The 71,466-nt window shown below is 42.4% G+C and overlaps 4 protein-coding genes, 1 long non-coding RNA gene and 1 other non-coding gene across 8 annotated transcripts; 3 read left to right on the forward strand and 3 right to left on the reverse strand.

Annotated features, from left to right (window-relative positions):
• Positions 1-14,368: 14,368 nt before the first annotated feature.
• On the reverse strand, positions 14,369-27,369 carry brd1a (bromodomain containing 1a). 3 transcript variants are annotated; one of them, XM_034112277.2, is made up of 13 exons: positions 26,880-27,369; positions 24,570-25,956; positions 23,702-23,858; positions 23,468-23,596; positions 23,192-23,320; positions 20,628-20,940; positions 19,840-20,172; positions 18,142-18,714; positions 17,723-17,849; positions 17,468-17,601; positions 16,495-16,604; positions 15,386-15,540; positions 14,369-14,645 (listed from the first exon to the last, which is right to left on the reverse strand). In XM_034112277.2, exons 2-13 carry the CDS (start codon positions 25,937-25,939, stop codon positions 14,462-14,464), a joined length of 3,714 nt encoding a protein of 1,237 aa, XP_033968168.1. In that variant the 5' UTR covers positions 25,940-25,956; positions 26,880-27,369; the 3' UTR covers positions 14,369-14,461. The 3 variants fall into 3 exon arrangements, with proteins under 3 accessions (XP_033968168.1, XP_033968167.1, XP_033968169.1); XM_034112276.2 differs by having other exon boundaries at positions 23,468-23,599; XM_034112278.2 differs by lacking the exons at positions 14,369-14,645; positions 15,386-15,540; positions 16,495-16,604 and adding an exon at positions 16,740-16,917 and having other exon boundaries at positions 23,468-23,599.
• On the reverse strand, positions 22,274-22,346 carry trnak-cuu (transfer RNA lysine (anticodon CUU)). The gene has a single exon. It is a non-coding gene; the product is annotated as a tRNA-Lys (tRNA).
• Positions 27,370-28,595: 1,226 nt separating the features above from the next.
• Positions 28,596-35,549, forward strand: zbed4 (zinc finger, BED-type containing 4). The gene is made up of 2 exons (XM_034112275.1): positions 28,596-28,751; positions 30,762-35,549. Exon 2 carries the CDS (start codon positions 30,955-30,957, stop codon positions 34,717-34,719), a length of 3,765 nt encoding a protein of 1,254 aa, XP_033968166.1. The 5' UTR covers positions 28,596-28,751; positions 30,762-30,954; the 3' UTR covers positions 34,720-35,549.
• A 43-nt stretch (positions 35,550-35,592) lies between these two features.
• On the reverse strand, positions 35,593-39,932 carry alg12 (ALG12 alpha-1,6-mannosyltransferase). The gene is made up of 9 exons (XM_071201823.1): positions 39,765-39,932; positions 38,984-39,116; positions 38,722-38,895; positions 38,425-38,619; positions 37,959-38,063; positions 37,628-37,850; positions 36,931-37,100; positions 36,151-36,226; positions 35,593-36,059 (listed from the first exon to the last, which is right to left on the reverse strand). The coding sequence occupies exons 1-9, from the start codon at positions 39,921-39,923 to the stop codon at positions 35,816-35,818; spliced, it is 1,479 nt and encodes a 492-aa protein (XP_071057924.1). The 5' UTR covers positions 39,924-39,932; the 3' UTR covers positions 35,593-35,815.
• A 265-nt stretch (positions 39,933-40,197) lies between these two features.
• On the forward strand, positions 40,198-44,571 carry creld2 (cysteine-rich with EGF-like domains 2). The gene is made up of 10 exons (XM_034075305.2): positions 40,198-40,562; positions 40,679-40,761; positions 41,506-41,616; positions 41,824-41,915; positions 42,059-42,235; positions 42,323-42,421; positions 42,980-43,063; positions 43,213-43,308; positions 43,901-44,041; positions 44,202-44,571. Exons 1-10 carry the CDS (start codon positions 40,419-40,421, stop codon positions 44,258-44,260), a joined length of 1,086 nt encoding a protein of 361 aa, XP_033931196.1. The 5' UTR covers positions 40,198-40,418; the 3' UTR covers positions 44,261-44,571.
• A 22,463-nt stretch (positions 44,572-67,034) lies between these two features.
• LOC139432954 (uncharacterized) lies at positions 67,035-68,159 on the forward strand. The gene is made up of 3 exons (XR_011642518.1): positions 67,035-67,120; positions 67,471-67,562; positions 67,940-68,159. It is a non-coding gene; the product is annotated as an uncharacterized lncRNA (long non-coding RNA).
• Positions 68,160-71,466: the final 3,307 nt, after the last annotated feature.

Raw genomic sequence — 71,466 nt, forward strand, 5'->3', positions numbered from 1 at the left:
GTTTTTACTGCGGATCACAGGTGGCGCCTTGACCACCTAACTAACTCTTTTCACTTTATTCCATCCCATCCTTCGCCTGTCTCTTCCTATCTGCCCACAATGCACTGCTGTCACACTGAAGCTCTGATAAATACTATTACACCAATGCACCTTTTTTCCTTCTCTTTTTATATTCTCCCCGAAGTGGTCCGCGACGTTTAAACATAATGAATATGGAATTCATACTCTTGAGAGGCAGCCCTGATGGTTTTATCCAATATCTTCCTACTCCGGCTTGTTGATTTAAACTTGTTTTTCAGAAAAGAACATTTCTGCCTTTCTCCATTTAAACTGACCTTCAGCGACCTTTTACTTTACTCTCACTTTCTCATGCAAATATCAAGTTGGAAAGCACAGGCTTTGCACTTTCCCCCTACGCTCTGTTTTTCCTTTTTGCAAACAAGAGATATACATCAGCCTTTAATTGATTTTTGTTTTGCGAGATAAAGTCATTTGATGCAATTGTTTTAGTTTGGCGGCGTATTTGCACTCGCTTCCATATACTGTTAATTAATTTGCAGCTCGTGGGTGATTTATCAAGCCATTACACTTGGGCATGCGTCCTTGACACACACACAACCACCTGCAGTGTGTTCCCCTTGGTATCTTGAGGAGGCATACATGTGGCACATTTGGTGGCTGCTGCTATAATGGCTGTGCTAAAAGGCTGGTAGTGAGCCAGGCCCTGTCCCAGTGCAGATAGATGGATCCATGGGCTCCACACACACACACACACACACACACACACACACACACACACACACACACACACACACACACACACACACACACACACACACACACACACACACACACACACACACACACACACACACACACACACACACACACACACACACACACACACACACACACACACACACACACACACACACACACACACACACACACACACACACACACACACACACACACACACACACACACACACACACACACACACACACACACACACACACACACACACACACACACTAGACTGGCCCAGCCCACTTGTGAGCCCCAGCGAGGCTAACGGGGCTACCCCGTTGCAGTGGAAATGCGCCATAAGTGGGGCAACCAGGCCGGGACTAAATCAAAATGCTAATAGCACAAGATTAAAATCACTAGCAATTACTTGATTCTATAGCAGACAAAGAAAATGGTTGTGTTGCATTAATTAATAAGCCATGAATAGGCATTAATGAATGCATGAATAAGCATTGTGGGGTTCAATGTGGCCAGCTTCGAATCTGAATGCAAAACAAAAATCAATAAACAGAGAACAAAATATTAACATCTACGTGGAAAGATGTTGCTATTGCCTCTATGCATAACTATGAAACAGACATTTTTTTTAAACTCAGGGACAACTTAGAAATTGGATGATGCCGTTCAATAACATGTGGTCTTAATATAACCGAGTCCTTCCTCAACTGTGACACGTGTGGCGTTATATTATGCTAGCTATTGAGCTGAATCCCAGGCTGTTGTTTGTGAGGAGCTCTGAAAAGGAAAGGAGAACACGTTTCTGCTGTTATGATTTCTTGAGAAAGCCAGCTCAATAGATGCTTTTGCCGAACAATAATACTGGCAGTTTTTTACCCACTTTACGACAAAATAGACATGCTCGTTGGACTCCGTATCAATGCTTCCAGCTGGTTGCAACAATTGGAAGAAATAAGGAAACTGAAAAGACGGAAACAGTCATTATTGATTTTGGTCTTAAAGGCTTGAGTCTGGCTTTCCGAGTTGGCTGAACTTTCCACAGCTGCTCCGCTCCTTTACTTTGCAGCATATAACCACGTCAGAAGTGAAGCCACTTCCTGTCAAAAACAATACTTTTCTGAAATGTGTTCAACAACAGACATCAGCTACTGACGCCGAATTTAAAATCCTCTTCCTTTTTGTTTTTCTTGATCCGACATCTGGAATTCATTTTTTAGTTAAATTAAATAGTGTTCCAAATAGTTCATAACACTAACACTTGACTACAGCTCCTTTTTTTGCATGACTATAAGGGCTGCACAATATGAAAAAAAGTAATTGAGATTACTTTGACTTATATTGCAATTGCAGTGTTTTAGGGATTGTTTGGAGGGATTGATCATTTCCGCATAATTATTCTCATTATCATTGAAAAATATATTGTGATGAAGGATCTATACCAAACAAATGTGTTTTGTTAAGGGATATCTCAAATAGTGTGCTTCCTGCGATTTGAGTATTGCACTAGTCCATATTGCGATTTCACAATAATGTAGATTAATTGTGCAGCCCTTATGTGTTCTCTAAACCCAGTTGCATATAAACATTAGACACCACTTGTTTTATCAGTATTATTCTATTTGTAGAATGAGATTCCAGTGATGGATTTGTAGCATTGTTTAATTGTAAAGTCCCAAAAAGAACTGATGTAGTCGTTTTCAAAAGTCACAATGTTTTTTCTAACAAAGTAGTCTGCCTCAATCTATATTTCTTTGATTGAGCTGTTCAAAAACATCATTCTCACTGCCATTACAATACGGTTTGGTCTCCAAATTGCCGCACATGTATAACCGGGACGGTCTAGCAGTAATGTAACAGCATATAAATCAAATGTATATAATATATTTCTTTTATAGACGGTGGATGAACCTGCCGTGGCGACAAGTTTTACCTGCAGCAGAGAAAATGTGTCGGCAGACTTTAGTCATTTGCTTTGTGAAGTACAGAAAGAAAATGGCTACAATCTCTGTCATTGCAACATAATTATGCGCAATCAAGCGGCACGTGGTGCTATGAGTTACAGGATCTCAGGTTGGTGGGCATGTGAAAATCAAGTGGAAAGTACCGGCTGTGATAATGACCTAATCATTGACTCAGTAAGCGTCCCTTCACCGCTGAGCTGCGGGACATTATTCCGCCTTCAAAGCCAACAACGCCAATTCATACCACCGCGAAAACACCATCAATCCACGAGCAAGGAGACCTCTGAGCCAAGAGTCCTTGTATTCCAAAGTACTTGCTTTAGTTTAATCAACATTCATTAAATGGTATGCAACCTAATGAGCTATAGCATGCAAAACAGCTACTTTTTCTCCTCTTAAGGAATCAATGTTTCCACTTAAGACTTTTCTTTAGCCAACTTTTACAATGCCTCTACTTTTTTTTTTTGTGATAAATACTCTTGAAGCTTATTTTATGCCAAATAGAGATTGGATAATACTGCCTGTCTCCAACGGGCTTTAGTGACAACAGGCTCACATCCAGCTACTAATGCATTACACAGGGCACGGTTTATCCTAAAGACAAGAATGCACACACACACACACACACACACACACACACACACACACACACACACACACACACACACACACACACACACACACACACACACACACACACGCAGACTCAGGAGAAGTACGCAGATGAAATCGTAGCCAACAGTAATAGGTAAACACACCAAAGTAAATAAACTCCATTAAAAAAAACTGACATTTAATTTAGCCGAGCCTTTTTTGCCTTATCGGCTCCGCTGTGTTTTTGTTGAACAGAGAGAGGGGGAGTCTGTGAATGAGAGAGCACTAGAAAGGTAATTGTACTCCAAACACAATCTAGGGGTCAGCGTGAGTCCCTCCCCTTTGTTCTACAATCAATAGCTTGGGAGGAGGTGGTGAGGGAGAGACGGGGAAGACACAGAACGAGAAAGTTGATGGGTCCTTATGTGCGCATTAGTCATTTAACAGCACGAGTGTGGGCAGGTGTGAGAGCAAGAAATGCAGCGGTATACAAACACTTAAGTAGTCAGGTGCAACGGGGAAATATCTGGAGACGCGGGGAGTATACTCTGCAAAGGGAGAGGGTTGGAGGTGGAGGAGCTATAAAAGAGTACGACAGAGAGATTATATTATTTTACTTAATCCGGCCTTCTGCGGGGAAAGAAGCAAGCAGTCGCCATACAGCAAGATAACTTAGAGTTTATTTGACAGGCGCCAGGCGGTAGACCCAGTAGTAAAAAAAGGAAGAAGAGCCGGAGAGAAAGTGCATCACTGTTTCTCTTCTGACCTGATGTTAGACAGACCATCTTTTATTCTTTTTACAGCCTGTAAAGTTAATGTGTTCTCTGCATCTGCACCTGGAGCAGCAACCACGTAAGAAAGGAGTATGCATTTATCAGTTTTAGAGCTACCTTTCACTACTCATGTATCTGCTTCCTGGTCTCTGTATGGACTCCCTTTATTGTAGCTGTCCAACAGTTGCCTGTGCACAATGACGTGAGGCCATAACCACTATAGATGAGAATAATAAGTAACGGTTAACACGGTTATAGAAAATCAAATATTGTCAAAAGATCCACAATCCAGGATTAAAATAAAAGCAAATTGAGGTTTTTATTATTATAATAATCATTCTGTGAAAAAGTCCAGATGATTGTTGAAAATTGCTTTTAAAATTACGCAATTGGAATATTGTTGTATTTAACATTATGCATTTAGTTTTGTGTATTCTTGTAAAATACATAAAACGATGTAATGTATTTTTTGCTCGGGGCATTCCCTGGCTCTGACATCCATTACTTTGTCTGGATTCAGTACTGTCTGCATGAGTGTGTATTTTGGGCCTGTGTGTATATGCAATGTGTTAAAATGATACGAATGAAATCAAATCAAATTTCCCGTTGTGGGACTAATAAAGGAATGCCGTCTTTCTTTCTATACAAGCTGATAACAAAAGCCCCTACAGGACACAAACCCAGATTAAAAGCTGTGTTTGTTTGTGCACATCCACACATGTATCAATGGATAAAGGATGCCACTTCAGCAATGCCTCCACATGGAACCAAGAAAGAATCTCATTGTTTCCACCTCAGCTGAAATGGGAATCTGTCTTGGTCGGCACGCGCTTCCTCAGCCTCGGCAACAGACGGAGATAAGAAGGGGGATGCTATTGCAGTAATGTCAGTCTTCAGCCAAATGGATAAACCTGGATGGCAGGCTTTTCGCCCGCGATAAGGATGTTACTGCCACAGATCCGCGGGAGACAAGATTTAGCTATCTAGAAGCCGGGGAGAATGAGGCCCCTGCTCGCGTGCCCACGGCTTCACAACATGGAGCTCGGGAATTGATGCTAGTGTTTCCAAAGATCTGAACGGTATCACATTAACGCCAAGCTCAAGGTATCTTTATTCCGGCTGTCTTTGGGATTGATTGTTGCTCGGCATAAGACGCGGTCTCTTTATGTAGTCGGTGGCAGCTAATGTCACTGTGGAGACTCTTCAAATGCCTCCGACTAAAGCCCAGTTTTATTTCAGGCGCCGTGCGGCCATTTACGGACGTGATTAGGCCTTGATGAACGGGGGGGTGGGAAAAGTTTGATCTGCTATGCAAACAGGAGTCGCCTCGCCCCCAAACAGAGCGGGGTGTGGCGCTTCTGACAAGCCTGCCGCAAGTCATTGTTTCGTTTCATCTCGTCAGCGCTTTGAGGCGTGAGGCGGCAGCAGGGGAAGTGCGATTATTTAGCTAGATTCTGCAAGGGGGAAATAACAGCTTTGTGGCAGCAGGTGCATCTACAATAACCCTCTCCTCATCCCTCGTCCTTGAGCATAAACAGGCAGACACAAGTGGACACATATGCCACAACACACACCTGTGCAATAAGTGCATATGCGCGCATCAAAGCAAGCTCCTCTAGTCCCACCTGCTCTTCTTCCCATCTTTCACTGACATGCACAAATCCTCTCGTAAAAACACGAGCAGCACAATCGCCCAGCGACACAAATCCGTGCATGATCTCGCCACAATGCAGCAAGCGGGGCAGGCAGGAGCCGCTCCAGAAGAGGTGATTCTGTGTCTGTTTGTTCGGCAGAGAAAAGGGAGGGGATGATAGGAGTAGAGAGGGAGGAAAGTGTAAATCTAACATAGGGGCCCCGTGGCAGAGCCCTGAGGATCAAATCCAATTCTGGCAAGATACACAGTAAGCCCCGTCAATCACCACGGTGTCCTTGGAATGCGGCAGAATGGTGATGAGAGCGGCGGGGGAGTCTCTTTTCACTGAGAGCTGGGATGAAGCCACTTAAGACACATATCTGCGCCGACACATTCAAAAACTCACATCGCCCCTGAAGGGTCGCCTTATTTAAACCCACTCATACACAACTGAACGACATGATCCACCAGCCCACATCTTTACATAAGTATTATTACACTCAATAGATTTATTTTACTACCTTTAGGCCCGAAAAAATATTAAAGCTGCCTTCACAGGATCAGGGGTAAAACGGCTCGTTGCATTGAGTTCATTGTTATGGCGGAAGCGTTACCTTCGGCGTTGCGGAGCGCTTACAATGATCACCCAAAGTTAAATTATTTAAACTTTAACCACGTTTGATGCTGACATTTCGATGCGCAACCAATCAGATGACAGCTGTATAAAGTGGCACAAGCTAGCAGGTCGCATAACCAAAGATGGGGTCGTTACTATAAAAAAAAAGTAATATATTACATATTACATATTACTTTTTAAAAAAGTAATATATTACACTACTTCGTTACTCTCTACATAAAGTAACTCGTTACTTTACTCGCTACTTTACTCGTTACTTTACTCGCAGGGCCGGCCCGCCCCTCCCGGCAGGCAGATCACGCAGACTGCTAAAGTTTCAAATGTTCTCTTTAGTTCAGTTTCCATCCTGAATGTTTTCCTATCTGACCGTGGCTGTCCTCTGTCTCCTGCCATCTGTATATTTTGCGCAGTCTATCTCTGCTCACGCTGTTGCGTCGGCGTGTTCTCCTGCGTGTTGGCCATGTGTTGCACTGGAACCAGACACCGCAAAGACTTCAGCCGAGCACGTACGAACTGCGCATGCGTGAGTGGCAATAACTCTCCTTACCAGCAGGCGGCGGTAGTGTGTATTCATCATTCAAAACAGGCAACAACTGGAAAACAGAGAAGAAGAACAGACCACGTGATATAAACAAACAACAAATAGCTGTGCGTTAGCTTCACCTTAGCATGTGTTCTTTGCAGGTGTTTGTTGAGGTTTGATGATGACTGATTTTAGTAAGTAACGAAGTAACGCGTATCGGGGAAATGTTAGTAACTGTAGTGTGATTACTGAATTATAAAAGTAGCGCATTACACTACTCCGTTACCGACAAAAGTAATACTAATATATTATTATTATAATATTATTACTTTGTAACGCGTTACACCCAACTCTGCGCATAATATATATATATATAATATAACCATACAAATGTAACTTAACAGACTGCGTTGCCCGCAAGGCTCTGTGGCCTACCTCACAGTGAGCATAGAGCAAATTGCTTTCCATGTGAAGACAGCTTGATAATATACTGTAGCCTATATATATATATATATATATATATATAAAAATTGTGCGAATATTTATCATTGGGAGATTTAAGAAATATATATACACAACTAATTGCTAATATTATGACTGATGAATTACGCCATTATGAATGCAATTGCGAGGATTTGTATCAAACAAGGATTCTTTTTTTATTAAGTTAGAGTACAGTTTTATCTTCAGCAACACAATACTTAATCCAGAATAATATTGCACTGCGATATTGGATATTGTGATTTCTATAACATTTGAATTGAATGTGCAGCCCTAATCACGAGGAAGCTGTAAAAGATATAAAGTTAAGCACAGTGATGTAATAATTATTGTATATACCGTTTTGCTTTGCTTGTATCTATGATAAATCAAATCCAACCAACAGCAATACATCATCGCCATTTGGAATAACTGCTAGTTTGGGGTAAACTCGGACTGTGATTTTAAAGCTTTATTTTTATAATTATCTAAAAAGAGTTATGCACTGATTTAGTGTTGCACTCATAAATCCTTGTCTGACTCACTTTTGACGGTTTAAAAAGGATAACAAATGCATGCAAAAGACCAAGAAATATTCTTGTTTTTCTCACACATTCTTCCTCCTTGTGTTTCATAGGAACTGTAAACGTACTATGATGTGTTAAACTGGTGGCATTCCCTAATATTTGTAGCAAAACATGCATCCAAAAAGCAGACACATTTATATAATATCGCATATTTACCAAAACCTGTATCCAAAACACACATTCTTAATCTAATTTAACTCTCAGCAAAGAGTTGAATCCCACGCTGTTAGGCTCTCAGCGTGAGTTCATTCACTGCAGTGGAAGCGACAGTTAGCCTATTTACTTTTATTCTGGATTTTTGCTAATTATCTTAACTACACAAGTAATTATCTTTCACATCAAAGGGGCCGCGCTCTGAGCCCTGCTGGTCCCCCCTCAACCAACGAACCATCCACACACACACACACACACACACACACACACACACACACACACACACACACACACACACACACACACACACACACACACACACACTTCCGGAGCCAGCTGAATCATGACATTAGCAGATAATTAGACGGTCGCCTGGCTGCGTTTGATGGAGGCTCACGTGACGAGCAGCCGTCTATTTGGAGACTTACTGAATCCGAATCCAGAGAGATATTACACACAGATGTAACACTGGCTATTTAATCACAGGTGTTAAGCTGCAGACTGAGTGAAAGCCTATATAGTTTCTAACGGATTAGCAGTAAATAAATGACACCCCGAGGGGCCATTGATGGTTTCCAGCACTTTCATCTCGTCCATTAGCGGTGCTCTTTCTGATCACACCCGGCTCTAGATCAATGGATGATGCAGCCTCTGGTTTGATTTCTGCCCCGAAAGCCATGACTTAATGGCACGGAGCTCATGACTCTTGACTATACACAACATATTTGCCTGCATATGCTTTAATTCACTTCATATTCTCCATTCCCCCAATGCCTCTGGGCTCCTGTTTCTGCAAACAAGACAATAACCAGGTCATCTGGCATCAAGCGTGAATCCAATCCTTCATTAACAATCTAATGATAATCTGTGCAGAAACATGTGACTGTGGGAGAGAATTTACATGAACTGCAATTTAAATTCCTTTGAAGTTGTTTGTTTTGCTCACCTTGGAAACACACTATTTCTACTTCTCCTCTGTGGTGAGAAGTAAACGCACCCCATAAATATTTATCTACCTAGGGCCCGTGCTATTCTGGCCCAGTGTTTTGAACATAGCCACTGGAGATTGGGTTTATCAGGGACACAGAGGGGCACACAGATAGGGGGGGGGGATAATATGTGTGTACGTGTTCCAAAAGGAAACGGTGTGCATGATGTTTAATGCTACAGGACTGGGGCAGAGTTCAGAGTGCGTTTTCTTTACCAAGTCACCTCACAGACCTCAAACGTTCAGTCCCAAATAATATGAGCCTCTGCAGGTTTTTAAAAGAGTTTTCGTGCTGATAGATACGATAACGCAAACTTTTTTTTAACTCTTGTCAAGGTTTTCTAAGATGCCAATTTGTCACGATGAATTCCTAGGCAACGCATTTACACAAAAACAAGATTACCAACTGTGAAGAAAAACAGTGACTCGTGGATTTAAACACTATGAAGCTTAAATTAAGGAAAATTAAAATATGAAACCTGAACATGAGCATAATGGGTCCCTTTGAATATATATGTCAGAGAGATAAAGTACCATTTGTTTCCTTATCTTCAAGCTTCTCAAGGAGAAATATAAAATAGGTATATAAATGTCGACAGATGCCCATTTCAACTTCCCAAGTTCCATTGTGACACCTAAAAGTTCTGTTTCTGTGTGACCAAAAATCCAAAACACAATGAATATGATATATATGACAAAGTAAAGTTGCATTTTGCATTTGAAAAGCTCAAACTAGAGCTGAATTATTTTTGACCGTTATTCCATCTCTGAAGCAGATGGGTTTGTTGTCAGAAAACCAACAATGGTTCAGGTGCAGAATAAACACAGCTTCGTGACCTTTAGTTTTTTTGCTTGAATACATTTGGTGAGAAAAGTTAAAAAAAATCGAGAAAAAAGCACCAAAATCTTTCAAAGCTTTCAAAGATAGTTGCCATGTCTGACACCCAGGCAATTCTAACTGTCTCCGCCTGCCAAAGAACTTCTGGTGGTGCGAGGTTATAGTATTCAGATGGATGAATATGGAACACATTTACAACCTGCCTGCCTGCTTGGAGTGTACCTAACTGTGTGTGGCATTTCCTCCCCGAAACCCTGGTGACCCCTCAGTGCAAAGGTGGGTTGCATTAAACACCCACAGGCCTTGTCACACACACACACACACACACACACACACACACACACACACACACACACACACACACACACACACACACACCACACACACACACACACACACACACACACACACACACACACACACACACACACACACACACACACACACACACACACACACACACACACACACACACACACACACACACACACACACACACGCACTCAGCAGGCTTCCATAACTTCTTCGGATCCCTCCACCTGGATGTTATTGCGGCCTGCAGCAGCCTTCTCTAATGAGCCTGCCTCAACTCAGTCAAAGTCATCTGATGACACTGATGTGGGGAGATTGATATTCACGCTTGACTCGTCGTCCTCTCCACTTGACTGCCATGTTTACCTCCCCACACAATTAGTATCTGGTGAAGACAGACAGTTGGAGAGGAAAGAGGGGTGCCGCGGTGTGTGTGTGTGTGTGTGTGTGTGTGTGTGTGTGTGTGTGTGTGTGTGTGTGTGTGTGTGTGTGTGTGTGTGTGTGTGTGTGTGTGTGTGTGCGTGCGTGCGTGCGTGTGTGTGTGTGTGATCATTAGCTCCAATTGTTTATAAAGATGGGAGATGTCTTTCAATGTGGCTTGAAGGTGGCTTTCTATATCACAGGGCCATTACTACCTCATTTAATCCCCATAACTCTACTTCAACTCTCTGAATGTCAGTAGCTTGAAATAACAAAAGATGAATTGGCTTAAGCAAAATGCATATTTCAACAGTTTCTGTCCAAATGTGCCTCGAAGACGTGCTTCGCTTTGGTATTTGTTTTACTACGCATTTAGGAATGAAACTCCACAAGTGTGATGGGTTCAACTCCCTCCCACACACGGCGCTGTTTACACTTCTAGCCTTCCCTCCGAATATTAGCATATAAACAAATAAAACACTTAAGAGGAGAATTGTCTGCCCACTCTCTGTGAAATAAAGAAAATGGAGGAGGGAGTGCCCGGTGATTGGCATTAGGCTATGGCAGACTTTTAGCCGAGCTCGAGGCAAAAGAGAGACGCCAGGGCAGCACCAATGTCTTCAAACTGATTAAGCATTAATTGACATTCTCTCTAATCGGTGCATTCACCATTTGAACACAGTAATGGAAATGGTTTATCCGCTGAATACTGATGCTACCTGAGTGGAGGGGGGAACAGAGCCGAGCAGGTGGACGCTCCTCAGGTAGGCCGGTGTGTGGACGCTGTCTCCCGGCTGAAGTGAAGGAGGTTTTAGTGCGGAGCCACAGCGCCTCCCTGTGGATAATTTCAAAAATGGCCGCCTCTTTCTGCTGCCCTGAAGACCACACTTGTGTTAACTTCTGGGTACTACCTATATTTCTGAATGTTATACTTCTACTCAGTGGTGTAAAGTAACTAAGTACATTTAGTACTGTACTTCAGTATAATGTTGAGATACTTGTTCTTTACTTGAGTATTTACATTTGTTGCTACTTACTTTGTAATTCTACTCCATTACATTTCAGAGGTAAATAGTGTACTTTTACTCCACTGCATTTATTTAATAGGCCTACCTTTAGTTACTTTGACAAATTTGGATTAATGATATGAAACATCAACACTTAAATAAGACTTTAGTTTGGACCTGGAATAAAATCTGAAACTAACCTGAAGTAAATGAAATAATGAACTAGCTGCACCTTTACCACCTTTGATAAACATATTAATGCATCAATAACTATAATCAAAAGATATATCATTCCGAAGTGCATAAATAGTACTTTTACTTTTGGTACTTTAAGTATATTTTGATGCCAATACTTTTGTACTTTTACTTAACTTAATATTTTGAATTCAAGACTTTTAGTTGTAACCGAGTATTCCTACAATCCGGTATACTTCTACTTAAGAGCAAGATCTGAGTACTTCTCCCACCTTTGTTTAAATGTCACTTATCAGATGTCCAAAACATTTGTTTTAAACCTGCTTGTATTTCTAGTAATTTAACTATATTAAAGATATCAGAATATTCCCTGAACAGTACAGTAATTAAGACAGATTTCAAAATGTGTGGACCATTTTAAAGTTTGAACGGATTCTGTAGCTGTATGCATGTTGGTGTCCTCTTATCGGAGTTTTGATCTTCAAAGATTAATATAACATTGCTGGAATGCAGCAGCATATATTACATAGCTGGCAACTTCTACAGAATTTAAGTGGACAATTATCAACTGAGTAGATGAGCAGAGTACGGTGCCATATTGCAGGTGGTAGGTTGAATTATTGTCCGCCCTCTGCCAACAGTGAAAGACTTTCAGACCTTTTCAGAGGCATTGAGGAGAATTTCCAGTCCCTCTTATGCCACAGATACACACTATAGGAAATGGAAAACCTTAAAAAGTACAATAGGGCATTTTTAATCCTTGACTGTCACACAAAACAACAGAAGCATGTGTTCATATTTGTATCTTTTATGTTTTGCTAGGAAAGAAAAGTCCCAGCAATTTTTAATATGACCCGATTAAAAAACTACTACAGTTAAGTATAAAATGAAATATGCCAAAATGACCCAATGCTACCCAGAGAAACAGTATAAAAATGAAATGTCTTGAAGTACATCAAAAAAAAAAGTAAAAAAAGTTAAAAATAAAAAAGAAGGCAAGTATCCATCACAAAATGTGCCACTTTACCACAATCAGTTTGCAACGTCATTCCTTGGATATAAAGTAATGCAAATACTTTACAATAAGTTACTGCAGGAGCGTCTCCCTACGAGTACAGCAAGAACCAAGTAACAGTATCACATAAAAAATACTATTTTTTCCTTTTTGGCAACAATTTCACACTTCACACAGAACATTTCAGCGAAAAAACTTCTGGGTAGCAACATTTTTGGTTTCTTGAGAACAATTTACGGGTCAAGGACTTCAGACTGCCTGTATGAGCTTTAGAGACTTACACACTGTATAACCGTGTATTCAAATCATATAAATATATATGAACAAAAATATACTAAAACTATTTTCCATACAAAAGAGGATTAATGCCAAATGGAAGTTTACGATTATAAACTTCAATAACTTAAAAAGGGAATACTTTCATACTTTTCAGAAACATGATATTTTAGCCCTAATCTCCTTAATATTAAGGCTTTTTTTGTCCTTCTTCTTGATCAAACAGCAAAATAGCCTTCACATGTTCGTGTGAAGAATGCATCAAGTATAAATACTAAAAAAAACTCCTGTACAGTACCCACTGATGTAAAAACTACAAAATAAGTTAGTGTCAGGCAACTGTACACATTATTTACAGTTTAAATACAAAGGAAGGAGCAGTATGAACATGCAACATAACGTGAGCTTTGGCGACAACTAAAAAAGTTTTCATATAGGCAGGAAATGTATGTTTTTATCCACTTTAACTCATAAACCAGCTACAAGATGCTAATTTTTAAATAACATGATTGGCTACCTGCCAAACAAAATTACGGACCGATAAGCAGAGATTTAATCTGTGTAACCTTTTTGTCTTACAATTTTGGTAGGGCTACCGACATGTTTGTGTTGAAATGATTAAAGAGTGAGGAAGATGAGGGTTGGACATAAAGAGCTTAAGCACAGCCTGCAGGTGGAAAGGACAGAAACACATTCATTTGAGCAGCAGCCGTATCCCATCGGCACATGGTGGGAGTGTGTGTGAGGAGGAATGGATGAGGAGGAGACACCGCCTGATGCAGCGGGTGCCCAGTAAACATTAGAGGGAAAGGAGGCATTTGGTACAGGAGAGGTACGTGTGTGTTTGTGGCCTAGCATTACTATACTTGTGGGGACCTAAATCTGTTTACACAGCCACATGTGGGGACTCGCCTCCGCAAATTGGAGGTCCCCATGAGGGGAATCATTAATTTTAGGGTGACGACTTGGTTAAGTTTAGGGTTAGGGTTAGGCATGTGTTGGTTATGGTTAAGGTTAGGATAAGTCTCCAGGAAATGCATGTAAGTCAATGTAATGTCCCCTGAAGTGATGTATACATGGTGTGTGTGTGTGTGTGTGTGTGTGTGTGTGTGTGTGTGTGTGTGTGTGTGTGTGTGTGTGTGTGTGTGTGTGTGTGTGTGTGTGTGTGTGTGTGTGTGTGTGTGTGTGTGTGTGTGTGTGTGTGTGTGTGTGTGTGTGTGTGTGTGTGTGTGTGTGTGTGTGTGTGTGTGTGTGTGTGTGTGTGTGTGTGTGTGTGTGTGTGTGTGTGAGAGACAGTATCATCAGTCCACGTCACTGAGGTCGCTGACGGGCTCGTCCTGCACGATGCTCAGGTGGTTCATGGCGCGGCTGTAGGCGATCTGGACAGCCTTGCGTATGCTGGACGTGCGTCCCTCCATCATTTTGATTTTGTCTATGGTCTTGTCCATGCCCAGAGGAACCATCTTGGATCTAGGGAGCCACTGCCTGAGGGGGGAAAGACAGAATGGGTATTAAAGCACCAAGGGTTGAATGGAGTTTGAAGTTGTTCATCTTTCATTTGAGGTGACAAAACAGAATAACAACCATCCTTTGTGTTACTGTATTTTTGACAGATTTTGCATAATTAAAAAAGTTGACGAAAAAACCACTGCAGCCCAAAAGTTGATCCAGTTTTGATGTTGCAATAACAGTTTATTAACGTCTGACCTTTTAATATTTAGCTGAGATTTTTGAGATTATTTTTCATTTAATAGAAATCAGTTATTTATTTGAATAACAGTCTCGTCTATAAAAAAGATGGAGGTTAAAATCACAGTAAATTCTGCAACCTCAGTTCTTTGTATTCAACCAAAAACAGTTTAAGTAGTGCAACTAACACTTGCAGATTCCAGCTTTTCCAATGTGAGGATATACAGTTTTGGTTTTTTTGGAGTTTGAACTGTTGATTAAACAAAACAAGCGTAGGTAAACATTGGCTTTAAGAGACTGTTCCCTCTTAGATGTGGAATATTCTCAGTAGCAGATAAAAAGACATGTCTGTTAAAGATTGAAAAACATTCGGGGGAATCCAGGTGACTTTATTCCCCGGAGCCATTTGTTGTCTCTAGACAAATAATGAGACACGGCCACGAGAGAATAATGATGGGCCTGCGGACACGTTGACAGCTTTTCCCTGGCGGAGAGCAGCATGAGCTTAAATCATCCCCGGTGACGGCGGCACTCACCAGCTGCGCTTGTTGTCGAAGAAGAGGACGAGGTAGAGTTTCTCTTCGGCTTTGTACTGCATCTGCTCTCCGATGCGGAGCACGTCCATGGGGGGCATGGGGATGGACACCCCGTTGTGCTGGCAGCCCACGCGCGGCATGTGGGGGTCGATGATCTACGCTCAGCAGGGGGAGGAGCGAGGGGAGGCCATTACACACATACTCATAGCATAGAAAACATACATCTGACATATCGTTGAATTCACACTGGATATACACAACGCAGTGTTGGAAAGTAACTAAGTACATTAAGTTAAATACTATACTGTACTATTTTATGCTGCTTCACAATTCTACTACATTTTGGAAGGAAATATTGTACTATATTTCTTTTTAAAGGTTTTTTTTGGGCTCAACCCTTCGCTCATGCGCACTTGAGTTTTCCTTAAGCCCCGCCTCAGATCTCCCACTCTTGGCTCAGTCATAAGAATGTAGAGGGAAAATAACTCTGGATTCGGCTTTTAGCACATTTTACTACTTTTAATGCCTAATGATTTTAAATAAGGGCCTTCAAAGTGTTCGTGCTGGGTAGTTTATTTAGCGTTAAAAAATATATACTCCTATTTACAGACGTCAAAGGGGAAAAGTCTCCCTGAAAAACTTCCTGATTCAAATCAGGGCTTTCTCTCCTGCTGCTTTTCCAGAAGTCATCTAGCTAGGTGTTATCCTTGCACTTATACAATGTCAATTTCAACTACTTTCTGTGTCTTTTATGAAAGGAAATTATTCTTATTAATTTAATTTAATTTATTTGGTTTTCCCATTATTATTCACATTTGGACATTTGGAATTTCCTTGGTATCTGGAATGTGCTCTATAAATAAACTAACCTCAACCTCTGCACAAACATGGCATTAGTTTCATAATGTGTCCTTTCATGCTAAGGTCAAATTAATCTGGCTAACAGTGGCATCTAGAGGAGGAATAGGGAAGGTCCACCTTTAAAGAACAGCTGCAGTAAACTATTGCTTCCTTTGATGCCATAGTTATGTTATAATGTGAAGAGGAGACAAAAAACGTTGGAGAAAATAGTGATTGTCGTACTTTCTCTCCAAAGCAAAGTCACTCACCAAGGCAGGGTAGGAAGGGTATCCGCTACATTTGGCCCAGATTAGCTTCAGGGGTTCCAGTGCAACTGTTGCAGCACTAGCGGGCATCCAGATATTGCTGTTGCCAACCTCTGTAAGAGCGAGAACCACACATTAAAACACAGGAACACACTTTCAGAGCCGTGAAGGGGGAAAAATCAAAGTGGGAAATGACGTTTTTATTTCATTTAAAAGCCAGGGTGAATGACAGATATTACAATTTACCAGCCACTTTGAGCGTTTCAATAGCCAAACATGAATTTTAGATGAGGGGAAGGGAGTCCAGATGCTGACTGGTTACGTGCCATGATGGCAGGCAGAGCGTCACCGGTCACTGCCAAAAGTCACCAATAGTTGGTGAGTAGCTCCTGTTCATTTCCAACCCTGTGTTTGTTTACCAGGTGTCTGCAAGTTATATCAAGTTTAAACTTTTAGGGACAATTATAACAAGTAAATGCTGAAGCTCAACAGGAACATTGTGATGGTGTTCATGAGACACTTTAAGACATTTTAAAGTTTTACACAACCTACATAAATCTGTGAAAACACACAACTGTTTACCATACCAAATCTTTTTTTAATATATTCACAAAAGTCTACGGTCATTTTTTCTGTCACATTTTAAATATATTTACTCAGTCTTTTTCTAATTCCATCAATTTTCTTTGCTTATTATATCACTTGTCAGTTGTTTTCTTAATAACTACATTCCTTTATATGCAGAGAGTGAGAGAGCAAACAGTAATTACCAAACATGAAGAATTATTCGAGCTCCGATTCAGGGACTCTTTACTTTCAAACTTGTCCGGCCGTAACATTTGAAATGACTTTTAGACCAATTCATATTTCCTTAATCATCCTTATCAGAAATGGTGACTTAAACAGGTAGTCTGTAAACATAATGCTACCCTCGCACACGCATACAGATCTGACGCATTGACTGCAGTCTTCTTACCTGCAGCGATTCGTGCAGCTTTTGCAAAGTTCCCTGTTTCGATACATGCGATTAACTCGCTCTTATCGTCCACAGTGTTTCTCCGGACCAAGGCGGGTTTCCCTTTCCCACATTTAGGAAGACTGAGAATAGTGCTGGGAACACAGAAAAGACATGCATGATACATTTGAAAGCCAAGATTACAATTTTCAAGAAAGTATGTCGTTCAATGAATCGTATCTTTTAGCCGTATTTTAGTCTAGACTGATGTGTTACCTGGTGCTGCCTGGCAGGCTGCTACAGGAGGAGATGGAGGACTCGGAGGCGCAGCGTCGCCGTGGCTCCACGGCTCGGCTCGACTCCTCCAGCTCCTGCTCCTCCTCCAGAAACCTGTTAGTTAAGCCTGAGAGGAGACAAGGCACAACCGAATAAATACAAAATCACATCCCAATACAAAAGTGTACAAGGAAACGGATGTATTGATGTGCTTTATTAGCTGTACTTGTACGTTTTGGGATTCCACATTTTTTATTTTGGGCCTCGAAGCTCTGCTAGATACAGCTTTGCTAATTTAATAAGAGCCTTAAAGAAATGTCATTTCAATTCTAACATATGGTGACTCAAAGAAATTGCAGACTATAAGGCACTTTGATACATTAAACATAATAAGTGTTATTCAGTCTCTCTCTTCCTACCGGTATCAAGGCGTTTCATTGGGCACTTTCCTTTGTCGCCTCCCGCCTCCACCTCCTCCCTGCTGCGCCTCCTCTTCTTGCTGTGGAGCAGCGTCTCCAGCCTGGGTATGACCACCGACAGGAAGGATTTGGAGCCCAGCTCTTCGATGTCATCCTCCTCCTCTTCCTCCTGCTGCTGCTGCTGCTCGGCCCTTTTTCTGTCGCCGTTCTCCTCCTCCTCGTTCCTCGGGAGTTTGCGTGGGCTGGTGGTCTTCGATTTGCGGAAGAGCACGGCGGTCCGGCGGTTCACCGTGCCCGTGGGCTCTGCGACCGTCGACGTGGCAACAACGCTCACGTCTCCGTCCAGCAGCGAGCTGTGGAGTCGGCTGTGGGAGTGTCCGTTGAGGCGCGGGGCGGAACAGAGCAGGTCTGGGAGTTCCCTGTCGAACTTGAGGCGTTTGCTGTGAGGCTTTTCTTCACGATCCGGGGCGGAGTCTATTGGTTTGAGGGTGGGGGGCCCCGGGTCTGAGTCTGACTGGATGTGGTGGGGGATTGAGTCCGAAGGCTCCAGTTTCGGAGGAAGAGACTTATCTCCTGTTGGGGAGAGGGAGAAAGCGGTTTAGTTTTGACTATACGGACAACAGTAATCAAACATGAAGTGACTAATAAAGGGGCCCTAATATGATCTTTGGGGTTCTCCCTTTCCTGTAGCATGGAAACATGTCACAGTAGAGGCACAAAATACATAGATGAACCTGAAAATGAGCATTATATGTCCCCTTCAAGTACAATACATATTTGTAATGTCACAGTTATTATTAATTAGGCACTACAATTTGTTTTTCTTTGTATTTTCGGTGCAGTGTATCCGTTTTTTTCTAATTTATATTCATACAATTCCCTTCTCCTTTGTCCTCATTACTATGGAATTTAATAAATGTTATCATGGTAAAGGATTAGCTTTGCAGAGGAGCATAATGAAATTGTTGGCATACTTTTTGGGATAAAAATCTAAATGCATAAATAGTCAAAACAATACAATAAAAGTCGAGTCATGACAGAGGCAAAAGATATGACCAATGGTAAAAAGCTATTACCTACAGTAAAGTGCTGCAACAGCCACACTTTGTCCTTACAGAAATGCTGACACTGCACATTGTTAATGGCGTTTAGGTCTATCATAAAAGTAAAACAAGGCGTTATTTAGCATAACACTGAGGCACTTACATGAAGAAGAAATGAGGAAAATTAATATTTATTTCCTTTTTCCCCCTTTACCTCATGAGAAAGCTATCTTCCCCAGACGTAAAGTGACTCAGCAAGTGTGCAGTGAGTGTGCACTTAAGAGGCCAGTGCAGCATACTAAAAATTGCATTATGGCCATGTTTAGACATTTTTCTTAATGATTCTTGTTTGATGATGTGGACAACGTTGATTCTATGATTTGGACTTTGGAGTTAATAAATAAGGTTTGAACATTTTGAACCAGTTCAAAAATATTGAAACTGTGTGAATTATCTGGTAAAAGTAGTGTTTGTTGGGCAGAAAAACCTGCAGTTGTTCCACTGGCAATGAACTCCAGGTTTTTTATAACCCATTCCCGTCAAAAAGATACAATTTATTGGCTTCAGGCTATTCAGGACAAGTGAATATCTTTAAAAATCACAGAGCATGGCGTGAAGCAGAAAAATGACCAATCTAAAGCCAATCCATACGTACCCTCATCATCTGGAAAGTGCCCATTGGCCTTCGATGTCTCCTCTTTAGGTTTACTCAACTCTGAGGCGGTTGATGACGCTGATGTGGAGGGGGTTGTGGAGGAGGAAGAGTGGTGGTGGTGATGGTGGTGATGATGGTGGTGGGAGGGCAGGACCCTCTTCAGGCTCATTTCATTGCGCACATCGTTGATGGTCTTCTTGAGCAGCTTTAAGCGCTTGCTGCGGGAGGGGCTGGACTTCATGGCACAGGTCAGGTCAAACTTCTCCAACAGTTGCTGCAGCTGTTTGTCTGGAGACAGATGCATCCGATTGGCTGGTACTAGTAGGCGGTCAACTGAAGGATAGAAATAAAACAGGAGGAGATTGAAACATGTGGTTGTCAATTTTGCACAGGAAGATTCCTAACCTGTATAACCTGGAAGTACATAAGTGGCAGTTAATACAAGAGCTGTTTGAGTTCTTTGGATGATAGGAAAGTAGCTACAATACACTGGACCATCCTTTATGAAAGGAAAGGACATAATGCGGACCCACAATACCTTGCGTCTGCAACATTTCAATTCACGTACCATTAGGTCATTCACGAAAGACATCGCTTGAGACTAAGAAATGTGCATAATGTAAATGAACAGGGTTTATTTAGCATTCTATTTTATTTCGGGACTTATTTCAGTGCTTATATGTTTTAAACTTTCAAGTGACGTTTAACAGCGTTTACTGAAATGTGTGGGAATTATGACATTATTTTCAACATGTTTGAATGGTGCGTCAAAGTGACATTTGTCTTACCGTCCTCCCAGGAAAAGGATCTTTCTGCTTTGATTTCCGGAGCTTCCTGTAAGTGCATGCCACTTTCCGAGTCGAAGCCGATCATCTCCACGTCTCTCCGGGCCTTCCTCAGCAGGGACCCGCCCTGGTCTCGGAGGCGAACGGCCGCCCGGTAGAAATAAGTGTCCTTTGAGTTGTATTTCATGCAATTATCCACAATGAGGTTGAAGTCGTTCTCAAACTGCTCAAAGTTGTTGTAGGCCTGAGCGTCGATGCGCTGCCTCATGGTGGAGAAGTCCATCGGGTGCTTGATGTGGGAGGGGTAGTCAGGCACCTACAGGAAACAGCAGATACAGTGGAATTATTTAACATTTACTTAAAACAAATAAAGCAAATATCATTGTGTGTATTAATGCATATCTACCAACCGTTCTTGATCAAATAGGATTATTTTAGCATCTAAAAAGGCTAGTCAAGGATTATTTGATTGTCAGTCAAATAAGACTTCTTGCTTTTATCTGATATCTGTTAGAGCAGGGGTGTCAAACTCAAGGCCCGGGGGCCAAATCCGGCCCGCGACTTCATTTCATGCGGCCCCACAAGAGCTTGCAAAGAATATAATATGTTTATGATACGGTTAGATGACAATTTACAGAAGCACGTTGCCCATAAACTACATGTCCCAGAATGCACCTCAAATTAGACTTTTTTTCTCAGAATTTGACTATTTTTTTTTAACTGTTACTTATTTTTTAAATGTCATTTCTGTTTTTTGATATATTTTTTTTTCAGCTTTTCTTTTTAAATCATTTTGTGACATTCTCACTGAAGAGAATTGCAATTATTTGCCCTAGGCTTCTGATTTCAGACGTAGTTAATCATGAAGTTACTACCCTATCAGATAATAATCCAATGCAGAGGCAATAATGTGAAATGATACATTATTTTATATTTATATATAAGTTACAACCGGCCCTTTGAGTGCAGCCATAATGCTGATGTGGCCCGCGATTAAATTGAGTTTGACACCCCTGTGTTAGAGGCTAAGATAGGCATTTTTCCATAAATATAAATCTTCTACACCATAAAATGAATTAAAGATTATTGATGTCAAGTCAGAGAAACCCCAAAGAGCATAATAAGGCCCCTTTAATGAATTTAGAAAACAATCATTAGATCTTTTGATATGAAAGAATATCCTTATTTGCAGTCAGTATCTAAAGTGATTCATGTCAGCATGACTGTAGTAAATCATGTTACTCTGTTGGGTCATTATCTTTAGCAACAACATATAAAATACTTGTAAGCAAAACCAATATTATTCCAGATTATTACAAAGTCTTTAAACTGAAACGTCTATATGCAGATGATAAGTCTTTCTTTCAAGCTCAGTAACTAGTAACCTAAGAGATTCAAGATTCAAGATATTTATTGTCATATGCACAGTAAACAGACAGTTACACCGTACAATGGAAATCTTACTTTGCTAGTCCACCCTACGCAAGTAAAATACAGGAATATAAAAATAAATAAATACGAAAAAATATATATATAAGTTTGGCACATGGCAACAGCAGCATAAAAGGGCACATAAGTAGCAGCAGTTTAAAAGATATTTAAATAGTTGTATTGCACATGGTTCACAAGGCCTCTCGAGACAAAAGCAGCGCCCAACGTGGGGCTCGAACCCACGACCCTGAGATTAAGAGTCTCATGCTCTACCGACTGAGCTAGCCGGGCATGCAGGGACAGGAAACACCCCCCTTTTTCTCACGTCACTTTCTGCCAGTGGACCTTACTCTTGAGTTACACATTCCACACAACAGGAAGTCACATTGCTCAACACTGTCGACACCAGGAGCAGGAGGCTGATTTATAACTGCTATGATCCGAGCCTGTGACATGGGGCGAGAGCGGTTGACTGAGCGTGGTGTGTTCAAATGCAATGAACGGGAAAGGTTAATAAGTGGTGGTTGTTTTTTTACGAGGTGTGTCAGGGCTTTTGGAGATTAAACTCCACAGAAATTAAGTAATTGTTGGCGTGGCTTGCAATTGTTTTAAAACATCTCTGAAGTAGTCATCTAGAGAAACAGGTAAAACCCAATTGTGTTGAGCTCTGAACCAGCAAGTCCACTTTAGAGCTTTATCAAACAGGAAGGCTCTGGCTGGCCATTGTCGTCACACATCTGGATTGGAAACCTCTTAAAAAGTTAATCATAGCTGCAGTGACTTTCTTCTTCTGCTTACAATACAGATCTCTATCGCCCATGCCTGATTAGCCAACACAAAGTGCTGCTATTGACAACAAGTAAAACAATCCTCGGTGGAGCCCCCTGCCACGATGCTACAATTGCACACAATTAACAACATAAAAGTATCAGCGATAAGTAGATCAAGAGAACGACAAAAAACTCAAATGCTCTCTTGAGAATTACAAGGAAAACAGTTGTTTAGCTGTTCATTTCCCCGCAGCGTTCCTATTCTTCCTTAGGTTCAATTGTTTGGGTGCATGTGTGGCATCCAAAAGGAAAACACAATAAAATAGTATGGTCAAACTCAGCAAGAGAACTTAAAAAAGTGTTTACCTGGCTGATGTCGACCGGCTGTGTGAAGATCTTGGCCTGGTCTTTTGTCTGGAGCTGGTCCAATAGCCCTTTGAGCAAAATACTGAACGGACACAACTGGATCTCGAGAAGGCTCTCCTGCAGTTTAATCTACAAAACAGCACAGAGGGAAACCGTGAGAAGAAGCTTTTTCCATTGAGTGTACGGAATGTAATCAGAACACGAGTGAAGTCCCAGTCCCACCTCGAGAATGGTGCATCTCAAGGAATGTATCCTAATAAATAAATGTCTATATACCTCCTCCCTCTTCATCTTCTCCCTCTTGCGGATCAGCTCCAGCAGCAGCCGCGCTCTCTCCAGGTCGTGTCGGAGACGATGCCACTCCTTCAGCTGCTCCTTCAGCGCCCTGCTCTCCTCCTCGTTCTGCTTCTGGGAAGTATAATAAGAATACAGACATTCAGACCAGTTTCTAAAAACTACAGGTAGATAAAAAGCTAAATGAGAAACTGTTTGACTGAGAGATAAACAAACCGGTTGCGTATTCTTCTGAGACTGCATGCTCGTCTGGAGGCGTCTGATGAGGGGGAGCCCGTTCCTGGATTGCCTCTTTAGTGTCCAGTAATTCAGGGCCAGCTCCACAAAAGCTCTTTTCTTCTGAACCGACACCTGGTTGAGAATGGTTTGTAACCTAGGGGAGCCAGGGCGATAGGTATTAGAAGGAGAGATACCAACATCTGGCACACTTCAAAAGGCTTCTTGGCTTCTTGCAGGATTATGCAAGTCAAGAATAATACAGCGGCTTGTTACACGTGGTTGCGGTTTTTTGTATGAACAGCCACAAACAAGCTTTAACCTGAATTTGACTGACACTCGACTCAAATGCAAATGCATGCCAGCAGATCACTGAAGCTTCTATTTGCGAATGCAAACATTTGTCTCGTGCTCAAACCCCACAACAGCCAATGTTTGTATATCAACAGCAGACTGTCTTATCAGTGTCCTTGAGAACAAAAGATATATAACCACTCCTGGCATCAAAGCACTAAAACACAACATAACACCCATCATTAAAAAGGGGCTGATTTTCAGGTTCATATCTGTTTTTGTGCCTCTTCTGTGACATGTGTACATGCTTTAATGATCAATATGTTTCTCACACACAAAGTCTGCCTGTAATTAGAGCCCAGTCCGAGGAGCGTGAGTGTTACACAGTGATGTCACGCGTTACGGAAGTAAACAAAATATACCGACTTAGGCGTTTCAGTCAGGGGGCAGTATGTGGGAGGAAAACTCCTTCTGGAACTTATAAAAACAATATAACATGACAGGAAAGGGAACCCCTCAAAAAGCATGAAAGGGCCCCTTTAATACAACTTTTAATACAACTTTTAAAGCACACCTGTGAGCGGGAAACGTAGGCACAGCAGCAGGAGTCACAGCTTCACTCTCAGCTTCAGGCTTCTTACTCTTCTTCTTTCCTTTAGACGATCCTTTCCCTTTGTCCACTTTCTTACATAGTCCGTTTTTGGGTTTGGCCTCATTGTAGATTGTTAGAGGCCTCCTTACACACCCGTTTGGTGTGTGCGCTCCACAGTATGCCGTCTTCTTCACGGAAAACGTGGGCTCCCCAGTGTCCGTTACCTCCTTGATCGGCTCCATCTTCATAAAGAGGCCAGCCCTTTGGGCGCAGCTGACATGGAAGGCGGTGTAACAGTTGGCTTTGTGGCACTGGATGCACGCCCCCACACCTTTCTCCTTGCAGAGGTAGCAGGTGAGCTTCCAGCGGGCGGGAGGAATGTGGCTGACGCCGTCTATGGGTTCGATGAAGGTGGTGTTGGTGAAGCCGACCTCAGGGACCCAGAGGGCGCACACCACGTGGCCCCAGCGCTCATCTACTGTCTTTTTCAGTGCTCCCCCCTTATTAGGACAGAGGATACAGTCTGAAGGCTGGGTGGGTACCTGAAGGCAGTGTCTGCAAAGCCACTGGCCCTCAGGAATATACGGCACACCGTAACATTCCTGGTGCACGGCCACGTTGCACATGTCGCAAAACAGGATAGCGTTGCTGTTGTGACACTCTCCGTCCATGCAGATGCAGCAGACGGCGTCCTCGTCAATGGGAGCGTGCTTTTCACTGCCTTGGTCCAAACTCTCCAAGTGCAACTCTTTCTCAAAGCGATCGACGAGAAACTCAAAGACGTTGTGAGAGACCTGACTGACCCCTTCGCTTTTCCGTTTCTCATTCACCAAATCCAACCAGGCATAATCCTCCTCGTCCATGTCGTACTCCGTGTCCTCGTCCAGCTCTTCCTCTGTCTTCTCTGTGTATTTATAAAAGGCGGATGAGCGCTTAGGAACTGCTGGAAGATTATATTCCACAGTACGAAATTTAGGCTCATTGAGTTTTGGACCAGTATTGGCAGCAGGCTGATGTCCACCTCCATGTCCAGGACTGGTGATGCCCAGCGCAGCGTTTCTCTTCTCCTGGTTGTTTTTTAACCGGACAGACCTCAGGAGGACCTGCTGCGGTTTCTCAGCATTCTCCTTATTGCTCGTGCACTCCATCATCTCCTGCACCATGGGGTCATCATCGGAGATCACGTCCAGCTGGTCGTATATGCTGATTCGATGGAGGCGGCCATCGAGATCGAACTCCACCATGCTCTGCGCCTGGGCGTACGTCAGGATCTGCTTGTTGGGGGAAGGCATGATGGGAGACGACGGCCTCTGCGGCACCGCGACCCGGTGCTGCCGCGCTTTCTTCTTCATCTTGGTGCTCCGTGTTGCTGTGGAGAAAGAGTGAGGAGACATTGTAAGAGATCTGCACGTATTAATTGAAATGGTTAAAAAAAAAAAGGAACTACTTTTCACGGGTAAGGAAAAACAATAACCTTTATCATTTACTCATGAAGTATTCTGGGCTTAAAGCGCTTAATTATTTGACATACACCTCCACTTCCTTTGCTATAAAATATTCTTAACGGTTTTAAAAGCTGTAGTTTTTTTTAATATATACAGGCTTTCCATCAGCACTAAATCAGGCTGTCAAAAATATTGGGTAACCCTGCAAATAAAATAACAAATAGACCAGGAAAAAAACATTCTACACTCGCATTACAACTTTGTTCGCAGTGAAAATGTAGCTATTTTAAACTAAGGGATATGGTATTCTCATTTAATGCAAAACTCTATGGACCAAACCACAGAAAAGTGAAACATGTTAAATTTAAAAGCATTCTACCTAGAGATTAGCAGCTGACTTGGAGAGCAAAAGTCAATGCTATAAAAAGTAAAGCTTCAAGCTGCAGGGACCTTATGTTGTGGACTGTAACGTTAGTAGACAGCTGTACGTTACACTTGTGTCAATGAGCTGAGGCATTTCAATGCGGTGGGAGGCGGCCACACAGGGCACTTTAAACATGACTGCACATGAGTTAGTGCTTGCCCATTTGGTGCAGAGAGGAAACTGCCTTTTACACTAACGCCTCACAAAGTAGCCAAGTTGCTAACAATAACATTAGCTACCCTGCTAACTAGCCAGAGGAGCTAGCCAGCAGGCAAATGGCGTCAAACGAAACAAGAGACCTTTAAAACGTCTCCTAATTCATACCGAATGTGTGACGTAAAAACACATTTTGCACATGCACTGAATGCTTTCTAGTCGTTATAACACATAGCACAGAAAAGCACATAAAACAGAAGAACATACCTCAGATTCACGAACAGTTTTGCTAGTTGAGGAAGACGGTAGCTAGCCAGCAGCCGTACAAAGCAATGGCGATACGGCCTGCTAAGTGGCTCTAATTCCGTACACAGTGTTCTCATCCAACGATACTGGGGTTGCTATTAAAATAAGAAACACGCCTGCATGGTGCCTGTGGAGTTTCCGTCTTCAATGCAACAGAGAACACGCATATAGTAGCTTTGTGGACCATTCATAGGCTAGAGAAACTCGCTAGCCACAGGAGCAAATAGCAGCAACACGGACGGCTCATCCCCCAACACAACAATGCGTTTCACCAGACAACTCCCACCCGCACGCAATACTCTACATGTGACGCTGGAGGTCATGTTGGTGGTGACTCGTAGATTTCACACAAAAGCCCATCTGTCACACGATCAATGCATTGGCTTTTGTCGATCCTCGCTAGAGCTATACACAGACAAAGCAGAGCATAACACTGTGTGAGTAAAAGCTCTCTCTCTCTCTCTCTCTCTCTCTGTGTGTGTGTGTGTGTGTGTGTGTGTGTGTGTGTGTGTGTGTGTGTGTGTGTGTGCGCGTGCGTGCGTGCGTGTGTGTGTGTGTGTGTGTGGCTCTGTAAAATAATATCCAGTTAATATTACTTTTCCACTGGTTTTCCTGTCAGTCATGCAACCAGTTATTGATTCAGCATTTCTCCTCTAGTCTCACAGAGGACAGTCATGAGGACGCAGGCAGAGAAACAGACAGAACATTTCTTTGCCCCACCCTGGTGACCGGTTTTCCCACAGCTCTTTCCCAGAAAACCAGATGGTTTAGTTCAGTTGCCGCATTTTAGTCAATGAAATCCCATATATTACTGTATACTATAGAGTAGACAGTATGTACTCAAAATGTTCCCATTTTAACTGCGAGCTCGTTGTCCCAGAATGACCGTGAATGCAACACAGTGGAGAATGTATTCATACTAGTAACATGTATGTGGTCGATGTTTGTTTGTTTATTTTAAACTCACAATTTTGGTTCTCTATTTTGTTCGAAAAGCAATTAAATTCGACTTCTTTAATGTAGCTACTTTTCCAAGATCTACATGGCTTGGGAAAGAATAACACTGCATTTTTGTCATTATTTGCTTGTATTATTATTTCAGTACATGTCACTTTAAAATGTTTGAAATGTTAATAAATTCACCATTTAGAATAATAATACACTTTATTTATATAGCGCCTTTCATGCAAAGCCCAAAGTGCTTTACAGAGCACATACAAATAACAATGAGTAAACATAACTTAATTAAATACAAGTTATTCAAAAAAGTATTCCGTGTCTCCTCGATTCAATTAATTAATTAATACTAATTAATTACTAATGTCATTTTAATATTTGATAATGTACCTTAATGAGTGGAAAGATAAATTAAGAAAATGTTTTCTATTCTTTTTTTTTATTCAAGAACATATATGAACATCATATATTTTGTATTGAAAAAAGGTCACATCAGGGGTAGACATTAAAAGTAACAAAAAATGACATAAAATAAATAAAGTAAAAAAGAAAAATATTGTTTTATTCATAATGTTTTTAATGGTGCCACTATATTCATGGTAAAAACAATCTCTAAATTTGGGTTGGAGTCAGCGCAAGAGCATGTTTTATGTGACATATATCTGAAATGTATGACCTCCCCCCCTTCACCCAGTGACATCACCAAACATGTTCCTTCCGTCCGACGCTGTGTGGAGCTGCTCCGGCCGAACGTGAACTGCTAGCAAACCAGGAGACAAAAGCAACAAAGTGAACCCCCCCTCCGGATCAATCAAATGTGTCATATTTAACTGTTTAGGAGCCGAAACCTGGAGATCACACCGATCATACTTCACAGTGAGTATCCTGAGAGCATTGCACATGTGTGAGGGGGGTTTAAAGCGGGCGGGACGTCGTGGGGAGAGCTGGTCTGATTCGGATCCCGTGCGGTTCGTGTGTTGCTGGGTTCTGCCTCGCCAGGTTAGCTAGTGTGTCCTGTGTGTGGCCTAGCTGGCAGCTAACCAGCTAGCAGACGTGGTGTGGTCCGAACTGTACTAAATGTGTCATTACAACGTTAATACGATACTTACAGAAGTTGTTTTGTCTTTTTTTGTTTTGTCTTACAAACCCATGTGACAGTAGTGCTGAGCCCGTGTATTGTTTTTGTGTGTTTATTAGCCTTTAGCTAAGTGGGTTAGCACCAAGATAGCCACCGTGGTGTTTACTGATGATGTAGCTTAAGCTAACTGTGTTTTGTTATAAGGTTATACAGGTTTATTAGCATGAGGTTCGCACATGTTTCAGGATTTATGTTAGCTGTGGTTCAATGAGAGTTCATGTAAAGCCGGTAGTGGGCTAAATAACCATTTACAACTTAATGTGTAGTGTAAAGATGGAAGCTAGTCAGCGTTGGCTATTTTCTGCTGTCCTCTCGTATCTTCCTGACTAGACGAGCACTCTAGCCAAACCCGGAAAACTGCCTGTCACTAGGAAGTGGCTACTTTTTTTTTTGAATGCCCTTCTAAGTCAAACCCTATTTAATCAAGGATACAATTGTTTATGCTGTTCCCATTCATGATTTGGGATTATTTGTAATCGTTTATTAGTAACGGTTTGACTGCATTTGTGTAAGACTTATTTACTTTGGCTAACGTTAATACTTACTGACATGAGGAAAATGTACATGCAGTGCAAAGTGAGGCACTGGTTGTTCATAACCACATTTGACCTGTGGTGCACCTGATCAAGGTACAGAGAGATGTGTTAAGAAAGTACACCTCCGATACCAGTTCATTATGTACGCTTAACCAAAACTAATGCAGTCTTGCAATTTAAGAACACTTTTTTTTAAACTGGATTGCCTTTTATTGAGGTGTTTCTTATATAATTGTGTCCCCCCCCCCCATATATTAAAAGTGAGTGTAGAATATGTATTTAAAAACATATTTTATAATACAGTTTTAAGAGTATTCTAACCTTTGTTAAGGCTATGTGTATTCTATACTTTTTAGCTAATACACTGATATACGAGCAATTTAACATTATTTTGGTATATTTAAATATATGTATTGACATTTGTCATACTCAGGATTATTTTTTTTAAATGGTGGTGCTTATAATGCATTTATTGTCTATTAAGATACTAATGTTATCTCCGAATAAGAAGACTCTACAAATGTGAGTCACACAGTTCTGTTAACAACCAGATATACTGCATATCTGTTTTTGCCCATTCATTCCTAAATATATGCTATCAGCACTACATTGTATAATGTTTGCATACAGTTAAAAAAGGATGACGAGAGATTATCACATTTGTGAGGAGAGTAAGCACCAGTATAATAATTCAGAAGGCTTCCCGAATTGTGCAACAGTTTTTTTAGTTTTTTTTCAAGTAGCTTGAAGAGGTGTTCCTGATCTTGATAAGTGTTTTGGATTTGCATATGTTAGCTGTGAGACAAAACCTGAAAAGGCTCATGGAGGCGGGGGACCTGCAAGTTTATTTACATTGCCTCTCATCAACAACATAACATTATGTCCGGGCAGTGCTTGTCAACTGGCAAATTCAAACATTCCCATGTTTATTTGCACAACGTTGCTTTCAAAAGAAAATCCAAAAGGTCAATAAAAGCTGCGTTTTATGGATCATGATTTTGGAGCCGGAGCTGTTACTGTTATTGCAACACACCATAGCAGCTGAGCCTTGTACGAATTTGTCTGTTAAAAATGTTTTAAGAAATAAGGGGAAAGTAAAATGACATTAACTTTAGTGTTTCGCAGAATATCTTTATTAGCTGTTTTTTGGAGTCGTCTTCTTACTTGAGTCTACACTTTGTTAATTGTTTTTTTATCTTTCCCTCGCTCTAGGTTGTGCGTGGAGAGATGGGACTACTTCAGTCATAAATGGAGAGGGACACGCAGGCACCCTGTGTCCCGGTCAGCAACACGCTCATAACAACACCGGCTTGAGAGCTGCAGTATCGATGACTACACCTGCAAAAAGTGACTACATTTGACAAAGCAGACCTGACTGTTCTACCAAAACCCTTGGGCTGCTGCCATGGATGGGGAGGAAGAGGTGTCTCCCATGAGTGAGGATGTGGTCAGTGAACCCAATGGCACCACGGAAAGTAAAAAGAGAGAGGCCAAAGGGACCTGCCTGAAAATTGAAGGCCAGGATGGCTACGTGTTCAAGTCCTACAGCATCAAACCTCATGAGGCTGCTGATGCAAAGTCACCTGCAAGCTCTTTAACACTGGATAAAGACCCTCCACAATCTCCCCCTTTATCTCCTCAAGATGACAAGCTGTTGGAGTCAGACAAAGCAAGTGAGACTGATCCAGCTTCTCCCACTCTTTCAAACAAATGCATCAACACTGAATCTGAGGGGAATCCGGAGAAGGAAAATGGGGATGAAGCAAGTCAACATATCAAAGAGGAGATTGTGGACACAAATGGAATGGAGGACGAAACCCAAGATGACGAAAGGCTAGGATTCGGTAGCTCTGTTGGCCCTTTTGTAACTAGAGATGGCGATGATTACAGTAATTTACTAAATGGATACACAAGCACCCTTTATGATGTTGCCATGGACGCTGTCACTCAGAGCCTTCTGTCATCGATGAGGAGTAATAACAACCCTAGGAAGAAATCCCCTGCATGGAATCATTTTTGCATATCACCACGAGACAGTACCAAAGCAATCTGTTTATACTGCATGAAAGAGTTCAGTCGGGGCAAGAACGAGAAAGACCTCAGCACGAGTTGTTTAATGAGGCACGTGCGAAGGGCTCACCCCACTGTGCTTTTACAAGACGGAGCAGACGCATCCTCAAATAATCTCACCAGCTCCCTCTCCTCATCTTTGATACCTCCATCCCCAAACTCACCAAAAAACGGAGACTTGGCTAATTCTTCTGCCTCAAAGAACACTTCACCGTCCACCTCCTCAGCTGATAACTCAGACCTGTCATCCAAAGAAGTGTTACCCAAAGTCGAACCAAAACTAGAACCGCTTGCCAACACTGATGCCATTTTTAGCTCGCTCTCATCCTCACATTCCAATGAAAACAACCTTGAAAATATGTCCGACAGTGGGCCTGATCGCCTCCCCGGGACCCCAAAAAGCTCAAGTTCCCGCCGGAGATCAGCTGTATGGAAACACTTCTACCTGTCGCCTGCTGACAGTTCCAAAGCTGTGTGCATCCATTGCATGAATGAATTCAGTAGGGGGAAAAATGGGAAGGATCTAGGGACGAGCTGTCTTATCCGTCACATGTGGAGGGCCCACAAAGAGGTTGTCATTGAGGAAAATGGACAGGGCAATCACATTCCCCCACCCTATACAAACCCACCCTCACTACTGTCCCGCACACAACTACAGGATCCTCTAGACATAAAAAAAGAATCACCCCTTCTTCCATCCTCGCCAGAAACCATATCAGATGAATTGCCCCAAAGCATGGATGAAAGCATGGACATAAAAGAGGAATCTGATGAGGTGATGAATCTTTCAGGGCAGGAATCGTCTGTCAATCTCTTCTTCAAAACTCAGGAGGAGGACCCACCCCTAATTTCCTCACCATGCGACCTCTCTGAGGGCCCGAGTCTCAATCGGGATCATTCAGTTTTCCAGCAAAACAAAAAGATCATGAAACGGGTGAAATCAGAAGTGTGGCACCATTTTATAGTGTCACCAATTGACCAGTTGAAAGCACTGTGCCGTTACTGTCCATGCGTCATCAGCCGGGGGAAACGGGGCGACTTTGGTACAAGTTGTCTGATGAGGCATCTAATGAGACGCCACCCAGACGTTCTCAAAAACCAAAAAAGCACAGATGAGAAGGATTCCTCTCCTCACCCCTACAGTAATGTCACCACGACAGACGCAGTTTCCACCAAAGAAACTGAGAGCCCCGCCTGTGAGAAGAAGAAGCCACAAACACTGCCCGGTTTCAGTAAAAAGACGTCAAAACTGTGGAACCATTTCTCCATTTCACCTACTGACCCCACAAAGGTGATTTGTTTGCACTGTGGCCGCACAATTAGCAGAGGCAAAAAGACTACTAACCTCGGCACTAGCTGCCTCTTCAGGCACATGCAACGGTTTCATGGACATATTCTTGAAAGTAAAAATGCTATCTCAGGTGAAGTGCCGTCTGCTGAAATTAATGTCAAACAAGAGCTCATGGACACTTCTGTTTATGATACGGAACAGAACCTTGAAAGGTTTGATGAACACCACCCGGTTGCCAAAAAAATCACCAAACTTATCGCAGAAATGCTCGCACTGGATCTTCAGCCATCAGCTATGGTGGAGAATGCTGGACTAAACAGACTACTAGAGTTCCTCCAGCCTCAATATTCTCTACCAACTTCTTCTTACTTTACCAGCACTGCCATACCAGATATGTACGAAAGGGTGAAGGAAGTTGTGCTGACGCACCTGAAAGAGGCCGAAGGTGGTGTTGTCCACTTCACAACTAGTATTTGGGTCAGCAGTCAGACACGGGAATACCTGACCCTTACTGCCCACTGGGCGACTTACGAGTCAAGCGTCAGACCACAGGGTCAGGACTTTCACTGCTCGGCTCTCCTAAGTGTCTCCCAAATAGACTGCGATCAAGATATGCATGACATCCCAAAGCAGCTGGAGTATCTGTGGGATTCTTGGGTCACCTCATCAGGGCTGAAAAAGGGGTTCACTGTAACGGATAACAACACCATCAGAAACACCTTGGAGGACCATGGGCATGTCGCCATGCAGTGTTTCGGACACACTATTGACCTCATTGTTAGCGAAGCCATAAAGAGCCAGAGAATGGTTCAGAACCTTCTGAGTATCGCACGGAAGATCTGTGAACGGGTGCACCGCTCGGCAAAGGCCAAGGAGAAGCTGGCCGAGCTGCAGAGGGTCCACGAGCTGCCAGAGAACCAACTAATTCAGGACGTTCCTTCCAAATGGAGGACTTCCTTCTTCATGCTGGAGCGGCTGGTAGAACAGAAGAAAGCCATAGACGAGATGTCCATCGAGTGCAATTTCAGGGAAATGATCAGCTGCGATCAGTGGGAGGTGATGCTGTCGGTCTGCAATGCACTGAAACCTTTCGAGGTCGCCTGCAGGGAGATGAGCAACCGCACTGCCACTCTGGGACAAGTGATACCACTCATCCACATCCTCAACAGAAAGATAGACCTGCTGTTTGACGAAACGGTGGGCATAGACAACATGCTAATGTCTCTAAAGGAAGCCATGGTGAGCAAAATGTCCAGAACACTGCACGACCCACGATACACCTGGGCGACCTTGCTGGACCCGAGATACAAGACTTCGTTGTTCACAGAGGAAGAAGCAGAGCAATGTAAACAAGATCTGATCGGCGAGATGGAGTCATCCTCTTCTACCTCGGTCGGGGTAAAGCCTCTGCTGCCAAACGGCTGCAACGAGGCCCCGGCTTCAGCCAACGCCCCCCACCAAAACAAGGACAACCTCTGGTCTCTAATGGCGGACATCCGACAAAAGATCAAACACGAGGAGAAGCCAAAGTCCTCTGAGCTGGCAGTGCTGGAGTACCTAGAGGAAGACATACTCGATCAAAGCTGTGACCCCCTCGACTATTGGAACCTGAAAAAGTTCCTGTGGCCCGGTCTTGCCAAAGTAGCCGCCCGTTACGTGGGCTGCCCCCCAAGCATCGTCCCGTCGGAGACACTGTTCAGCACCGCTAGTGTCAACTGTGCCCTAAATCAGCCCAGGCCTTTACTGGAAAACATGGAGGGGTTGCTGTTCCTCAAAGTCAACCTCCCTTTGATTTATTTTCAGTACTGATTATTGTCGGGCATTAACTTGAAAACCCTTTATCAAGGACCAAGTTGCATAGCTGTGAAAGGGTTTATTTTTCCTGTTGGGCTTAATGTCAAATATCGATTTATACACTGATTGATTCTCACTGCAATGGCCAGATTTTGAGCTTTTATTTTATTCTGTGTACTACTGTTAAAACACTTTTGTGATGAAAAGTCTCAGTGAAAAGTGTATCAGGGAGGGAGGGTTTTTCTAGCTGTAGGGGTTGGTGATGATGTGTGTGCTTGTAAATCAATGTGTTTTGCGTTTTCTGTGTCTACTCTCTCCTTGTGCCTTATCCAAAAACTACTTCAGGTCAAAATGCTGTAAATATCTTTGTTAAATTACTCTGATCACGCCAGGATGCTTCTTTTGATTACTGTGTATTAAAGATAGATGCAGAGTTGTTTTCTGATTGAAAACATGGCCCAAAAATAAATGCTGTGACTGAAAGATGTTTAAGTTAATGTTATTTAATTTTCATTGTGAATTTGTGGCTCATGGTACTGTCATTTAGAAATAGACTTTTCTTTTTTTTTTACTTGCTGTAATGTTTTTTTTTTTTTTTTACAAGATCATGTATAATATTGCTGTATTTTCAGAATAACACGTTTGTTTGAAATACACGATGGGTCTCTTAAGCACAATTTAAGTTTATGTCCAGGGGATTAAATTATGGGTTTATTATTAAGTAAGACAATGTACTGTACATTTTTATATGAAATGACTTCTGAACCTAATTTGATAAATGTTTTAGCATTGAGACTGGAACCATGTACATTTTGTGGTCATTTTTAAATAAAGGTTTTCCTTATGCAAAATTGCAAGTGTATTTCTTTGGTAAGCAATAAGATGCAATTTAGGAATTCACTCAGTTTCAGCTTTATTTATCAATATACAAATACACATTTTTCTTGAATAATTTGTTTGCTATTTATGAGAAATTGAATGTATTATACATCAGCAAAACAATAGATAACTATTTAAACATGATGTAAGACAGTGTAGTGCAACATATGTCTCTAAATATAACCTTTGCGAACACTTGCTTTGGTCATCTTTAGTCCTATTCTTTGGTCATTTAGTTACCAAGTCGTCCGGTTGCAGTGTTTCTCTCCATGAGCACAGTTTTTCTCTCTAACCGCACGGTGACAGGTGGGAAGTGAAACAAGTTGAAGGCAATGTTGCTGTAACCTTCAATGAAGGTCAGAGGCTGGTGAGTGTCCTGGAGTTGCTGTATTTTGGTGACATTAGCCTCCATCAGCAGGTGTGTGTACATATTGATGTCAGGATGTGTGAGGCTCAGGTCCTCACGTTTGTCATATCTGTTCAAAAAGAAACAGAAGTGAGTGCATTACAGAAGTGATATTGGGTACATTAGTCTTGACCAACGTGGGTTGAAAGTGAAACTCTCACCTCCAGTTTCTGTTCTGCTCTAAGAAGCGAGAGACTCCGGTTTCAGCAGCATAGGTGTCGATGTGAACAAAGACATCTGAGGGGGACATTGTTTACAGCAATAAAAGGTTTTAATGATTTAGTATGTTTACAGTGTTAATGATTACGGGAAAGAAACATTTTTGTTTACTTAATGAAATTGTAGCGACACTAGATTGTAAAAGTACAAGTCCTGCATACTTATATAAAAATACAACATTATTGGTATCAAAATAAAGTTAAAGTAACAAAAATAAAAGTATTTGTTATGAGTTATGGCCCATTTCAGAATAATGTACAATATATAATATTAAATTACTGGATTATATCTATTGATGCATTAATGTGTTCATCACGGCTTGTAAATGTAGAGCTAATTTAAATGTCTTTGTATGCTGCTGGATATCTAGCACTGTGATTATAATTCAATGTTTATTTAATAGTTATTTCATATTTTGAATTCCCTTTTAATTTAAATTTGTAAAGTGACTGAAACTCAATTAAATATAGTGCAGTATATATATATGCTATATAAAGTAACATAAATAAATATACTCAGGTATTTCTTCAGGTTATGTTCTTTATTACATTCCACCACAATTTCAATCATTTTAGGTTAGATACTTGAATAACATACCAACAATTGGAAGGAAATTATTCTATGATGGTGACATTTTAAAAACATTGAGTCAGTAGCCCTTCTTGAAGGTGGAGCTAATTAATAATGTAATAGAGTTCAAATGTGCTGAAAGGGATTCTAACCTGCGGCGCCTGGCATCAACCGGTGCAGTTCCTGCAGCGCTCGGCCCCCTGGGTAGTTGTGGTGGGAGACGTAGAGGCTTAAGCCGGAGTACGCTGCGTTGGTCAATAGCTGGCCGACCACCACCGCAGAGCCCACTGTATACATCCAGGACTTCTGGTAGTTACACAAACTGAAGTACAAAATGAAACAAAGAGGTGAGCGCTCTATCGGGGAGAAATAATCAACTTCATGTTGGTCAACTACCACTCAAAACCCACTTGCTTTTATATGATCTTATTTATGTTTGTATGGCTTTAAATATTGTTGTTTTTTATATTAGGGCACTCACATAAAGGTGTTATATAAATACATGTTATTATCCTATTCACAGGGTACAGCAGAAAGAAATTACATTGCATACAGCTCACAAATGTAATTTAAAAAAAGTAGAATCAACAACTAATTCATGTTAACATACTGTACACAAATCATTAGTTTAGTGCATTTTTTTAAATACTAAAAATACCAAGAATAAATAGGTCCTAACCTGAAAAGATTACCTAAAATCAATTAAAATGCCACATATCACAACAACAACAAAATTGCACATAGGTTAAAGCATATGTGAGCATGTGGATTGTGTTGGAATCCATCAGACAGCGCTATTGGTTGATTCATTTCCTGCCCTGCTTTATGGAAGAATGTAATATGTTTTACATGAAGGAGCAGCCTCGGGCAGCCACCAGGCTGAGCACGGGGAAAGTGTAGATGATGAAGCGCAGCTCCTTGTGGGGCAGCAGCGAGTAGAGGAGGATGAAGCCGGCGGCGGGGAGCAGCAGGAACCTCATCCGCCTGTCGAGGAGGCCGAGGGGGACGAAGAGCAGCGTGCAGCCCAGAGCGCGGGGCACAGCGGAGTAAAAGTACCACAGAAAGGGAGAGGTTTACTGGGGAGAGGAGTCAAGGAGGTTACTCTTTTCAGTGGCAGTGAATTAAGAAAAAGGTCATGAACACACATAAGTGGGAGTGTACTCCAGTTCATCAAAGGATATTCCCCAGTCGGAACTCTTGTTGAGAATAGTGTTGTACCACAAAACCTGACCTTCAGGCCACAACAACTTCCTCCAAAAGAAAGAGTCAACAGCCACCGTCAGAGCTGAAAGAAACAAATAATTATTTATTGTAGGCCTGGATTGCTGCAGGACTTGCTCTCAAAACATGGAAATGAGTAGACATTTTTGCAGTTCTAGTTTTACAATCTGTCCTGCGACATGAAATACACCAGATCATGAATTGTAATGTTAGTTTTGACCTTGTGCTTTGAAAATCAAGAAGTTTTCTCTCATGGAGATTATTTTGCTGAACAATGTGGGTACATATTATACAGTTTTGTTTGCCACAGAGCTTATTTTCTGCAATAATCAAAGATCCAATATAAAAATCTCATTGGCTAACTTTTTTTGTTTGTTTTCCCTACAAAGATATGTCCTCCCTGCAGCGCTCTCTGCTGTTCTCACCCAGTGACAGGACCCCAGCAGGAACAGCGTAGTACAGGAGCTGCAGCAGACCCAGCTTCCTGCTCAACAGCGATATCAGTAACATGAGACCCAGGAAGATGCAGAGCTCTGACCGGAACACGATGATGACCAAAGCTGAGAGGCTGATGAACCGGCTGTATTTCTGAGCCATCCAAGATGTGAACGCTACCAGAACTGAGGACAGAAGAAATGCACTGTCATCATGTCGACTCACTGACTTATTTAGGGAAATAAATCCCAAAAAAATGTATGATTATGTATACCCATGCATCTTACCTATTGGCAGTGCAAATACATTAGGCAGAGTCCTGGTGCTGTAGAACATTAGGTGAAACTGAGAAGCACACGTCAGACAGAAGAGCCCCGCAACTGTGGAGCCAAACTGCTTCCTCACCTCCCTCTGCATGTTCCACAGAGCACCGACCACACACACTCCCAGGGAAGCTCGGACTGCACAGAACATAAAAAGAGAACGGATTTGTTTGGAATCAAATAAGTGGATGGGAAGGGACCAATCAGGGAATAATTAAGGGTTTACCCATCAGCTGTGTGTAGAATTTGGGTGCATCCAGCAGAGAGGAGAGGAACACAGCAGGGGAACAGAGCACGGAGAGAAACAGGGGGCCAAGGAATGTCCGAGGAACCACGCCGGGAAACTCAAGATGGTCATACTGAAACACAGCACAGGCTCTGCTCTCAACAACACTTACACAGTCAGAACATTAACAAAAACAATCTCACATTTTCTATCAGAAGAGATGGGTTTTTTTTTTTTTTAGATACTGTAGATGTTAACATTTCTTTTATTTGGTAACACCATTTTATCTTCTGATTAAGAGCATCATGATTGAAAGCTCAACAACAGCTAATACATTTATCTTAAGTAGATAATTATGATAAATACCTTCATTTTTTTTAAGAACAATTATGCTATTTGTATCAACACAAATGTTTGTTTGCAATATGAAATGGAGCTTATTTTTTTGTTTATATTGGCATGGCTATTTTTAAAGTAGTCCAACGGCATTTTAGTTGTATTAGTAATAGTTATTTATATCATGGCTTTGTCTTGCATTAAATGTGAATTTATCGAAAATCTATTAATTGTATACTTTTGGGGTATTTTATGGAATGTATCTAACATTCATACTTTATGTAAAAAAGTGAACCTCTAAAATACATACTAAACTGTTTTGTCGGTGTTTTGTGTTACGTATTCACAACGTTTGACACTATAATAACAATGATTTCATTCAATGATGCTTTGCAGGGTTAGCTTGTTAGCACACCTAATACCAGCATTTATAACAGCTGCTTACCTTCTCAAAGTTAAGTCTGTGATACAGAATGTCGTGCGCCGCTTGTAAATTAAAGCTCTCCTCAACTTTAGTGAACGGACAAAGGAATAAATGCAAAAGAGTGACAGTTATTAATAAAAACAGCAGAGGTAGCCCTAAAACATTCCTTTTTTCAGCCATGACACCTGAACTGCTTTTCATCACTTCCGGTCAACACAGGAAGCAAACTACACAATATCGCAAACATTTTTTAAACATTTTTTTATAGTATTTTTACAACATTTTTGTTTAGAAAATGTATCTTAAAAGACAATCAATAAAGAAAAGCTAATCATCTTAAAGGATACTACAAATGTTTCCGAATTTTACACGTGGGGAGCTTTATGTCCCGCGCGTGGCGGCTTGTGATTGGTTGTGCAATTGATTGACACATAGCCCTAGCGAATCGGCGCAAGCCACAATTCTACTAAGAGGCAGACGCGGAAATCTAAAAACGCAACGGTTTTTTTCTACAACCGGCATGTAAATAACACCTTGTTGCGCTTTGCATAGATAACGCCAACGTATATTTAATGTTAGGAACGGGCCATTTAGATGTGCCCGAACCGTGCAGCGCTTTAATATTAGCTACAAGCTTGCTTAAACGTGTGCCTTGATATGAATTGATCGGCTGAGATGCTGTCCACCGGTCCACAGATGCGTCTAATGCGGCTTTTGTCTTGTGTAACTCTTGTTTTACTTTTCCAAGTCACCGACAGCAAGAAAGATTTAAAAAGCTTCTGTTCAACCTGTCGGATAATAACAGATAACTTCAACAAGGTAAGAGCAAGACACCAAACCCCTGCTTTGTGTTGTGGGGCCAGATGCATGAAACATGTTGTTCCCAGAATTCCCCTGTTTCTTTTACAAACAGTGACATTATTTTTGTATTTTAGGGCTTTGAAATAACTGCAAAACAGAACTTTGGTGGGGGCAACACAGCCTGGGAGGAGAGGACACTGTCTAAATATGAGACAAGGTGAGATTATGTCCTGTTCAGGTCACCCTGCCCTAGTAACCGGTCATAGGAGTTGTGTTTATTTACATAACAGATCTCTTATACTAAGCTTATCAAAGTCCTAGAACAATATGTACTACCTCCAGCAGCACAGTAACGCACTCAAAGCTGCCATCTCCTAACTCATCTCCCAACTCATCGCCACCATCATGAACTCCTCCCTCAGATCTGGATCAGTTCCCCCCCCCCTCTCTCAAACTGGCTGCTGTCACACCCATTCTCAAAAGACCTGGACTCGCACCTGACATCATGTCCAACTTCCGGGCCATCTCAAATCTCCCCTTTCTGTCAAAAATACTTGAACGTGTCATTGCCTCACAACTAAAATCCCACCTCAGCTCTAATGACCTCTTTGAACCATTTCAATCCGGTTTCCGATCAACCCATCAGAGACTGCACTGACCTCACCACCTTCAAAAAACGTACAAAACTCACCTCTTCAATCTGGCTTTTAATGTGTGATTGTTTTTGTATTGCTTGATTTTTATTTGACTTTAACTATATATATTTATTTGTTGTTCTTTTCACTATATCTGTAAAGCGTCTTTGAGCAAAAAGCGCTTGCAAAATAAATCTATTATTATTATTACCTTGTGCCCAAGTGACAGGTAACATAGGCGTACTTTCAAACTACTTCATTTGGCAACTCTCATTTCTTCTTATCACACAGTTTATGTTGTATATGTATACCATTTTCCTTTGCAGTGAGATCCGTCTCATGGAGATCGTGGAGGGGCTGTGTGACAGCAGCAGCTTCGACTGCAACCACATGGTAGAAGAGCATGAAGACCTCTTTGAAACTTGGTGGTTCAAGAGGTGGGTTGCGTATACAGTCAGATTGTTGACAACATGGTCAGGCACACAGGTTGGATTTCAACTGTCAATTTCACCACACTAGGATGTAACCCATGTAGTGTAAAATAACAGACAGACATTACGATAACACACTGACCGATGTTTCACACACACATTGTGTGTATGTTTGACTTGAGTGAAACCTCATCTCTTCCTGTTGCATCACAGGAAAACAAAACATCCTGATCTGCATAAATGGTTCTGCATCGACACGATAAAAGTGTGCTGTCCAAAGGGAATGTTTGGACCGGACTGCAGTGGTAAGGGAAACGTTAGGAAAACTATAGGACAGAATTGGTGTTTTCTGTAGATACAACATGATATACTGAACAAGTAACACCGAAAACCTGAAGCTAAAAACTATTTCTGTTTGTGCCGTCTTTTGGGGATTTTATCTTTGAAGCTTGTGTGGGGGGCTCTGAGAGACCTTGTCATGGGAATGGGAAGTGTGATGGCGACGGGACTCGCGGGGGGGACGGGAAGTGCAGCTGTGACCACTCTTACGGAGGAGAGTTCTGCCTGGACTGCATCGACGGGTACTTCAACGAAGTGAGGAACGACACATTCTCTCTGTGCACAGGTACACTCCAAAAGCCACGAGACAGAACATACATCATTATATAGAGTGTGTCGCGAGTGTGAATTTGGGCTTCAACTCTTCCTGCAGAATGCGACTCGTCCTGCAAAACCTGCACTGGTGCAACCAATCAGGACTGTGATGAGTGCAAAGAAGGCTGGGAGGACGATGACCAGGAAGCGTGTGTTGGTAAGAGGACCAATAACAAGCCTCCATGTAGTCTTTAGGAAACATGCTTTCTGTTCTGAGTCAAACGTAGATGAGTTATGTGTACTTTTAGCAGATTTTTATCCTTGTTACTGCGGTTACGGCTGCAACCTCGTCTAGACTTTCTTTGCATTTTCTTTTTCTTTCTTTTTCATTACTTTTACTTGACTGCTAATACATTCTTAAATTGACCATCATAATGTTTTCTGTGAAATATGTACAACTAAATTGTACAAAAATATTTCAATATTTAGGACTACATTATCTCCAAAATAAAAGAAATACTCAGATTGGGGATCTGGTGTCAGAGCAGTATCTTCAAGCTCAAACCGACAAAGAAGGCAGTTTACATGAGCAAAGATGTGTAACCAAATACATACAATTATAGGAAACCATGAATAGTATGTTCTGTATGTCTTCAGACTTGACATTCTCATATTATTGGTGTGTATTTTTCCAGGTAGATTTCCTAATATTCCAAGCTTTAGGATTAAGACAAGCTCATACTTTGGAAATCAGTCAATTTCTCTCTTTTCCCAGATGTAAACGAGTGCTCCAAAGATCCTTCTCCGTGTGAGGAAGATCAATACTGCCTTAACACGGACGGCTCCTACTCCTGCAAGGGTAATTACTCCCTCACAGTTTTGCACAAAATACAGTCCGCAATATTTAGACGCATCAATAGCTACTGCATCATATTGCGCATACATTTGCTATTATCGTTTATAAAATGTAAGTGTTGCCTGTGTAATGTTTCACTTTGTCCTTTGCAGCCTGTGACAAAGTGTGCACCGGGTGCACAGGGCCCGGTCCTGATAGCTGCCAGGCGTGTGCCAGCGGGTACCAACACACAGAGGGCACCTGCACAGGTACAAAGGAGATCAAGTACCTGATAGTTTGGGCTTTAATGCATAACGTTGACATGCAAATAAACATTCAAAAGCAGCGCAGCTTTTTTACTTTGCATGTCTATTCAGTTTGAACCCAATATCTTTGCACAGTCACAGATAAAGATAAAATAACATTTCAGTGGTCAGATTGTTTTCCGACCAAACTTTTCCATAGAATTCAGAGCATCTTAAAATTGAAATGTATTGAAAATAGAGAGATGTAATTATCTCAAATTCTCATTGTTATATTTCATACAACATTCTGTTGGCAATTACACCACATTATATACTTACATACTAACCGCTCGATAATCACATTTATATAACCCCAATAACAAAACGACAACAATTTTCCCCAATTTCTTTAGAATGATGACATCATGAAATATTACGAGATAATTGCAGCTTCATTCCAAAACCATTTCTGATGCGTGGAAATAAATGTAAATAAATCAGTGTTTCACTTGTTTATGTTGTAAATCAATTCTAGAAAAGTGTATAAATTGCTATAATCCCTTGTTAGTAAATCTTTTGTTTTGGCAAAAGAAAATTGAAATATTGTGTTTTCCAGATATCGACGAGTGTTCCCAGACTGAGCCGGTCTGCACCAGGGAGAACGAGGAGTGTGTCAACAATAAAGGAAGCTACGTGTGCTTCTGCTCCGAAGGCTACGAGGAGCGAGATGACGAGTGTGTCCAGAAGATAGAGCCAGGTGAGGATCACTGTGGGTTCAAGTACTGAGGATTTTCAAACTCACAGTAAAATTACGTTTTTAAAGAAATGTGGCTGTCCTCATCACTGTAAAGTTAAACTATGATTGTCAATTTGAAAAGGCAATATAGTCAACGTATTATTTATTACATTCTTATCAGAAAAAGAAGAGGAGTCGGAAACATCCGAGACGACCACAAGTGCACACGGGGAGCTTTGATGTAAAAACTAAAAGGGATCCAAATTGAAAGAACGGTTGGATTTTCTGCACATCTGACGCCGCCCATTTTTGAATCGTCGACTACATGCACTAATACACCAGCTGCACTTAGAACCAACACAAGCTGGCCACTGGACAGTGTTTGGAGCATGGATTAAAGGACACACAAAAAAAGACATGTTACGCTCTCAGTATGCTGGTCATTGTTGCTTTTCCTCTGGTGTGCTCAAACTACCACTTTCTTTATTTGTTGTTTGGTTTTAAATCAAAGGTGTTTCAATAAAGGTGAATTCTGTTGAATTTAAAATCCATGTCCACATCTGTGTATTTTCTTGTACAATTATTATCGGTTCTTATTCTTGAGAAGCCGGGTCCTAAATTAGGTCAAAGTTAGATTGCTGCAGTGATCACATTTGACCACAAGGTGGCAGCCTAGTCACATGGAATATGGACACTCACGGTATAAAGTGGAGGTCTTAATCTAGAAAGGATGAGATGGATACTTTCTCTTATCTCATTTCCTCACATCTAAGCCGTTTTGATTCATGATCATATAGGTGTTTTCTATAGGGAATCATATTGTAGCCTATATCTTATCTTCATGTTCTATATCCTCAATTTCAGGGTATTCTCATACATTAATCCACAGTTTTTTCCATTTTGCCTTGAATTATAGAAAACCATTCAATCCCCTACTTGAAAGTGTGCTTCACCGTCACCACTCAGATGTTAGGAAGCTTTTTTGGAGGGGCCTTCCTGTGGCCCCGTTAAGATCAAAGCATATTTTGGTAACCCAGGTCTCACCTTGCAATAAGGCTTCCTGTTGGATGATGTCAGCTGTTTGGACTCCACTGCCAAGGAGAAGCAGCCAGTCGAGACCTGTCTGAGCTGGTATTGAAGCAGCAGAGACGCAATCATAACAAACCCCCCCCCCACACCTTTCCCAGATGTACAGTGTAATTCATTTCTAAAACACAGGGTTGATGATAATTAATGTCCAATAAATTACATTTAATTTCTCCTTTCATAACCTACATGTTTTGTCAGGAATATACAATATGGAGTCGCTAAAATGGATTTTCTTTTGTCGACATTTTGCATGGAACCATACAGTAGAAACATATTTAAGACTGAAAATTAAGCAGAAATGAGCAGCTTCTATTATTGTTAACGCTTCTTTGCCTTTCATCACTTTGGTGCACTATGTCAACCGCTGACTTCTTGTAAGTCATTGTGAATGGGTTATGGGAATATAATTATATATAACTTGGTAGATCCAAAGAACATGTTGGGCTTCTGGAGGAACAGATTTATGGGACCAGGCATATCCATTTGAACCCTAACCCTTTTATTTGAGTATAAGTAACCCAAATGGTCTCAACGCTTAGAAAATGATAACAGACACTTTAGGTTGGAATCAGCTTCTGTTGGATCTCAGAGTCAGGCTTAAACTTAAGACATTTTGTATTTGAACTTGTGACCTTCTCTGAGAGCTCTCCTAACCACTGGGCTTGCCTGCTGTTGAAGTTAGCGTATATTGTTTATTCCACATGCTGCCCTTTCGTGTGGTGTGGTGAATCCCTGGTCCGATTCCATGAAACGTGCACCGAGTGGATGGTGTTTGTGTGTCACATGCGTGTTTACACACATTGCAGCAGCATGTGCACAAATACTCTGTGGTCAGAGGGGCACCCTGTTGTTTGCTCTTGACTTTGTGGTGTTTTTTCTCCTGCCAGTAAATCTCAGCTGTGGAGCACATTATCCAGCTGCAGTGGGGTGAGTATGAGGACAGAGACAGGGTTATAGAAGAAACCCAGCAGTGTGTAGAGGAAGAAGATGACACTGAGCAGCATAATATCCTCCACTTATAGAGAGGCTTTTAATTATAGCAGAGCAGGACACCCTGCCCTCTGCTGCCAGGCACCAAATTGCAGCTCTGATTCCCCTCCTCATCCTCTCAGGTCTCAGCGCTGCTGTTTCCCAAGCCTTTTCTTAGACAACAATCCTCTTTGTTCCATTGTAAGGCGGTGGGACCGAGATAATCATAGTGCTGAGGTACGCTGAAGGAAACTGCATGCAAAACCAGAAGCCAGATGTGGCACCATGTGCTTTTGTTCAGCTGTCAGTGGCCTGCACCGCCTCTGATGTCAGGCACGCCTTAAACTTGTTGCCCTGCCTCTCTGATGCGGTTGTGTCTGCCTTCCTTTCACCCAGCTGGACGCTCAACCGCCAACGATTAAGCCAGACAAATTGGAAACTCCGCAGAGCTGGGAACTTTCCTTTGCACTGCGAAAGGAGGTGCAGGGACTGTCGTAAATGAACCGACTACAGCACTCCCGCTCCAAGATGCTTTATAAAATACAGATTTGTGCGGGAAATAAAAGCATTTGATGAGGAGCAGAGGCACATCTTGGGCTGCATGTGTATCTGGAGCAGAGACGTGGGAAGAGGGGGTGCTGAGGGGGCTGCAGCACCCCCATCTGTTGGCGGAGAGTTGTAACTGCAATTCCAAAAAGTTCACTAAACAAATCAATACAAAAGTTTTATTTTGAGCATTTTAGTGTAAGCAGTCTATAAATAATATAGATAATGCGGTGTGCTTCTTCTGCTTGCCAGTGCAGACAAGTACAGGGATGGGAGTTTTGTGAAAGGAGGATTTAAGAACTGGCGAAAGGCAGGGGAAACATTTAGGGAGCATGAGAAGTCCCATCAACACACAGGCCGTCAACAAACTTGCAGCATTAAAACGAACACTGATGAATGCACTGCTCTCCAAAGCTGTTGCTAAAGACCAAATGACTGCATTTAATATGATGTTATTATACAGGACCAAAGCCCCGAATGTTTTTTCTGTAGCCCCGGACAATTCTCCCTCAATAATATAATACATTAACCGTGCTTTACTTGAACCTCATCATGAGAGGACGGCAGAATTTTTATTTCCCGTGTTCAGTGAATGCAACAGAGGCAAGACACCAGACCAACCAGAGAGTTGCATGGAAATAAACATCTGTCTTGTTGGCTGACATGTACCTATCCTGTGAGCCATATATATATATATATATATATATATATATATATATATATATATAAACACTAGATGACTCACCCGCGCTGCTGGCCAATGGAGACCGACCAATCAGACCGACGTTGCCACATGGCGGCCATCTTGCCACAGGCAGCTCGCTCATTCATAACATTATGTCTCTGGTGCACTATTGAAATAACCGTAGATTGCTCCATTTTCAACCAAATTTCAAACGGTTTGGTTTGTTATAAACATCAAAGATGTAGTTATTAAACTGCATACTTATAATTATAGTCATGAACTTTTTTTTTCAACATGTCTTGTCTCCTGTATCATAGCCATGCTAATAATGTTTATAATAAACTAAAGCGTTGGTAAATTAGTCAAGAATTCAGTGAGTTAAGAGTATTTTTGTGTAGATCACTCACCTTACAACAGCTGTATCAGTAGTTGTTGACTGTGGCAAGATGGCCGCCAGTGAGCTTCGCTGGCGACTCCCCCTTGAGCCATCTAGTGTTTATATATATCTATGCTGTGAGCTGTGACAATGCTTAAACTGTCAGTCGGACTCTGAGTTTTTGAAGATGGACATAAGAACATTTTTATTAAAAAATACGACAATTCTCAAGTGGTGGCTCACACAACAACCCCAGACCCACTACTTGCCCTTGCACTACTAACCCTAACCCTGTTTTTGTCTCTACTAACTTTTTAGGGACATATCTGGCCCCTTAGATACTAAAAATGTCCACTTTGTTAACCAGCTAGCTTTAGCTTTCTTAGCCAGCGTTTGTGCTGGGGACAGAAAACCAAAACAATGAGCCGAAAGACGCTAAAGAAAAAACGACGAGTTAGATGATAAGTCTGTGCAGGTTTGATCGCATTTGACATCACAAACAGCCATTTTATCCATTGTTGCTATAAATTATTGATGAATGCATGTTTTTAAAAAAAATTCTACGGTTTTTAATTGACTTTACATTACACATAATGTGAAGCTGAATTATTTACATCATGAGATACATCTTTTCACAACGCCGTGGTCAAGCTGCGCCTGGGCCCGAAGCAGCAGAGAAATAATGTATTAGCAAAACATTCAATAACACCAGTATTTTCCTCTCGTGTAAAACTGATATGCTCCCTGGGATTATTCTGTTCAATAGGAGTGTAAAACCAATCCAAACAGTTTCAATTATTCAGCACGTTATGTGGATCTGTTGGTTCATTATGATGAGAAGGAAAATAGTTTTTGATGTTGCCAAAGACTTATATTTGGTGTTTTATATAAAGAGGTGCCGCATGTTCACGAACAATTCTTAGTCTTTGCATGTCTTTGCATTTTATCTAAAAATAAGATCTTATTTCATTAAATCAGAATGAGGGACACACGACTCAATTGTTTTTTTGAAGTGTATTTCTCAGAGGAGGAGGAGGGGGGGCTAGCAGACAGGGGCCGTTTCTCAATCTCGAGGATACTGGCTTCCAAGCCAATATTTCAAGGATGCTACGTCATCGAGCGCCGCCGAAGGACTGTTCCAATCTCCAGCATACTTGGAATTCCACCGAGGCCGCGTCCTTGGTTTGGGGGAAATTTAGAGGCTGCACATGGGTAGACTTCACGTCCTTAAAATTCCCACAATGCTTTGCGCACGGACCAATTTCAAAAACCCTTGGGGAGAATGGCTGAACCGACGCAGCACACATTTAAATGTAAGTATGTAGTGGCGTAGAACATGTGTTGGTAAATATGTTACTTTGTTACATTTGTTTGTTATCACCAAAAATGTGTTCCGTGAAAGTAAAGCAAGTTCATAATTAGATAGACATCGTGAGGTATTTATTTTCGGTACAGTTTATGTTGAAACCGTTAGAGAGAGTGGCACACTTGTTAGCCTGTTCCATTCTTCTTCATTTTCCGAAACCGTGGCTTGGAAGCATACTTGCTTCGTTCCTGAAGGAAGTGACTTGGAAGTACGCGACTACCAAGCCAGCATCCTCGCGATTGAGAAACACCCAGGGAGTGGCATGGTGCTAGCTGGCACGCTCTCTGCTATACAGAGATTTCACAGACGGACAGGTAGGATGGATTGATCTTACCCACCTTCGTTTGATCTCAAAGCCAGTGCCCGCGTCTGCGCGTGTCTGTCTGCACGTGAAGGCAGACACATTTGCCTTGTGTGTTTGTGTGTGTGCACCTCTGTGTGACTGTCTGGCCTCTGGTCTCTTACCCCCGTCAAGAATGAGGAGAGACAGGCTTTGATCTACCTCCATGCAGAAGTCCTGCCTCCTAAAATCATTTAAAAGAGAAATTGCACCTCATTCATTCAGTGCATATTACAACTTATTCTTAAAGGGGCCCTATTATGCTCGTTTCAGGTTCATAATAGTATGTTGTGCCTCTACTGGGACTTGTTTAAATGATTTAATGTCAAAAAGATTTTTATTCTTCTCATACTGCTTGTGCTGCAGCACCTCTTTCCACCCTCTGTCTGAAATCAATTGGTTAGCTGGCCGTTCTTTTGGTCGTCATCTTTTTCTAGTGCCTTTACACCCACAGGTAGGTATACCCTTACCAGGTTTTTCATCAGCATGACCATATACACTCTTGTCACATCGTAACAAGTCAACCAGATGTTGATTCTATAATTACAAATCTGGTTGCCAAGACCAAGAAGACATTTTTTCTTCAGAGCCTCATACAAAGTACTCTTTAGTGTCTACATTTGGAGTTTATGCCTTGAAAACTCAACCTAAAAGGTTTATCAGTCATTGTGTAGGTGATAGTATGACCTCCTTCATATTTTACTATGAATAGGCACTATTTTGTATTGTTAACACTGCGGTAACATAAAACACTAGTTCGCTGCCCACATCAAAGGCATATTTCTCTGACTGTTCAAGAGCTTCAACCTCTTTCTCTAGCAGTTGTAAAAGCCCGGTGGAAGCTGATCTCTCGTAGTGGTGTGTGTGTTGCCATGGTGCTCAGGCAGTGTTGACACGAGACGGTGTAAACAGACGTGGAGGAAAAGGAACAAGGTAGGAGAGTGTAGGCAATAGAGCAGGGCACACTCAGACAGACAACACAGTCTGGACGGCGGGGGGGGGGGGGGGTTAGCATTTAGCGAGGTCACAGGTTTGATTCTGTGTGTACCTTAACTGTAAAGCGTGCAGTCATCCGGCTAAATCCACAGTCAAACCCCATTAGGAAACAGACTTAAATAATCTAATGCCTTTTTCTTACTCATCTGATAATCGTTCTTTGGTGTGTTTATTCATAGCATGGTCTAAGGAAGAACCATCTTTGAGTGGATCGAACCAAAGGGAAGAGTTATTTTTTTATTTAGTTTACATTTCGCTTTTATTCAGAATTCATGTAGTGTAAAAATGTAACTATCTACTTTGCAGCATTCATGCTGTTTTCACATTACGACTTAAAGTGGGAAAGTCAGAAGAGTAACTTCACAACTAAGGAAAAAAAGACCATCCAAGGACCAAGTGAATGCCCCGTTGGCTGAAGTCTGTGCTCATCAAATGCCAGGGTTGTTAACAGTCAGGTTTATGGTGATTAATCTAATATTCAATCATCTTTTTGCTCTGTTTTTGGTCGCCATCAACTCTCAAGAAAAATGTGTGGCTCTTAAGTGCTCCACTTTGTTTCCCGGCTAATTGCTATCAAAAAGTAGCATACAGTGGGCATAGCCAAGCTTTTATTTAGCTGGAAACGTAGATCAATAAGAGCGGTGCTACTGAAACGAAACCGTTTGTGAGACAAAAAAACAAACAATGAGCTAGAAACGCTCAAATGCAAAGGGTTAAAATACCAGAAATGTCTACTAATATTTTTCTTTAACTACCAAAATTAAGGTTTACATAGTGTCCAAACCGTAATGACTTTTGGCCAGTTGAAGACCACAAGTGCCAAGTCATTTAAAGAGGCTGGAAGTGTAAGACTAGCTCTTGGTTGGTAAGTGGGTTGCAAAAAACTTCATATATTTCGCTTTCACTATTTCACTTCCAAGCCTAAGTGCACAACAAAGTCACATCTCAGATTCCAGTCATGGTATTTTTTCAATCTCAAATGTTGTCAGCTGCACGGTCATAATACAGCCTATACGGCTATCAAAAATATTCTCACATCTTGATCCAGCTTCCTCACGTGGCTCGCTCTGATCCGCGTTTTATTGGGTAGTTTAGTGAATGTGTTTTCATTGCAACATAATAAGAGAGGACAAGTCTCTTCTGAACCTTCAAAGCCACGCGGCCACATGAAAGCAATGAGCGGCCCATCACAACAACAGGCATCAATTCCATTTTCCCCCATATTATAATCTTCTGGATATGAAACAGGCCTGGGCTTCTGTGTCATTCTCTATGGATCTCATTTCCTGGCTGTTATCGGTTCATATGACTTTGTTTTTTCAGGACGGGAACCGTAGAGAGCTTCGATCCCAGGAGGGCTCAGCAGCAGTGACCACCTGATGGCGGTTATGCAACTGACAGGGGTACTTTCGGTCAGAGCAAGGGGTGATTCATCTTCAGTTTGACAACTTCAGGGTGAGAAGAAAATCCTTCCTTTGACAGGGCAGATTTTGTAATGGTGCCTACTGAAAATTGAAAAGGAATTGAAGGAAAGGTGGAAATTAACACCTATCAAACTGGCTTTTTTTAAATGTAAAATGATGGTTGGACAGTCAGGTTTCCAGGAAAGAGAGTGCTATCTGTATTGAGCACTATGCTGATGAGTCTGCAGTCGGACAGAGCGAGGGCAGCGAGTGCAGCACTGCTGGGTCAGCGAAGCCTTGCCTGTTACCTCTCTGTCAGCTCAGCACTTTTGGACATATATCTGCCATGTGGAGCTGCCATGCCACTCATTCCCCACAGAACCCGCTCTGCTGAGGCTTCTCACTTCCTACGTACCACTGTGTCTTTTACAGCTACAAAATCATCCAAAATGTATAATATGTCATAAGCTCTGTATCACCTGAACTGACTCTAGGAAGCTAGAAATACCGCAATATATAGGATATTCTGAATCAGAGCTATGAAACAACATTGAGGTAGGTAACGTTTAGATTTTGTCCAATTGCTTTGAAGGGAACTGCACTGAATATATTACATTTGTGTTAATTCTACTGGGTTGTGAAGTGCATCAGCTAGGAAGAAAAACAATATTTGTACTTTTGAAAGCTCTTACCACAGATAACAGAAAACATTGTGTTCACAGACTGAGTAGTCCTCATAAAGATCAGTAAACTAAAAAATGCCCTAATGTATCAATACTGCATTTAACATTATACATTTTAAGTCCTGCACTTGAAACTTGACTAAAATAAAAAATGTAAATCTTATTTAGTAAAGTATTTACTGTCTGCAAAAGGTACATATGAAATTAAGTACCCAGAGACTTTGATAATTTGAGTGTTATATCATTATTCTATTACTGTGTTTTATAAAAATTATTTTCAAGTTATCAGTTTTTTTCTTTATTTATGCTTGTGTTGACAGCCAGGTATCTAAAGCTTTCAGACAACTGTCGTGAAGAACAACATCCTGTACAGAACTTGAGTTAATATACCTCATGTATTTCCACCCCTGGCACTAACTTCTCTCCTCCTGTCTTTGCCCATTTGACCACTGGGTGGCAACCTTCGTGTAAGATGCATCAGTCAGTGGTCCCACCGTGGCCCACACATGTACTGACTTAATAGCCAGAAACATCTGGACACACGAGCAAATCAAAGGCTGGCCACAGCTGTAGACAGAGAGCGTCCAGCAGAGCTTTCTCCTCCAGGCGGCCTGTCTTTGTTTTACTGCTCTGAGTCTGAGCCTCCTCGCCTCAGGACCTGCATCTTTTAATTTACGACAGGCCGCGAGAAGACACCGCTCCCCGCTATAGTTACGTAAACAAAACCATGCATCCCCATCATGCAGTGTTGTGGTAGCCTCAGGTGATGATCTTCAGTCAGACAAAGCCTGTTTGTGTTTGTGTTTATAGCGCACAACTGGAGGAGACAGCTCCGCAATCATTAAGGTGGAGGAATGTATGTGCCTGGTAAACATGTACATTTCTGCATGTACAGTAGGATGGTTGTCCGGTTGCTATATGGGCCACAGGTTTACACATTGTGGTAGGTTATTCTGGCCGGAAAGCTGACCAGTAAGAGGTTACATGATGGTGACATAACACAGCCTCTGTACAGTTTATTCGCTTTCTCCAACCGGATTTGTATTGCTAAAGTGGAAAAGAGAATAGAAAGGGCTTCCAGTCTTTCATCCCTTCACTGAAAATGTAAATGAAGCGTGTGACCAAATGACTACACAGCTTGATCTGGCAGGTTTGCATAATGCTGGAACCGAGTCGGTGTCCCGTGGCCAAGTAATGGCAGCTCCGGCTTAGCCTGCATCCTGTTTCTGGGACTCTTTAGCGATGGCTGTGAATGGCTCTGGTAGCAAACGATGTGGAAGTGTCTCTGCTGAGAGAAAGGGAAGGCAGGAGCCCACTCACCAGCCTGCCGCTGCCCCCGCACACAACACACACACACACACAAGCGTACTCTCACACACACAAGGATGCTTGCATATTGGCACAAACGAGGCTCATGGGTGCGCTGTCATTCATTTCAAATCGTCAGGTGGAAAAACAAATAGAAATGACAACATTTAATTCTAACATTTAATTCAATCGATTGCATTTGGAGCGGATACAGCTGGCTGATCACACACACACACACACACACACACACACACACACACACACACACACACACACACACACACACACACACACACACACACACACACACACACACACACACACACACACACACACACACACACACACACACACACACACACACACACACACACACACACACACACACACACACACACACACGACTCTTTCCATCTTGCTCTCGCCCACACTGACACACTCTCTTACGTTTGTATGTGCCAATAGAGTACTCCCAGATGGACTACTACCAGAGCAGGGATTACATAACAAAGGCCTGTTTCAAAATACAAACTTAAAAGTCAAACACAGAGACACAGTGAATGGATTTGTTCCATAATGATTGAATGTTTAGCATCTTTAAGGCTTCTCGCTCTGGTGGGAAGAATTACTGCCATCAGTAGTTATGGTAATAGAACTTTTGGTCATCACATTTAAATGTTCTAAAATACCAGATTGACAATGTGTTCGCCTTTGTGGCCTTTCGAAACCTTCATTAGCTTTAATACAAGGTGTAGTTGTGTATATTGCTTCAATTACCTTCTCATAACATAAGCTAGCAACGTTAGCCTTGAGCCTACTCAAGTTAGCTAAATTGTATGCCACCTTATGCAGTGACTCTGAATATAATATCTTGTAAGCACAACATCGGATCACAAAACTGTATCCCCTCCTTTTCATGAAACCATAAAACTACTACTATTTTATTCTTAGGGGCACAAAAGAGCATGAATATCACGGAGAAGTCTCCGCTGACGTCACTGGAACTCCATAATACCTCCTTGCAAATGTGCACGGGGACTTTCACTGATTCAAGGAGGGGGTTACACAACTAGAGGTTGCAGAGAACAGGATTCGACGGTTAATTGAGTGCATCTTGCCTCATCTCCCGCCAAGCAGCGGCCCCACATGGCTGGCAGAATTCTACCATTTACAAGCTGGGGAGGGGAGAAAAAGCGGTGTTGCGGGTGAGTTGGAGGTAACTGGGAACAGATGTAACTTCTGCCACGTACAAACACACGCCTCTTTATGCTGCACTCCTTATCTTTTTCCCTTGCTCGTGTCCTCCCCTTCGACTATCTTTTCAATATTCCCTCGTTTTTTTTTTCTTTACTCCCTAACTTGCTGACATATCCCCCTCGAAAACCACCATTTCTTACCCCTATACCGTTCCTCTGACCGTTTACCCCCACTCTTAACATGCAGGTTTTAACAACAGGCTCAGTCAGTGTGGCCTACTGGCGTCACCTTGCCCCTCCAGCGGACACAGGCTACTCTGTCTGGACACAGCAGGGCCTACTTGGTGGGGGGGGGGGGGTGACTCAACTCACCCAACACCACCACGACTGGGAAGAAACGGGCCGAGAAAGCAAGTATGGTGGAAAAAGAGAACTTCTTAAATGCTATTGCTGTCTGCTCTCATCAGTCTTGCCTTCCCATCTAGCTAACCTTTCTTTCTTTTCAGTGATACATACCTTATATCAAAAGTATGTTCCCATACTGCATTCTCAATTACATTTCAAAGGAAGGAGTATTTCTCACAGATGAACTGCAACACAATCAGAATCAGTACACCCAGGGGGAAATTTTTGTGTTATATCGTTTTTTTTTTTCCTCTTCCTCCGTTTACTTCCGTGACATAGTGACATCCTATAGTAACATTCGCGCTTCTATTGGCTAGCGCTCAAACCTTTTGTAAATGATAGGCTAAGGGGCGGGTCATCTCTAAGCGGTTGACCAATCACAACAGAGCCGGTAAGCTAACCAATCAGAGCAGACTGGGCTCTGGTTTCAGACAGAGGGTGAAAAGAGGTGCTGCAGCACAGGCAGAGAAAAATAAAGAGCTTTTTGAGCATGGAGACACAGAAGATCCTCAAAATACAAATATGAACCTGAAAATGGAGCAAGATAGGGCCCCTTTGAGACGAAGTAAATATAATATCTACACATTAGAAGTCAAAATGTGTAATAAAAGATACATTTAGATATGCATACATAAGCAATAAAACAATATGTTTCAATAAAGATAAAAATGTATTAAATAAATAAACATTTTAAACTACATGTATAGCATATTGCATGCAGCAGAACCTCTTGGTTAATTTTAGTAGAACGTCATGGTCAAATTTGTAAGTGCAGTTTCCTGGCTAGAAGTCCTGTTAGTTTGACGCACCGACCCGACCCCCTCCCGATGTGGACTTTGATTAGAAGCATAGTACAAACAAGTTGTTTATGGGAATGTAATTTATTTCAGAAGAACAGACTGCACACCCCCTCCAGTATAATTCAGTTAGGTGTTGTGTTCCCCTCTCTGTATACTTCTCAGGATTTCCCCACCTTGCCACATCACACAGAGAGCAACAACAATAGCCTTGTTATGTGGCCACTATTGCTCAGGAGGAAATACGAGGTTCATGTTGCAATACACCCCACCTTTCTTGTTTCTAACCCCCCCCCAAGAGTGTTTGACGAACATCTCTGATGCAAACTGAAATCGGATAACAATCGCTCCTTTATAAAAACCCATAATTCCCTACAGCTTAGATGGTGAGACACAGAGCCTGAGTTATGATAATTTTGGGTTGCGTTGGGTCTCTCTGGATTGAATTAAATGCATCTTGCTTGTGAGAAACTGCAGGGTTAGTTCAGGTCGCGTCCAAAGCAGAGTACAGCCCCTCGCATATGTTGCGTTTCAACTGAAATCCATTGTGTGGAGAGTTGCTCTGTTCACGAGGGGGCCCTGATGTGGTGAAGTCATGATCCCGCCCTAACTGTTTTTCTAAAGTCATGAAAGTCAAAAGAATCTGGGACTTTCTGTTTGTCTTGAAGATAATGTTTCCCTGATGACTGATGATTTTCACATGAGTGCCATCCGTCCTTAATGATTCCCAGCTGACCTCAATGGCTCTCATGTGACCAAGTGTTGATGACCTCCTATGCTTGTAAATTATTGTGATACATAGTAAGAGGAAGAAGCCTTTAAGCCTTGTGGCTAAACATGCCCAAGACTAAACTGTGTGTCTGGTTGACTTTGAACTGTCATCTTACCTTATGTATTTCCATTACATTCATTCATACATCCCAAATGAGGATATGCAAATGAGGAGAGGCCGATTAGTTACAGGAGGCTTTGTAAGAGTAGACCTGCCATATGATCAGAGCAACAGAGGTTTTAAAGAGTGAATTCACCATCACTTTCTTTTTTACTGGTTGTGTAGATAAGCCCCATAACAACACGTTTCCAAAGAAAAATTCCCTTTCTAGAACAACCTATAAAATAGACCTCTAACTATATTCCTCTAAAAATGCACAAATAATGGTTGGAAATTACCAATCTGCCAGTGCTGTTTGTCTTATTACTCGTTTGTAAAATGGATTTAAGTGCAAATGAGGTTGTGTTAGGATAGTGAAAATAAATGCCAGGAAATCTCACTAGTGTTTTTTTCAGTTGGCATTCGTTCACCAACCCACCAGAATTTCAACTGTGAATGTTGTTAACTGGGAAATGTGTTTGTTGTTATATGGTCCACGGAGATTGTTGTCCTTAAAAGACCGATTTCCAATTGGGTTAATGAAAGGGACATTTACTGGGATCGTATTCCCTCTTCGGATGCGGTATTGGGGTGTACAGTGACAGATGAGGGCTCTGTCGTTCTTCTCCTATCTGTTCTCTCTGGTATTAAATGAAATGACAATGCTGCCATGTCACAGGAATGCATCCTGTATTTCCAGCTGAAAGGAGCAGGATGTTGCTGATGCTCATAGGTTCTTTCAGCCAGCAGCAGGCCCCGGCCGCCCTGCGCCCCAGCCAATAACAAAAGGCCCCGCTGCCTGCTCAGACTGATTAACCAAACAAATGCCACCGGTGGCACAAAACATGTCTGTAAATACACGTGGGCATTCCTGACATGCCTGCCTGTTTATATGGAAGGGGTTCAAGGGGGTTCATGCATTTGTGTGTGAGCTCAATGACTGAATTCTGCTTTTCACACAACTTGTTGCGCTAGCCACTGTATGTGTGGCGGCTCCATTGAGGGCCCTGTGATTGGTCGGTTTGGACTGCTTTGTCTTTTATACTATAGGTTTCGACGACCAGTTTTCAGTTTTGCAACATGGTGCAGGTTCAAGAAAGAATATTCTACTGTTTGGTAATGGTTGGAATACAGATAAGTAGACAATACAAGGAAAGAATGTAAAAAATGTTAAGTTATGAAGAGGCTCTAATACAGCTTTGACATACAAGATATTGCCTCGTTTGATGTTGTTATGATATTGGTAGAAAGCTCTGTAACAAATCGGTAAAAAATCTCAATGGATGGACTTTGGTGAGTGTGAAGGCTGCAGCCTATTATTGACATTCTTTTACATTTGCAACAAACCAATTTAGGGTCCCCTTGTGGCCAATGTATTCAATCATTTCTGTAGTTGGCACACAATCGTATTTGTTTTTTAGAAAAACGATCAGATAAAGTAAAATCGCCAAGTAGGCTTTGATTTGTATATCAAATATCCATCTGAAATGTTATTTTCTAACAAAGGAATACTTCTGAAGATGTAAATGAGACATTCTACGTCATTCTTTCAAACCCTGTTTGAACTGTGATGTGGCAAATTCTTTCAAACCCTGTTTGAAAGAGGGAGCAACGATTAAAAACAGAGAAGGGAGAGAGACGGAGAGGAAAATAAGGACAACAGAAAAGCGAGAGAGGGTGTACGTAGTGATGGAGGATGGGTTTGACTTACAAGAAGTGACAGCCATGGAACAAAAGGTGTTACGGAGGACACACACACACACACACACACACACACACACACACACACACACACACACACACACACACACACACACACACACACACACACACACACACACACACACACACACACACACACACACACAAAAACACAGAACCGTCTCCCCCAGACAATGACTTGTCACCTCGGTGCCTTGGGCTATTAAAAATCAAGTTTAAATGGATGAGAACTAACACTCAGACACAACCAACTGGTGTTGAATCCAACATTATTTCAAACGTTATTGATGTGATTGTTGTCATGGTTCGGTGTCAAGACAAGATAACACGGCTATATTATCTGCTAAGTGCTAACACAGCTAGCTTATCTGCTAACACGGCTATCTTATCTGCTAACACAGCTAGCTAGCTTTCTTCATTTCTCAGGAGAACAGTAAAATGGAGCTGACAACAATAATAAAAAAAAAAGAAGTTATCAGCGTGCCAACGATCGAGGGGGGGTTGAGGAGCTTGACGCTCGTCAACTATCAGCATGGGGCGGGGGAGCCTCGCTTAATAATTGGTTTAAACGGCATAATAATAATAAGGACGATCGTCCGTTCTGTGATTCTCCAGAACACAGAGAGAGAGAGAGAGAGAGAGAGAGAGAGAGAGAGATTTTTCAAACCACTTTTATTCACAAATCAAATGACCAAAACAGACACATTGACACACATTGTCAGTTCAGACAACTACTGAAAATAAGATCGTCATTCACCACAGAACACAAAGCATTTTTAAAGCACCACATGGCCTCAAATTCTCCCACATTTTTGGTTAAGCAAAAATAACCATAGTCCGCTTTCAGTCTTGCTTTAACCATCCGCTTGAAAATCAAAACTGCATCGGTATCCAAAGATTCCGCAACTTTATTCCTCCTGCTGAGGTAGATGGCCATTTTAGCCTGCCCCAACAAAAAATTCAAAAGCTGACTTTTGCACTTTTGCTTCTGGCTGTACCGACAACCCAAAATGAACATTGTCTTAGAAAAAACCACATTAAACAAAAACAACATCTGAGTGAGTAACTGAAAAAGACAAAGGAGTCGACCACATTCCGTAAAGCAATGAAAAATGGTTTTCCTCTGTTCACAGAAAGGACAGGCGTCAGACACTGCAGGGTTGATCACTGAAACAAAAGCATTAACAGCTACCGCAGCATGGAGGATCCTCCACTGGAGGTCCCCACCCCTCTTAGTCAGCGGAGGCTTGTAGAGCGCTCTCCACTCAGGCCTCTGAGCCTCCGTCAGGCCCAGGTGGGCTCTCCACCGCGTGTCCACTCGCTCTTGGAGTCTGCTCTGATTCAGCACCTTTGTCACCAAATAATAAAATGTTTTGTTGGACATGGTGCTAAACTTAAAATCAGTAACATTGTCCAACTTTAACAAAAAACCCTCACAACTGAGATCAGGAACACATCTCATCTCTGGAAAAGAGTCATTGTCATTTGGAGACTTCAGTCCGTTACAGTGAGCAGCGATCAGCGCCAGCTCTGATTGGCTGAGCTGCTGCTTCCAGCTCTGCAGCAGGAGGCTGACCACCCGGACTGACCTGAGGCTCAGACGTGAGGCCAGGCCTGCAGCGTTGTCCAGACGAGGCCCACACACCTCCACCACCTGGCCCAGCGTGAGGATCCTCTCCTCACAGAGTCTCTGTTGTAGAGAAGGCCCTACTCCACACACAAACCGAGATCCACGGACCACCGGCTCTCTGAGGAGCCAGAACAGTGAGCCACAGCACTCTGGTCTCTCTCTTCTGAGTAGTCCCCACACCTTGAAGAGACCTCCATAGAACCCCGAGAGATTGTTCAGGCGTAATCCTTTCAGATCCATTAGGAACAGCGACTCAGCCAGACCCAGCCCACCACAGCGCTCCAATAAGGCCCGAGCTATGGGTCTCCAGACCAGGTCAGCAGGTCCAGTCAGGAACCTCTGGACGAACCGGAGCCTGAAGGCCGCCCCTCTGCTTGCCAGGTGAACCAGGCCATGTCCCCCCTCCTCCTTTGGCAGGAACAGGACGCTCTGAGGGACCCAGTGCATGCGGTCCCAGAAGAAGTCCACCATGAGAGCCTACACCCTGGACAGCAGGTTTACGGGTGGGTCGGTGCACGCCAGCCGGTGAGCCAGCATGGAGGAAACAAGGTTATTTAAAATAAGGATACGCCCTTTCAAAGAAAGTTTGGGAAGGATCCACTTCCACTTCTTTAACCGGCCTTCCACTTTCTCTATAATCCCGTCCCAGTTTTTTAAACAAAACGTGTCATCACCAATATAAATACCCAGGTACTTTAACCCTGCCCTTTTCCAACCAAGGCCTCCAGGTAACAACAAGCGGTCAATGCTGCCCTCTCCTACTGCTAAAGCCTCACTTTTTCCCCAGTTGACTCGAGCAGATGAGATTTTGCAAAAATTGCTCACAATTTCAGTTAAAACATTGATGTCATCTTGTTTTTTAACAAAGACCATTATGTCATCCGCATAAGCAGACAATTTAAAAACATCCCTACAGCCAGGAAAAGAAAAACCCTGTAACTTTGACCTTAACCGGTGTAAAAAAGGCTCTATGGCCAGGGAGTAGAGCATCCCGGACAAAGCGCAGCCCTGTCGGACTCCTCTCTGAGCTTCAAAAGGAGCACACAAACTACCGTTTATCTTCAGTACACTCTCAATGTCCCTGTACAAGACCTGGATCTTGGCTATGAGACCAGAGCTGAACCCAAAAGCTTCCAGCGTCTGCCACAAGTACTGGTGTTCAACTCGGTCAAAAGCCTTTTCTTGGTCTAGAGAAATCAGACCAAGCTCACAGCCCAATGTACTGGAGAGGTCCAAAACATCTCGAATTAGAGTCACGTTGTCAGTTATCAACCTGCTGGGTACACAGTATGTCTGGTCTACGTGAACGACATGCTCCATCACTTTCCTCAGCCTCGTCGCTAACACTTTGGAAAGCAGCTTGTAATCGGTACAGAGTAGAGACACAGGACGCCAGTTCTTAATCTCCTGCAGGTCTCCTTTCTTAGGGAGGAGAGTGAGCACAGCTTTCCTGCAACTCAGAGGCAACCTCCCGTTACTTAGACTGTCTCTGAGCACACTCAGCAGGTCGTCACCTATAACTGGCCAGAGAGCCTTATAGAAGTCTGCAGGCAGGCCGTCTATGCCAGGAGCCTTCCCACTCTGCATGCTCTGCAGGGCTTCCTGCAGCTCCTGGGCAGAGAGCTCCGCCTCCAGCTCAGCATGGTCCTCCTCAGGGACGTTAGGAAGGCCCTCATAGAACGACTGCGCCACCTCTGGCTCGGCCCGGAACTCTGTTCTGTAGAGCTCTTTGTAGAACTCCACAGCACACTGACGAATGTCGGCGGACTCCTGAAGCAGCTGCCCAGCATTGGATCACAGGGAGTGCATCAGCCTCCTCTGACCATTCTTACGCTCGAGACCAAAGAACAAGTGAGGGAGCATCCATTTTCACGATGTTCTGAAAACGGGATCTGACCAGAGCACCCTGAGCAGAAAACCCCAGCAGGTCAGACAGAGCTGAGCTTTTACTTTTGAAAACGTCAACATGTTCTCGCTCTCCTGTGGAGTCTGCCAATCCCTGCAGCTCCACCACTTCTCTCTCCAGAGCTCTCAGAGATCTAGCCATGTCCTTTGTGACATTGAAAGTGTACTGCAGGCAAAGCTGCTTGATCTTCACTTTACCTACATCCCACCACTGCTGAAGAGAATTGTACTCTCTCTTACATAAACGGTAGTCTTCCCAAAAGAATTTAAAAACATTTTAAAAATGGTTGTCGGCCAACAGAGAAGCATTAAAGTGCCAATACGCACTATTACACTTAACATGATTAATAAAAACTGAGACTTGTACGAGGGAATGGTCAGAGATTCCCACTGGACTGATGGAGCAGCTTCTGCTCACATTCATGTGATGGTTAAAAACATAGACACGATCCAGCCTAGCTAGAGACAACAGGTTATCCCTAGAGTGCACCCACGTGTACTGCCGCTGGCCCGGGTGGAAGTGCCTCCAAACATCACACAGCTCAAAGCTTTCTGTTAGCCTTATTAAGGCACTCTTCGAGGCAGCATGCGGCTCCTGGTGGTTCCTATCCAGCACAGGGTTCTCTGTGCAGTTGAAGTCACCCCCCAGGAACAGATACTCCTCACTATCACAGGTGCTAAGAGTGTGTTTCAGTTTCTCAAAGAACAAAAGCCTCTCTGCGCCCACACTGGGAGCATAAATATTAATAAAACATATTTTAACTTTTTCAAATTCAGCATTTATTTTGAGCAAGTGTCCTGGGATGACCTCATCGACCGCACAGGAGAAGGGTGTAAAGCCCCTCGCAAAGAGAATGGCAACCCCTCCACTATTGCTGCGCTTATGGCTGAAGAAACCCTCCCCCCCCCATTCCCTCCTCCAGTCACTCTCGTTCTCAGCAGTGCTGTGAGTTTCCTGGAGAAACGTCACATTTAAATTCTTGTTTCCTAATAAAGTAAATAAAGATGCTCTCTTAGCATCCCCTCGAGCACCATTTAATGTTTAAAGAGCCCAGCTTTATGTCACTCATAATGAAATTATAGTTGCATCCTAACAAAATCAAAAACCTGGCTGAAGATAAATAAAAAATAAAACCAAGATGTACTTATTCATAATTCTTTGTTTCCTCTCTAATCCTCTGAAGTATCTTCTTTAAACGAGCCTTCTCTGGGCTGCTGAAAAAAAGTTCCCCTAAAGCTTCTTTGCGCCGCATGAGAACCCTGGCAGCATTGTGAAATATCTGCACAAAATCCTCTAACTTCACCGACCTCAACCCCTTAGTTTCCGCCAGAAAAGATCTGATCCTCTGAATAGAATACTCCTCTCCCTGTGTTACCTCAACGATGTCAAAGAATGACTCGCTGTCACTGTCCTCTGCGTCCTCTGGGACTCCCTCTGGCTGAGAGGAGGAACACAGCAACTCCTTCTTTGACACCTTCCCTTTTTGAGTCACACTTCCTTTGCTCACTTGTTCATTTTTTCTTTTAACAGGTAACCTTAATAAATCCTCATCCATTACCACATCCTCCAGAACAGACTCAGCCACTCTGGCTGCAGTGTGTTCACTATCTGCTTCCTGTGTGACCTGAGTGTCCTTATGTGTGATACTGTGTGTACCGGCTGCCTGTGTGCTTTCCACGCGTGAAACCGTTGGCTCTGCCCCTGACCGACTGACCTGCGGCTCCACCACCGGCGTTTCCGCCGCGGGCGAATCAACCGACAGCGGCTCTGCCGCTGGCGCGGGCCCCAGCACCGGCGGCCCGGCCGCGGACAAAAAAAACGGCAGCGGCTCTGCCGCGGGCGCGGACCCCATCACCGGCGGCCCGGCAGCGGGCAAAGGGACCTGCAGCGGCTCTGCCGCGGGCGCGGACCCCATCACCGGCGGTCCGGCAGCGGGCAAAGGGACCTGCAGCGGCTCTGCCGCGAGCGCGGACCCCAGCACCGGCGGCCCGGCCGCGGACAAGGCAATCTGTAGCGGCTCTGCCGCAGGCACCGTCGGGCCGGCTGCGAGCGCAGACACCCCGGGCGCGTCACCCGCCCTCTCCGGGCACGTCACCCGCCCTCTCCGGGCACACGCGGATCTGGTGTCCTGCCGCTCCACAACCATAGCATCTCAAACTGTCAGACGTAACATGGACAGTATACACAAAATCATCAATTTTATACTTAAGAGTCAGATTTAGTTCCCCTTCATCAGGACCATAAGCACCTGTCTCCTAAAAGACACAACGTGCTTCAGGTGCGGGGATTTGCAGCCCAGGGGGATCAACTTAATGGGAGACACAAGCTGCCCGTGTCGAGCCAGCTCTCTCTCCAACAAATCGTTTCTCAGAAACGGGGGTACATTTGAGATGATTACCTTTTTAGCTGGAGTGACAAGGGTAACAGCGTCCCTTTAATCACTAGCCCGCTCTCCACCAGCTGGTTAGCTTTCTCCGTGCAGTCTAAAAAAATAACCACTGCACTGTTCATGCGGGAGGCAGATTTAACTCTGCCATATCCCACCACAGCCCCCACAGCCAGACCACACTCCTCCACCGACACACCGACAGGTGGAGAGAGCTTGATGGCGTGTTGGCGAGTCAGCTTCTCTAGCACAGCGCAGCTGCCACGGAACGCCATACCTGGCGGCGTGACTGCAGCTGCAGCCGCTCGACAAACAATTCACCAGTGCAACCAAACACCACCAAAAAACACCAAAGTCGGCGAAGTGATGCACAAAGACATAAACTATCACCCAGAGAAAAATGAATTGTAAACAATGGTTTGAAAAGTTGTAAAACTTTAAACGATCGCTCTCCGCTATACTCACCAATCCACTCACAATCACACTTATTGCACACTTATTCCTAGTGTGCCACTGGTTACGGTGCCGCGTGCCAATGCTGGCACACGTGCCAGGGGTTGCCGACCCCTGATACAATCAGAGATATTGTTGTTTTATCAAAGGAATCTCCAGATAGGATCATAAATGCCTGAAATAAATGATTTCAGGCGTTAAATAGCCTCGATTGCATTTCGTTTTAGGCATTCAGTTGAAAAAGGGGAATAAGTGTTCCTGTCAGTGTGCATGTGATGCACAGGTCCTTCTCCTCTGTTATTCATGAATGCTGGGTTGTCAACTCTCACGCATCTGGCGTGTGACACTACAGCTCCAAAAATAGCTTGGAGCTGGGCGTGTTTGGAGCTTGGGGATTTTATTCAAGCAACACGACCAACAACCAATCACATGAATCTCCCGCCCCCGACATACAAAGCAAAAAACCCCGGGGATTTTATGCGAGCAATATATATATAAACTCCCCAAACAGGCGAAAACCTACCAGTTTCCCCCACTGTCTCTGTCACCTCCCTCCATGCCTGGTTCCTCCGGTTTGTATCCCGGTAGGTGAAGAGGGTCTGGTCATACAAAACCGGGTGATTCGCTACGGCGATAGTTAGTTTCTCCTCCGACTTTTTTTGAAATGAAATAGAAATGAACGGCGGGATATCTCTCCCAGTTTAGACGCGGTTTGATTGGCTACGGCTTCAGCTGTCAGATTTTGAGAAACGGGATTTGATTGGCTGACGCTGGCTACTCCGGCGTCTCAGGCGACAGAAGTTGAACATTGTTCAACTTTTGTCGCCTGAGACCAATAGAGTCTGGCTGCAGAACGCAGCAAGGAGGCGTTTCCTATAGGGGCGTTTCCTATAGGGGCGTTTCCTATAGTGAACAACGGGAGCCGGCTCTCGCCCGCGAACGAGCCGTTTTTGTGTTTTGTTTTTGCGGAGGGATCTAGATCGGCATGAAGGCACATTATGCAATGTGCAATGTGGACATTATCCCGCTTATTACACATGGCCACATTCTCAACAAAGTAACGACATGACTCCCAATAATAATTGAAATACTTTTATGGATTTAGAAAAAGATTTTATTGATTTAAAAAATAGTTTTATGTATTGATTTAAATAGACATGCATCCGCTAAGAAAAGTAGTCCGTTGTTACTGTTTGAACTAACGTAACAACGGCAGGAACTGCTTCTATAGTGTTTTTGAGGAGCTTTTTGATTACAGATTTGAAAACATCGTTGCTTGCTTTAAAAGTAGCACAATTCATTATGTCAAACCTTGAAAGATATCCCTGCCCTAATGCCAAAAGTAACTGGCAACTGAATATATGTCGCCGTAGCTATGATGTCTATGTCTGGACCGCTGCGTAAAAAGGAGGGTTTCTGACCCATCTTCTTACTTCTATAAGAATAAAACACGGAGGACGGAGATCTATTTTTGTCCCCCTCTTCTCCCCGCTGCAGCCTAGCAGTTGATCTCAAAGCACGCTCCCCTCTCCTGCAGGGAGAAAAACTATATTTATATACTTTATATAGGTTGATACAGTAGCCCCTTTTTTTAAATAGTTTTTATAGGTGTTGCCATTTGTTTTGTGTAGCGTGGTTCTACAAGCAAGTCAATGCATTAATTGGGTGGTATCAGAGAGTTACACGGGTCTGTAAATGCAATGAAAACAATTGGCCACAGCAAATAATTTATATTAAACATGTAATTTTTACTTTTGAATACTTTAGTACAAAGGATGTCTTGAATAATTTAAGTGATATATGTGTACACATATACATCATTAGTCAAAACAGGGCTACATTTGATTTAATTAAAAGGTATAATATGTGGTAAACTGAAGAGCCCTTTGGGAGATTTTCCAGCGTAGCTGACCGGCCGCCATCTTGCTACAGTCAACAGTTACTCTGATTCGCGTTATGGTAGCTGTTGTCAGGTGAGTGATCTGCACAAAAATACTCTTAACTCACTGAAATCTTGACTGATTTACAAACGGTTTGGTTTATTATAAACATGATTAGCATGGCTATGATACAGGATGCTTGGACATGTTGAAATTGCAGCTTTTCTTTGTGTATGTGGTTGTATTTATTAGCTGGCTAATAACAAGAGGCTGTCAGTGAGACCTAGTATTACAAAGTTGACCCACAACTCCACCAGTGGGAGAGGCAGAACTGCTCTTTCTTTCAACACAACTTAAGTTACACATGATTTCTTCCAAGTGGTTTGGCTTGTTAAAAACATCTTGCATTATGATACAGGAATTTGCTGGCTTTGTGTTTACAGAAGTACCTGACTATGCCGGACTTTTGTGCAGCCTACGGATGCTCTAATCACCGCAGTCTGGAAACAAGAACCCGTGGGATCACCTTTCACGTGTAAGATATGACAATATTATGACTACAATTAGGATAATCGTTAATTACTTAGTGGATGTATGTACATTACAAGTCCTGCTACACAGGATCAGTGGGGCTATGTGAGATAATAGTATTGCAAGATTGTTGTTGACCCAGCCTCTTTAGAATATGTTGTTACCATTTCTTTACACAATTATTTAATGTTTCTATTGGACACCTTTTTTATTACTCTTAGTGTGGTTGTCTTATTCTTAAAGTAGGCTATACATACATGCATACATACCAAAAATATGATAATTTCGGTGTGTATTTTTGTCCTACCCTTAATGTTAAAGGAAAGAAGGGAGGAACATGTTGACAATAATTTATCTGGCTACCTTTCTCATGTTTTTAAGGTTTCCCAAAACCAAAGAGAGGAGGAGGCAGTGGGAACTCGCCCAAAGAAGGGACGGTTTTGTTTCCTGTGACAGGACACTGCTCTGCAGTGAGCACTTCAGGAGTGAGGAGCTGGCAGGAGACGCAGCACTATGTTCCCCACATATGTTTATGTTTGCTCAGTCTAATAAACCCATAACATGGTTGTGAAAGAATACCAAAGCTGAGGCTGGACGGTGATTGATTGTTGGTGTGCCATGTGTTCTTCTTAATAATAATAATACATTTATTTTGGGGGGCCGCCTTTCATAACACCCAAGGACACATAGGATAGTTTATGTTTAAATTGTTCCCTATATTGCATAGGGGCAATATAGGGAACAATTTAAACAGTGGATTTTGTGATATATCAGCCGGGGTGAGACAAGACAAACCACAAATGGACTACAGAAGGACACAAAAGGACACATGGTACAGTTTATATTATTCTTGGTCTTTTTTCAATAACATATTTCAAAGGTTCTGGATTTGTTTACAAATCTAGAAACTAAATACAAAACTAGGATGATATGAAGATCTCATGTCAAAAATAATTGTGATAAATTAGACAGAACTGGCCTGTCTGTGAGCACATTTTATGTTGGTTTGGTTCTTCTGATAAAGGTGTGGTGAATATCTAAATAATATACCAACATATGCTATTGTCATTAGTTGTGTCCCTGTTCTTAAAGCTAAGGCATTGCTAAATTAACAACTCTTGGCTTACAGAGTGGTAACATGAGACCGATTTTTATATATAAAATATAAATGTATTTTAATTTTATAATTTATTTGAAATATTAACAATATAATAAAATAAATGGAAATATATACACCGGCAAATATTTAATATAAATACCTTGTGTGTGTGTGTGTATAGCTATTGCTTTATCTGATTAATGTTATTTTCATATGAAAGTCCATGATTATAAGTATGCAGTATCATAACTACATCTTTGATGTTTATAAAAAACCAAACCATTTGAAAATTGGTTGAAAATTGAGCAAGCTATGGTTATTTAAATAGTAAACCATAATGTTATGAATGAGAGAACTGCCTGTAGCAAGATGGCGGCCAAGTGGCAACGTCGGTCTCCATTGGCCAGCAGCGCGGGTGAGTCATCTAGTGTTTATATATATCTATGGCCAGACCCATCTCCCTGAGACGCCTGAGACGGACCGCTCTGCTACCCACAATTCAGTTCGGCGAAAAAGCGCTGCTACGTGACGTCACCCCATTGAATGTGAATGGGCAGATTGGAGCAGATTGGAGCTTTCGACGCTGTCGACGCTGTAGTGTAGTAGAGCCGGTTGGTCAACCCCCGACCCCTATTGCGCATGCGCAGATCTAAGATCCAGTAGAAATGATACAAAAGTAAAAGTCTGCTGCTTATTGTTCTACTAGGCCAACATAGAGTCAAAGAGTATAATGAGAGTGAGTGTGTGTGTGTTAATTAATATATTTGGCAGTTTTGTGTGTGTGTGTGTGCGTGTGTTTTTATTTATCGTACGATAAGTCAATTAATTGCTTATTGCGACAGGCCTATGCATGCACACAATAAAACAGTGGAAACAAACATGTGTTTGACTTTCATTAGTGAATTAAACTGTGCCCTTTATAGTCTGTGTCCAATATTATGTATTTGTATATATTGTATATATATCCTATATGCTAAGGTCCCGCTACTGACACGATAGCAGTCATTTAGTGTGCATATGTGTAACCAAGATATCAAAATATCACTCCAGCCAGGTACCTAAAGTTGGCAACCCTGATGAATGTGGTGAACGAAGATGCACACACAGAGCGTGATAAGGGGACATTTCTGGAAGATATTATTATCATCCAGCATCGAGTGAATGACACACACTCAAGGGTGACGCAGAGGCTTTCATCCGTTATCCACTTCACTTCCTGGAAACAAAACACAGCAAGCAGGAGGGAGAGAGAGAGAAAGAGGAAGAAAATGGCATCCTCAGTCTTTTTCCAGCTCATGAATAATTGAAAGCCGTGCTGAGCAGCTCACTGGGCAGATAACTAAAACTGTTATTTCAGTCAGCGTGAGCAACACTGAGTCATGACTGTTGAAACGTAAGAGGTGGAGCTCACGCATACAAACATGCATACAGATGCTTGTATTCAAGGATTTACATATGCAGATGAAAACCTGATGTTGTTTTCAGTCCAAACGCACACTTATTCGCCTCCCTGCATTATTGGACACTAGGGGTGTAACGGTTCACAAACATTTCGGTTCGGTACGTACCTCGGTTTTTAGGTCACGGTTCGGTACGTTTTCGGTACAGCAGAACAAATTATCACAAAACATAACATATATTTTTTTTAATTATTATTAAACTATGAATATTCACTCAAAAAGATATAAAATATAATAAAATAAACATTAAGGTGCAGCTTTTCGATGAACTGAAATAATCTGTATTTGAACTGTACTGTACTAGTACCTAAGCAGCCAGTTCGACATTATGACTTGCTTGTCATTGTATTTTCATGTTTTTTTAAAGAAAAAGGTCCACATTGCTTGCCGAAAGGGCAGATCTGCTGGCACTAGCAATGTCTCCTGCTGTGGAGAACACCCTCTCGCTAGGGACAGAGGTAGTAGCAGATACAGCCAGGTAGCACTTTGCTAACATGGCAACATAAGGATATTTGCAGTTTGTAATAGCTTTGGCTCGGTCTGAACTTTTTGCGAGTGGTGGAGGCTTAAATGCTAGTGGGAGTTGGGTTTGCACTTCAGTCTTTTGGTACCGGTGATATTCACGTTCGGGTGATGCCTTTTCAAATGAGTGTGCAAGTTTGATGTATTGCCAGCCGCGTAACCAATTGTAGTTGAACAATGCCGACAAACAGCTTCGGTTCGGTCCACCTGTCTTTGTCCGTCATCCTTGTACGTAACTGCGAAACCAAAATGTTCCCAAACCGGAGACTTCAATGATGCTGGAGGATTTTCGAGCTCAACTTTATCTGCGTTCGCCATTTCGACAGTTCCTCAAATTACTGACTACATTTGAACGCATCCCTCTGACCAGCTCGTCCAATGAAATGACTTGCTCGCTCTATGACGCGTTGAACACAATGGGAGCAAATTACTCTGAATACTGCGACGCAGCACCTGAGATTACTTCCAAGAAGTTGTTTACGTTCTCAATTTTTTACGTTTAACGTTATATTCGTTCGGTACACTTCGGTACACATGTGTACCGAACCGAAGGGTACGGGTGCGTACCGTTACACCCCTATTACACACACACATACACACACACGATGGCATCTGTTTTCCTTCAGATAAAACAATGACCTCAAACATATCAAAAGAACCTATAAGGGGATTAAGAAAGCACAAACCTTCGTCAAAGCAAAATTCTTTATCAAAATTAACAAAAGGGAACATTTATTCGTGTCTGCCCTGTGATTTGGATCTACTCCAAATTTGAACATGTGCTTCGTGGGCCATTAGTCTTTACTTCTGACAGACAAACAAACGAT

The sequence above is a fragment of the Pseudochaenichthys georgianus genome, chromosome 23, assembly GCF_902827115.2.
Source record: "Pseudochaenichthys georgianus chromosome 23, fPseGeo1.2, whole genome shotgun sequence".
Classification (NCBI taxonomy): Eukaryota; Metazoa; Chordata; class Actinopteri; order Perciformes; family Channichthyidae; genus Pseudochaenichthys; species Pseudochaenichthys georgianus.

What these genes read in the sequence shown, in the direction of transcription:
- brd1a (XM_034112276.2), bottom strand. Translation starts at nt 25,939, where the DNA reads ATGAAGAAGAAAGCGCGGCAGCACCGGGTCGCGGTGCCGCAGAGGCCG. An exon ending in AGAAGATGAAGAGGGAGGAG is followed by an intron (nt 23,321 to 23,467) that starts GTATATAGACAT and finishes GCTGTTTTGTAG; the next exon opens with ATTAAACTGCAGGAGAGCCT. An exon ending in GCACTTTCCAGATGATGAGG is followed by an intron (nt 18,715 to 19,839) that starts GTACGTATGGAT and finishes TCTCCCCAACAG; the next exon opens with GAGATAAGTCTCTTCCTCCG.
- zbed4 (XM_034112275.1), top strand. Translation starts at nt 30,955, where the DNA reads ATGGATGGGGAGGAAGAGGTGTCTCCCATGAGTGAGGATGTGGTCAGT.
- alg12 (XM_071201823.1), bottom strand. Translation starts at nt 39,923, where the DNA reads ATGGCTGAAAAAAGGAATGTTTTAGGGCTACCTCTGCTGTTTTTATTA. An exon ending in GCCCGAGGCTGCTCCTTCAT is followed by an intron (nt 37,101 to 37,627) that starts GTAAAACATATT and finishes TTTGTACTTCAG; the next exon opens with TTTGTGTAACTACCAGAAGT. An exon ending in GAGCAGAACAGAAACTGGAG is followed by an intron (nt 36,060 to 36,150) that starts GTGAGAGTTTCA and finishes CTTTTTGAACAG; the next exon opens with ATATGACAAACGTGAGGACC.
- creld2 (XM_034075305.2), top strand. Translation starts at nt 40,419, where the DNA reads ATGCTGTCCACCGGTCCACAGATGCGTCTAATGCGGCTTTTGTCTTGT. An exon ending in TGACCAGGAAGCGTGTGTTG is followed by an intron (nt 42,422 to 42,979) that starts GTAAGAGGACCA and finishes CTCTTTTCCCAG; the next exon opens with ATGTAAACGAGTGCTCCAAA. An exon ending in CACAGAGGGCACCTGCACAG is followed by an intron (nt 43,309 to 43,900) that starts GTACAAAGGAGA and finishes TGTGTTTTCCAG; the next exon opens with ATATCGACGAGTGTTCCCAG.